This window comes from Monodelphis domestica, chromosome 1, assembly GCF_027887165.1.
Source record: "Monodelphis domestica isolate mMonDom1 chromosome 1, mMonDom1.pri, whole genome shotgun sequence".
Taxonomy (NCBI): domain Eukaryota; kingdom Metazoa; phylum Chordata; class Mammalia; order Didelphimorphia; family Didelphidae; genus Monodelphis; species Monodelphis domestica.
In genome coordinates this window covers 364,731,054-364,803,142 of record NC_077227.1, presented here as the reverse complement: position 1 = coordinate 364,803,142, position 72,089 = coordinate 364,731,054, and positions in this window count along the sequence as shown.

Here is a 72,089-nt window from a genome sequence, read left to right as displayed (position 1 = left end):
ACACATTACATTTTCCCCACATATTAATATATATAAGTTGTTAAAAATGTAGTCCTTATAGAAGAGAGTTTGAATAAAAGAAAAAGATAACATTTTTTTTTCCTTTTCCCTTTCCTTCATATTTACCTTTTCAGGTATTCCTTGTTCTTTGTGTTTGGATGTCAATTTTTCCACAGAGCTCTGGTCTTTTCTTTCCAAAAATTTGGAAATCTTCTATTTTGTTGAATGCCCATACTATCCCTGGAGGTATATAGTCAGTTTTGATGGATACCTGATTCTTGGTTGAAGAGCCAGCTCTCTTGCCTTTCTGAAAATCATATCCCATGCCTTATGGTCATTCAGAGTGGAACATGGAAGGTCTTGTGTGACCCTGATTGGCATTCCTTTATATCTAAATTTTCTTTTTCTGGCTTCTTGTAAGATTTTTTTATTTTGCTTGAAAGCTTAGGAATTTGGCAATTACATTCCTGGGAGTTGTATTTTGGGGATTTAGTGTAGAGGGTGTTCTTTTAACTCTTTCAATGCCTTATTGCCCCCTTGTTCTAGAATCTCTGGGCAGTTTTCTTTGATGATATCTTGTATTATGATGTCGAGATTTTATTTATTTATGGCTTTTCTGGTAGGCCAATTATTCTCAGATTGTCTCTCCTTCCTCCATTTTCCAGATCTATGACCCTGTCAGTGAGATATTTTATTTTCTCTTCTAATTTCTTGTTCTTTTGGCTTTGCTTTAGTAATTCTTACTCTTTTGCAAGATCATTGTCTTCCAGTTGCCTGATTCTGACCTTTAAAGCCTGGTTTTCCTTTTCAGTTTGGTCAAGCTGTTTCTGTAGTTGTGTTTTTTTGTGCTTCAGATTGTTGAGTTCCTTTTGCATTGTTTCCCACTTTTCCTCCCAGAAGGCTTCCATCTTTTTGATCATTTCCGATTTAAATTCTTCAAGAGTTTGTGGAGAGTTTCCATTTCCTTTGGAAGGTTTCAGAGCATTTGCTTGTGTTTCCTCTTCTATCTCCTCTGTGTTTTATATTTTTGCTCCATAAAATGTGTCCAAAGTCACCCCCCTTATTCTTGCTTTTCTTGGTGTTTGGAGGCTTTTGCACTTCTGTACTGTTTGCCATCTCTATCTGAGTGAGGAGGACTGGCTCTTACTGTATCTGTTTGATGGTCTGAGGCTTTAGCCCCAGACAAATTGTCCTTTCTCTGCAGCTGCTCTGTCTTCCTGGGGAAGCCCAGGGTCTTCCCTCCACTGCCTGCTGGCTTTCCAGTTGTTACTGCTTTCAGTTCCCTCCAGTTGCTTCTCCTTTGCCTTATTTCCGAGCTCTGAGCCTGGCACAACACTGTCCGCAAGGAACCATAGTGCCTTTGCTGGCCCTGAGGTTTCTATTCTTTTAGAAGACCTGGCACTCTAAGAGGGGAGGGTCCTGGCCTCCCTAAGCTCTGAGGGCTACTGATGGGATTAAGTTCAGCTGGGTTGGGCTGGATGTGCCCTGAAGCAAAAAACTCAGCTGCAGTCTGTGTTGGTTGTCCTGAGACTGGCCCACTTTACTTTCAAGGTACACCCTTTGGAGCAACCCCTTTGCTGGCCCTGAGGTTTCTGTCCTTTCAGAAGCTCTGAGGGCTCCTGATGGGATTACATTCAGCTGGGTTGGACTGGATTTGCCCTAAACAGGAGCCTCTGGTGAGACTCAGATGGAAGGACCCAGCCCGGGTGATACAGGCTTCCACCATCTCTCTATGTTTCCCTGCCTTCTGTGTTGGATGCCCCGGTGACTGACTCAGGTTGCTTTCAAGATGCACCTTTCAGAATAGCCATCCCTGAGGCCCTTTTGTCATCCCTGAGGTTCCTGCTGCTGCTACGGGCTCAGAGCTCTGGGTTAGGGGGTATGTGTCCTGGGACCTTCCTTCTGCCTTCCACTTAGATCCGAGTGATCTAGGCTTTCCCAAAAGGGAAAGGGGCATACCTTTTGATTTGAGTTGAGAAGGAGGGTTCTCCGGATCTGTCCTGTTGTTCAGTTTGAATTTTGGTGCCCTAGGAGCATTCAGTTTGTGATTGGTTAGGAAGGGTTTTCAGAGGTCTGAACTTTTGATGCCTCTAAGCCACCATGTTGACCAGAAGTCTTCTAAAAAAATTCAATCAATCTCCTTGACTATCTTCTTATTTGTTTTATATATAGATTCATCAAGTTCTGAAAGAGGGAAGTTGAGATCCCTCACTAGTATTGTTTATTGCTAATTTCCTCCTGCACTTCATTTTATTTTCCTTTAAAAATTTGGATGCTTTATTATGGGATGAATACATATATGTATATATTCATTATTAATATCACTTCATTGATTATAGTTCCTTTTAGCAAAATGTAGTTTCCTGCTAGTTGTTTTTAATTATATTTTTTTGTTTTTTTCTGTTTGAAATGATTTGCTACCCTGCTTTTTTAAATTCCACTTCTTTCTCTCTCTCCTTTAGCTCCTCAGAATTCTGTTTTGCTTCTACCCACTGTCTTCTTTTATCTGTTCACCTTTTTATCACTTATTTTTTATCTTGTTTCCACTCTGCCCTTGTATTTTTTCTTGGATAATTTTTTTTTATTTCTATATTTGAAACTTTGTGAGTGAGGGATTGCTTGTGCCTCTACTGAGTAGTTTGTTGTTGATGTTTAATAATATTTTTCTACCTTATTTCTTGCTTATGGACTTTATGTTAATGTTAGGTTCTATTCCTCCTTTTGGGGGAAAGACACTGTCTCATCTCCCTCTTCAGGCACTATTGTTTTCAAGCTAGTTCTAGGATTCTGGAGATTTTTGTTGCTTCCAAGTTCATGTGACCTTGGGAAAGATGTGTCACTCTTCTCTTGATCTATAGTCTGATCCTTGATTAGGAAAGTCACTTGAACTTTTTAGATTATAATCAATACTTCTTCTCAAGACTCTGATCCCTCAGGACTAGAAATAATGCTGTTGTTTAGGGTCCCTGATACTTCTGACCAAAAGCTACATTGCCTCTCAGGGTTTCTACTCCTTCTTGTTTGAATTTGATTCCCATATTCTTGAAATATGACTCAGAAATTGGTATAATGGAATTCCTGAACAGATGTCCCTCTGGGTTTTTGCTTCCTCTCTTCTGAATGTGATGCCCTCTCTTTTAAATTATATCCCAAAAGTGGCTATGGTCAATTGAGTTGCTAAATAGCATCTTGTCCTACATCCAATTCTTACACAGAGGTCCCCTGTAATCTCTTTCTGCCAAGACCCCTTACTATCTCTGCCTTGAGAGCTTTGGAAGTTGCTGTTGCTTTTGTCACCACCACCCAATCCTAACCATGAAGTTTCATCAATGTAAATTATGGACCAGGCTCCACCCCAAAGTTATAAATCTATTTTTCAAGCCTATTTCATTCTAAGTTTTTGTTCACATTGCCATTCTAGAATTCAATTTGACTTTTTTTTAAATTGATTCAAATGGCATGTTGAAAAGACATCAGCTGAGTGCTTTCTCTGCACCCTTATCTTCTCTGTGATCCTGGAAATCCCCTTGCTAACTTTTTCTTGTAATTTCAAGAATATTAATAGTGGAACAAGAACAATCCAATAGTTATCTGTTACTTTCTCCAATTCACTAATGACAAATACCTTGATAGTTGTTGACTTAATTACAAAGGTGGGGATAATACATAAGACTTTTAGAAAACATCAGGAATAAGGAAAATAAGAGTCCATAAACAGACTACACAGAAATTTCATGTGTGTGTATGTGTGTGTGTATACATCATGATAACTTTCATCCAGAAGGTCATGGAACTTTAATCCAAATATATATTCCATTGTCCATGTAGAGAAAGAAAATATGAGAACAACTAAATTAAAACAACTCCAGACCTAGTCAACAGATTATTGTTTATTTTTAGGAATATGTATAGGATAAAGGACATGAACACTGACTAAAATATTTTCATAGAGAAATTTGATATTGAATCAATTGATATAAGGAAAACACAAAATAATTTTTGTCAGTAATTACAAAACAAATGAAGTTTGACATATATTTATTACATAGAAATTAAAAGAGTGTCCAATAGAAAATAGGAAAGCACTAACTAACTTTTATATTTGACTAAATACAAATCCAATAGAAGGCTGGGCAATAAATTTGACCCATTTAAACTCCATGTGATGCGTTCTGTTGCTGTTACTGAAATAATAAAAGAACCTTATTTGGAAGTTTTATAACAGATGATCAAAGATTTATTTCTGGGAATTACCTTAGTGGGCATCAAGGCCAATCTTTCCCTAATAATACTTATACCCAGAGAAGTATGATGAGGTCACCAAAGCAATTTTTGGATTTTTGAACAATTTTGAATTTTGACTCTTCTTTTCTGAGCACATCTCCAGAACTCTTTCACTATTTCATTTGACTTATTTTTGTATGATGATCCCTAAACATAGATTATAGAAATAGAGTTATTGAATGATAGAATCAAGTGATAAAAAATCTGTTTCTTCTCTTTACATATGAGAAAACTGAGGCTTATGGAGGATAAAGGATATGATTAAAATCAACCAATATTAGAATTAGGGTCCTGGTTGCTTAAACTAATTCATTTTCCATTTTATTGTCATATTTGCTTCAATAAAGCTACATTGGATTGTTCCTAATACCTCAAATAAAGTCTTTTGAATATACACATATGATGTTGTGAATTTATGTGTGCATTTATATACATACATACATATATGCATTTTACAAATATGTGTACATATATGTCTTCAACACACATTCTTTATTTTTCCCATTTCCCACCTCAATTATATGAAAAAAGGAACAATTTTTATCCTTTATTCTTAGTTCAAGTCAGATTTTCATCCATCTCCCTTTCTCCATTCCCCTTTTCCTGATATGGCAAGCAATATGATAGAGATTTTATATGCATAATGTTATAAAACACCTTTCCATAGTAGTCATTTTGTGAAAGGGAACTCTAAAAAACAAAGTAAAAGTGAAGAAATAAAGTGAAATATAGTATGCCTTAGTCTGTATTCAGACTCTATTAGTTCTTTCTTTGGATGTACATGCCATGAGTCCTTGACAATTTTCTTGGATCACTTCAATGCCAAGAACAGCAAAGTCATTCATAAATGATTATCATATAATGTTTCTCTTGCCATGCAAACTGTTCTCCTGACTGTTCACTTCACTTTTCATTAGAACATGTAAGTCTTTCCAGGTTTTTCTTAAATCATCCTCATCATTTCTTTTTTTTTTCCCAGCAGTATCCCATTACAATCATATACCACAACTTGTTCAGCCATTGAATGGACATGTCCTCAGTTTACAATTCTTCACTACCACAAAAGAGCTATTATGAATATTTTTGTACAAAAAATATCCTTTCATTTTTTAAAAATCTCTTTGGAATACAAGCTTATTAGTAGTATTGCTGAATCAAAGAGATGAACAGTTTTAAAGTTCATTGGGCATAGTTACAAATGACTTTTCAAATTCATTGAATCATTTTATGACTTTACTAGCAGTGCAGTAGTGTTCCAATTTTCCTTCATCTCCTCTATTATAATGATTTTTCCTTTCTGTCATATTAGCCCATTGGATAGTGGTGAGGGTACCAAAGAGCTGTTTTAATTTGCATCTCTCTAATCAAAAGAGATTTAGAAGATTTTGTACCCCCCCCCAAAAAAAAAGCCAATGCAACCAAAATCAGAAGGGAAGCAACACACTGGGAAAATTTTTATAATAAATTTCTTTGATAACTGTCTCATTTCTCAGTTCTCTAAGAACTAAATTAAATTTATAAAAACCCACATGATTCTCCAATTAATAAATAGGGAAAGGATATCAATAAGCAGTTCTCAAATGAAGAAATCCAAGCTATCAAGAATCATATAAAATGTTCTAAATCTCACTTGATTAGAGAAATGCAAATTAAAACAACTCTGAGGTACTATCTCACACCTATCAGATTGGGCAATATGATAGAAAAGGAAAATGAGAAATGTTTAAGAAAATGTAGCAAAATTGGGACAGTAATACATTGCTGGTGAAGTTATGAACTGATCCAACCATTCTGAAGGGTAATTTGGAATTATGTTCAAAGGACTATAATAGAATGCATACCTTTTAATGCAGTGATAACACTACTAGTTCTGTATCCCAAAGAAGTTAAAGAATGAAATAGAATCTTTTTGCACAAAAATATTTATAGCTGCTCTTTTTGTGGTAGTAAAGAACTGGATAACTAAAGAGATGTCCCTCAAATTGGAAATGCCTGAGCAAATTATAGTGTATAATGGTGATGAATTGTTATTGTGCTATAAAGAATGATGAAAAGGATGAATTAAGAAAGAGCTGGAAAGACCTACATGAACTGATGCACAGAGAAACAAGAAGAATCAGGAAAATATTATACATAGTAACTGCAATATTGTGGAATGATCAAATGTTATAGATTTTGCTACTAATCATTTTGAGGGACTTAAGAAAAAGAATGCTATCCATCTGCACAGAAAGAAGTATTAGAATAGAAATGAAGATGAAAACAAATGATTTATCACTTGTTTATTTGGGTATATGTTTGGGAGGTTGGGTTTTATAAGATTATTCACTTACAAAAATGAATAATATAGACTTTAAAAAGCAAAGTAAGTAGGCCAGAGGGGGAAAAAGTGTGATTTAGAACATTTTAATAAGATTATATATAGCCCTGATTTATTTATCTGAAAATTTCCTACACATATCCTTTGATCACTTATTAATTGAGGAATTGTTTTTATTCTTATTAATTTGACTCAGTTTTCAACACAAATTCAAAAAGGGTAACTAGTCATGTAATATAAATTATCATTGCATTTTTGAGACTATATTTTATAGGTTATCACAGAAACAATTAGAACCATATAGCTGAATTACTTCAGACATTTTTATGGCCCCAATCAAGAGCATTATTTATTTAGCACATAAGAGAATATAATTTGACATATGGGATAAAAATGAAAACATTTTCCAAGCAAAATGGGAGCCAGCAGGTGGCATAAGGTTGTTGATCACCCTCTTGGATATTCTGGTTATTATTTTTCATTACATTCTTCACTCCTGGTTCTCCTACATGTCTTCTCTGTCCCCTTTACTGGATCAAAATCCATTGTAAGTTGTTCATTATGGATTTACACCAAGGGGGTCCTCTTCTATCCTTTCTCTGTATTCTCTCTTCAATGACTTTTGTACTTCCATATATTTAACAATTATTTCTAAACAGATGATTCACAGACAGATCTAGATCCTGAGGTTATTTTGGATATTATTTTCCATAAAAAGAAAAAAAGAAAAAGAATCATTCTCCTCCAAATTCACATGATTCTTTAGAAGAGACCAGGATCCTTTCAGAGTCTCAGGTCCATAACCTTATGAAGGACTTCTCACTCTCCCTCCATATCAAATTTATTATCAGACATTGACTTTTTACCTACATATTTCATATCTACTGTGTTTTTTCAACTTACAGTTATGATCTTAATTCAGGTCTTCATTTTTTATATAGATTGCACACATCTCCTAATTAGTCTCCTTTCCTTCAATGTCCCACCAGTCCATCCCACTATGTACACCCTACTAAAGTAATTTTGCTCAAGCACAGTTCTGGTTATGTGAATCTCCCACTTAATTAACGCCATTGTCTTCTTACCTCTAGGATAAAAATGTAAAGCCATCTATTTAGATTTTAAGGCCCTTAAACTGTCCTCAACTTATCTTTTCAGCTTTGATGGAAATTGAATTCTATTGGTATAGAATTGTAATAGAATTGAACTTTACCACATAGACAAATTGGCCTGTTCTGTCTTCTTCATGAATGACAAACTATTTCTTATCCCTGCATTTGCAATGACAATCAGATATACTACAAATTCACTTGCTCTTTCTCCCTACCTCAGAATCCCTCTTTTCCATTAACATGTATCTTAATTACCATCATATTCCATTAGTTTTTTTATCCCTCCAACTAGTAGTGTGTTCCCTATGCTATCTTCTATTTTGTAATTTAGTATATATTTATATTAACTCACTTGATATCTATAATGGATATATTTAAATATGTATTTGTTGTCTTCTCCAATTGAAAGTAAGATTTTGAGGGGTTGGGATTTTTGTTTTGGGGGGTTAATTTTTCATTACATTTCTTACTTCAGTATATCAAACAGTAACTTATGCAAAGGACGTACTTAATTAATGATAATAGATTGCTTGCTTCATTGTTTAAAGTTTCAACTTAAAATAAGTATGACTGAAACTATTGAAAAATTAATTCTCATATCAGCTAAGTTGGAAGGTTTTTCTGGAGACATTCTTCCTCTTTTGACTTCATTTAAAAAACCTTAATCATAATTGTATAAAAATTAAGCCTGTAAGCTATACCCATATAACAATATGGAAGTCAGTGATAATGGAATATTGCCCTCTGCCTCTGTACAAACACATACACATACACATACATACATAAATGCCACCAGCAGCAGCAGCAGTATTACTATCACCACCATCAACACTAACAAAAACAACAAAATATAATAAATGAGGGAAAATGAAAAAAAATTTGTTGTATTCTGCCTCAGTTTCCTTTTGATGACAAAGTTGTTGACTCTATAGAAAAAGAGATGTTCAGATGACTAAGCTAAAATGTTGCCGATTACTTTGGTGACTCAGTGTTGGCTTTTTAGGAGCAACTTAAATTTTATTATGAAGCAAAAATTAGAACTTGATATTCATTGTCTAAATTGTGGAACTGATCAAAAGCTTATTGAATTACTTTGAATCAGAACTAAATTTACTTATTTTCTAAATCTTTTGAATCAGAATAGAACTAGGATAGAGAAAAACATTTAAAACTAAATTCAAATCATCTCTGTGGTGTCTTCAAATACTAACCTTCAAGGAATTCAATTCACTTATTGAAATCCTTCATGTTTGTTCATGAAAAGCAAGCTAAAATGCCAAAATTACTCTATGACTGACCTTGAGAGACTTAATACCTCAAGGTAAAAAGCTACTTCATGAGAAGAATATTCCTAAGTTAGTCTGACAGCAGTATGTTCAAATCACACATTCAGTGCCCCAAGAAATTCTCATCAAGATGTGAAGTAAGCTAGGGAATTCAGGAAATCTTCCCTGTAGCATGGAGAATAGGTGTCAGTGAGAGATGAGTAAAAGTTAAACTTTTATTTTTTTAATAAAGCTTCCATATTAGTTCTATTCTTGTATCTTCCCTTCTCCCATTACTTTTCTATACAAAATAATGGGTACAGATCATCAGAATGCCTCAGGTCAACATAGATGAATGACCTCTCATTTTTTTATAAGAAATCATCTAATGTCCTAGCAGACATTAGAAGACTGACTTCAGCCATTGACAAGAACATGTGAAGCCTTCAGTACAGACACAGACAGACAGAGACAGAGACAGAGAAAGAATGACAAAGGCAGAGAATAAAACAGGAAATAAACTTCATAAAGAGCTTCTATTACTGTATATTTAAAATAATCATAACCATTTATTGCAATCTTTTTAATTTTTGATATATTTCCACATTATGCTTGATGCCATATCCACATCCAAACTTATTAAAACATATTCCTTCTTGAAGTTCAATGTGATATGGAAATCACTTTAAAAGACTGATATATATGAATTTAAGGTCACCAAGGAATATAGCTATGTAATTCCTAAATGAAAACTCATGTCAGCTGTCAACCTTTTTATGGTGCTTTAATTACAAACAGGAGGAAGAAAAGTATTAGAGGGAAAGAGAGAGAGAGGGAAAAGGGAGAGAAGGAAATAGGGCTTAAATACCCCCTCTGTTTAAGCTGAGCCAAAGGCCCAAGGCCCTGGATAGCTGAGGCAAAGAAAAGAGATCAGTCCCTATCACTCATGTGACCAAAATGGAGAACATTCTGTGGGCTCCTCCACTCCAAGTACCAGGCTCCAACCACCCTTTTCCTCCACACAGGAAGTCCCCAGAACTCCTGAGCTGCCCTCTACCTTACTTCTTGTCTCTCACATGTGCTAATGGTGACTCTGGCTTGACCTAGGACCGCCCAGAGGTCTGTTCTTTTTGCACATGTCTGTTGAAGGCCATATTCTCAAATAATTAAATCTTCAGTTTTGCTGCAGCCCTTCCTGATCTTCTTACCCTGAGTAGGGTGGAGATTGTAGTTTCCAAGACCTAATTCTGTTATTCCAAGTATCTCTATTGTTATTGATCAGGAAATAGCTAAATCCCATCTTCTAAAGAATGGTCTGAATAGGGTTGAGTAGTCTTGAAATTCACATCAGTAAGATATTTATGAAAATCATCTTAGTTCAAAAGGCCTATTATCTCAAATATTTATAGCATTCACAAGTAGAACGAGATATATACCCCATCTATGACATACACAACAAATACAATATTAATTTGTAGCTGATTTTAACAATAGAGACATACATTCTTACTAAAAGTGTTCATGTGTATAACAAGGAGGCTGTTGTGCACAAAATTCAAATAAAAGATTTCTTTTTCATCATCTAGTATTTCAGAATTTCCTGTTTACAGAACTCAGTTCTTCATATAGATGCACAAGCATTTAAAAGAGACTCATGTAGTCATATTCATTGGGGGAAAAGTAGAAGAAACCGGTCTTTGTGACGTCAGAGTCAAAAGTTCTCTCCTCTAAAGCATGTTGCCCACATCTCTCTCTCTCTCTCTCTCTCTCTCTCTCTCTCTCTCTCTCTCTCTCTCTATATATATATATATATATATATATATATATATATATATATATATATATATATATATATATATATATATATATATATATGTATATATATGTATATATATGTATATGTATATTTAACATATATAATTAAATGTATGGAAGCAAAAAAATGTGAGTACAAAAGCTCAGATAATTACTGCATTGTTACTCTACAATTCACATCTCCCTCTCTCAGTTTCCTCATCTTTAAAGTAGGAACAATAATAGCACCTACCTTCCAGTAAAAAAAAATGAGAAAATATTTGTAAAGTACTTTACAAACCATAAATTCCTATATAAAAGATAATAGTTATTGCTGTTATTATTGCTATATATATAATAAATATAAGGTAAGTAATGAGAGAAAACACTAGCAGTTGGGAAATAAGGAAAGTTATTATTTAGAAGATTGTTCTTAAACTGTCATAAAGAGATATTTTGAGGTGAAAGTGAAGACTGATACATTAAAGGAATGGGTGATACTGAAAGGGATGGCACAGAAATACAAACCATAGTGTCATAGGAAAAATATAGGAAAGGACAATTTGTCTGGACTATAGAATAATGGTTGGAGAATAATATATAATAAGGCTGGAAAGAATATACATTTTCCTAAATACAAGATGTAGTTTCATGAAGAGCCCATTGTATTATAGTCCAACAATGCATAAATCATGTATAGACTATTTAAATTAGACTAAATCAAACTTGATTTATCATTCATCACTTTCAATAATTTCAGAATGAATTCTTGAAACAAAAATATTTTAAGAATTGTATTGTTATATTTTTTTACTATTTAGGAACATTGATCATGGAATTACTACTGGAGGGATCCTCTAGTTATGAAAGATCTTGGAGGTAATGTTATCCAAAAAGCTGATTTTGCTGATGAAGAGATAATAAGAAGTGTTAAATGGTTTGCCCACTCTCATAGAAATACCAAATATGGAATTCATACACTCTCAAACAGAATTTTAACTAAGGATTTTACTTCATCTTCATTCATATCACTACTCTGGAAAGTCATATTAAAATTGGTTTTACTTCATGGGATATTGCCATACTGAAAACCATGGGTAGATATGTTCTCAGAAGAAAAGAAATTACAGATAGCCAAAAGTAAAGCAAAAATATGAGAGGAGGAAATGACCTCAAGTGAGTTAATCTCAATAAATTGAATAAGCAAATGATTGCTAATTTATTTTTGCAAGAAGATACTTATTTTAATTCTCATGAAACCCTATGTAAATCACACTATTGACTAGAAAAGATGGAAAATCACTTCATTAAAAGAAAGGAGTTGTTTTTGATAATGTTAACAGGAAAGATTCAAGTGTGTTACTCTTCTACTAAAGATTAAATCCAAGGCAGTTTGATATTCATTCTCTTTGTCTATCTGAGGAGTTATTATTCAGATTCATTTTCTCTGGAATATTCTCATATAATAGAGTTAAGAAATCTCTAGGATTTTCCCCCTAATGGTTATCTGTTATTTTTGTCATTATAGTTACTAACAATAGCTTACATTTCTATAATAGCTTATGATTTTTGAAGCACTTTCTTCACAACAACCTTGAAAGGTGTATAATGATGTATTATCTTGGTGCTTTTTAAATTTAGGATATGGTTTAAACTGGAATATCTATCATGGAATATATGAAAATGAATCTCTTTTCTATTTAGGAAAAATATGGAACCAATTATAGAGTATCCGACTTGAGATCAAGAAAATATTAGACTAAAGGTTAAGTGATTTATCCAAAGTCATGCAGAAGTAGGTAAGAAGGCTTGAATATAAACTTAGGTTATCTGATAATAAATTTGGTTCATTTCCTACCACAAAAAATTGCCTCCTCTATCAACATTAATGATCTAAAAATAATTTTTATTATTATATTCTATAAGTAGAAAGGTAAAATTCATCCTAGTTTACTCTTTTTCTATTCCAGAGTGCTATTTCATATAAGAAAACAATCTTTTAGAAGAAAAAAGGAGAGATTAAAAAATTCAGCAAAATAATAATGCATTTAAAAAACCTTGACAATATAAGTAATATCCTGCATTCATGGACCCTCACTATCAAGAAAATTAGTGGAATGGAGAAGATTGTTCTTTTGTATACTATTTTTTAGAGATAAAATATTTATTGGCAATTTTATACAATTCATTTTTGGTCTGGTGGTAATGATGGTTCTAATCAATTATATTGCTCATATGGAGCTTTTAAAAAAATCTCTTTACTTTAAATAATATGTCTGCTTCTCAATATGCTTTTATCTATTATCACGTTATTTGTTTCTTATGTGTACAACAATTTGAGTCATTCTGCCATCAATGAGGATCTATTTTGTTTCTAGTTCACAGTTACCATGTTTTGGTATATATTGGGTCTTTCTTTTACCAAGAGAGAGGAGTTACCATTATTACAGGGCTACTTAAAATAAGATTGATATTCATCTTAATCTTTTCACAATTTAAAATAAGAGGATTATAGACATGACAACTTTTGACAATGCCAAATTTGAAAAAATCCTTTCTTTTGTGTGGATATCAAATTGTACATCTCCTAGTTATTTACCTACTAAAATATACTGGATATAAGGGACTGAACTAAATTCTATTGATTTGCCACTAACAAATCAAGATTTGTGTGACATTGGCTAATTTGGATAGATTCAGTTTACAGCAACAATTTCATTGAGATATTAATCATTTGCTATCAATGAACTTATAGAAATTCATAATTTCATTAAAGGAGTAAAGGACAAAAAAATAAAAAAAACCAAGGTGAAGCAAAATGGAATGAGAGTATTCAGTTTCTCCATAAGGATAAAAATAAAGATTGACATTTTTATTTTATTTCATCATGTGCCCAGAAGCTATATGAAGCATAGGACATGTGGTCATCTTTCCTTGCCATATTTATTATAAGTACAATCAAAATGACCATAAGAAAAATAAGTGTACTTTACACATTAATGTCTGCTAAATCTTTTCTAGAAGATAAAAATTAAACTATAATGGAAGATGTTATTAGAGACACCTTATGTGTCTTCACATTTGCTTAATTACTAAGAAGTTATGTTTTAAATTTTTAAAAATAGTTATTTTTTCAATTATAGCTATGGTAGACCTGAAAAGTATGACATTTTTAGTGATATCTAAGAATCTAAAATAGAGTCAATTGGCTGAAAGGATATGGCTCGATGAAAAGAACTGCATGTTGCACACTATAAATACTAGATTATTTTCACAGTATTGCTGGTAGATAGAGTTAGTGCCACTTATTTTTTGTTTCAGGCAGAAAATATTCATGCCTGCTATTTTCCCCAGGGAGCATATGTTTAAATAAGTTAGTGTCAGGAAAAGGGGAGCTGGAGTTCTTTGCCTAGATCTATCTTATGACTTTGGAAGTCTCCAGTTGTCATCTCTGCCTCAATGAACAGTTGATAAGTAAATCCTTAAATATTCTCTTTATTGAAAGATCCAAAAATTCAGTCTCTGCCTTCATAGAGTTTTTGTTATAAGCTGTTTGAAATGTGCACTTATTCTACTTCTAGTTCTAGTTATTCTCTTTCCTTTTATAATATAAGATAATTGAGTATGTTTTTCAAGGCAAGAAAGAAATTCTTATTCTATTTTAACTTCTACTGAATTAAGAGCTCCTGTTGTGATAGCTGCTGACCACTCTCTTATTATAAATGTCACATTAAGAGGAATGCATGATTATTGTTGCTACCAGAATTTCTCAAAATTTGCAATTTGGGAATTTGATAAATCATTTGAGACTATTTAGCATACTATATTTTAAATTCTAAGTTTTTGTTCTTAGGGTAAATGATTGTGTTAAGATAATAAGGAAAAAGACTTATACAAAAATATTTATAGCCACGCTCTTTGTGGTAGCAAAAAATTTGAAAATTAGATGATGACCTTTGATTGGGAAATGGATGAACAAATCGTGGCATATGTTGGTGATAGAATACTATTGTGCTCAAAGGGATAGTGAACCAGAGGAATTCCATGTGAACTGGAATGACCTCCAGGAATTGATGCAAACTGAAAGGAGCAGAACCAGGAAAACATTGTACACAGAGACTGATTCACTGTGGCACAATCGAATGTAATGGACTTCTGTACTAGCAGCAATGCAATGATATTCTCAGTGACTTATGAGAAAGAACAGTATCCACATTCAGAGAAAGAACTATGAGATAAGAATCACAGAAGAAAAACAACTGCTTGATCACATGGATCAATGGGGATATGATCAGGGATGTAGACTTTAAGAGTTTACTCTAGTACAAATATCAATAATAGGGAAATAGGTCTTGATCCAAGTGGAATTGCTCATTGGCTATGGTAGCAGGTTGAGAGGAGGGGTGAAAGAACATGATTCATGTAACTATGGAAAAAAATCTAAGTTAATTAATTAAATGAATAAATTTTAAAAATAATATTTTGGCATTATATTAATCTTGGCTTTTTCTATTGATATTAAATGGCAGGGACTAGATGATTTAATAAGTTTTGGCAGCATTGAACTTAGACAAATCATTTCATCTCCCCATGTCCTAACTTAAAACACAAATCATTTGGATTCAGGTCTCTAAGGTCCCTACCAGGACTGTTGTTCTATAATTTCATATAATACTGAAACTAACATTTAAGTGGGAGCTCCATTGAGAAATAGCTTCTACTGTTTATTAATATAAGCTATTTCATACATTTTAGAAGATATTTTATTTGTGATCAAGAGCTATTGTTTTAGATACTTTTAATATTCCATGTAATAAGATCATAGTAGTTAGGTTAGTAAACATGTACAATTAACTTCTCTTCTCTATACTCTCTAAATTTATGTTAACTTTTTAAATATGAAACAACTAATGCCCTCTCCACTTCATACCCTTTTCTTCTTTAGCTTCTATTTAATGAATTCTAATTTTTAGGAAATTAAATTTATGTGTTTCCTTTTTGAATTGGCCAATCCTTTATAAAGAGTTATTTTCTTCAGTATTTAAATTTGTTTTGGCTCCATTTTCTTGAGATCCTTTCTATTACTTAGGGAATTTATCCTCAAAAGTATTTTAGGGACTCCCTTTCCATTTGGCTTATTCTAGTTTTTAGGGAGTTGATTTTTATTCAGTGAATTTTCCCCAGCTGTTGAACTTTTCTGTCAACTCTCATATTAGTTGTTCTTTAACTTCTTTTTATGTTCTTCCAAGGTTTCTTTTCGGGGCTGGCAATCTTTAACAGGCACCACAGGTTTACTTTTGTGTGTTGTCCACTGAGTTTATAATTTAGTCTTCCCTGTTGGTAAAATAACTTTCTAAGGATGGAGTGTTTTTTTTTTCTTTTTCTCATTTTTCTAGTTGTTTTTATTTCTCTTATTTTATCTATCTGTTGAGGATCTTCTATGCTCCTAGGGCAGAATGCACACTACTACAAGTTGTCAGGGACCTCTTCTCTGGTATTTGGAGTAAGCCTAATTTCCTTTATTTCTCATGGAGCATCTGTCCTGCTAACTTACTCTGGGGAAATTTAAAGATGTTTCGTTTAGCTATATTCAGTACACCATGTTATCAATTTTCCTATTGTTTTGTAAACTTGGCTGATCCCTGTTTTGCTGCTACCCTGCCTCTGTTAAGTAATCTAAATTGGATTCTGACCTCTGCTACCCTTAGGACTCTACTGTTATGTTGGAATGAGTAGGTTCCTGTTACTTTTCCCCTTATCTGTTCCTTGTAGCCTAAGGACTCTTCATGTCATATAATTTTTTGTAGTTTTCATGCAGTTCCAGTTTCCCCTCACTTGGTCTCAGAGCTCTTCTGCCACATAGGAGTGATTACATTACTGTCTTCTGTTCCTGTGTGTATCTCAATCTTGATTTGTCCCTGTTCTGTAGCCTTATTGCTTCTGATGGAGTCAGTGTCTTCAGCTGCTCTAAGTTCTGTCAGTTCTCACAGATGTTGTAACTACCCTAGTGAACTGTATTCCTCCAGCTTTCTTTTGTTTGAGGTGATTTATTTTCTCCCTCTGTGTGTGTGTGTGTGTGTGTGTGTGTGTGTGTGTGTGTGTGTGTGTATGGAGGAATTAGAAGAGTAGAACATCTTTTACTACTAGAACCTTTTTTTCTTTTATATTTCTCAGTAGAGCCAAGATGGCAGCTTAATTAGCAGTGAAAGCTTAAATCACTCTAACAATCCTTTCAGACCAAGATTTAAGCTGCAGTAAAGACCTAGACTCAGGGCAAAGTAGATCATGGTGCATAATCCAGAAATCTAGCAGCAGAGGAGACAGAAACTGCAGCTTTCAGAATTCCCAGTCCATAGGCAAAAATAAAAGGCTGGGGAAATGAGCAAATAGCAAATAAACACCTAACCTTAGAAATTGTCTATGGAAACAAATAGGGAAACAAAGAGTCAACAGGGTATGCTGAGATCCAAGGAACCACATGTGAAATTTCAAAGGAATATGGAAATTTATATTAAACACTAGACAAACTCAGAAATGAATTGAAAAATAAAATAGGTCAAAGAAAATAACAGCTTAAAAAACAAAATTGGTCAACTGGAAAAAGAAGTAAAAAATACAATGAAGAAAAGAGTTACATTAAAAGTAGAATGGACTAAGTAGAAAAAGAGGGTCAAAAGGTCATGTAAGAAATACAGTATTTAAAAATTAGAATTGGGCAAATAGAAGCTAATGACATCATTGGCATTAAAAATAATAAAACAAAATCAAAAGAATAAAAAAAGAAAACATGAAATATCTCATTTTAAAAACTGGCTTTGAAAATAGAAGAGATACAATTTAAGAATTATTGAACTACCTGAAAGCCATAACTAAAATTAAAAAAATAGACATCATATTACAAGTTATTATATAACAAAACTTCCTTCATATTCTTGAGCAATATGGTAAATTAGAAATTGAAAGAATCTACAAATCATCTCCTACAATAAATTCCCAAATTATAGCTCTTTGAAATGTTATAATCAAATTTCTAGAGCTCCAAGGCCAAGGAGAAAAAATTGCAAGAAGCCATGAAGAAACAATTCAAATACCAGGGAGCCTCAATCCAGATTATGTAGGATCTGGCAGCTTCCACACTGAAGTACAAGGAAGACTTGAACTATGATATTATGGACTGGAAGGTAAGGGAAGTTGGTTTACAAACAAGAATCAATCACCTACTCATCAAAACCAACTATATTATTTCTGGGGAAGTATGGTTATTAAAAAAAAAGAAAATTCCTAAGCATTCCTGAGGAAAAGACCAGAATTAAACAAAAAAAATAGTGTCCAAATACATAATCCAAGAGAAACATAAAAAAGTAAATAAGAAAGAGAAAAAAATAAGGGCTTAAAATAAGGTCAAAATGTTTATATTCCTATATAGAACAATGATATTTTATAGCTCTTAAAATATACTGAAAGACAATGAGGTAGTAAATTGATTAGGATGATAAAAAAAATAATCTAGGAGTGGAAAAGAGTATTACACTATAAGAAATAGGAAGTGAGAAATAAAATGGGGTAAATTATATGACATAAAGAAGCACAGGAGAGCAACCTATTATAATGGAGGGGAAGATGAGGGTGGTAATGGGTAATACATAAATATTTTATATTTCTCCATTAACCTTATGAAATTTCTCATTATTACCAAATTCATAGGAGAATATTTGATCTGTGATTTTTTATATATGACTAGTTCATCAAAAGGAAACAATCTTGTTTATCAAATTAAGCAGTTTGATATTTCAATGTCATTGTCCAGAATCTTTCTGGACTTTCAAGTATCCTCTTATATTGTTGACCCTTTAAATGTAAACCATGGTTAGAACCACAAATAGATATATTTCATACTTCAAAACAGTTTGATTCATCCCAGATAAGCAACAGGCTATGAGTTTAAAATATGCACATTATGGAACAGAATATGAGTATTTATGCAAGCACAAGATTATTGAGGCTGCTAAAGTTAGTAATAAATCTACAGATGTTACTTGATACTACATTCATACAAGGAAACAGAACTTGAATAATTCTGATAATAATTTTCAAACTAATAAGTCAAAATAGAGGACCTAGGTTACAGATCAGACTAAATATTCTTTTAAACAGAATAGTCAGGAATTCCAGGTAAGCATGGGGGCAGTCTAGATGTGGGACACTTCCTCTCCTCAACACCCATCGATATAGATTATCTCAAAAGACCAAAAAATAAAACATTTTCATAAGAATGAAGAGACTCTCCAGTAGGGGGCAGCTTTGAAGGCACATGGGATTTGGGCATTTCCATACTATAAGGGGGTGAAAAACTCCCACCCAAATATGAAGCCATCTACCCTCTCCCACCACACCCCACCGACAGAGTCAGAGTCAGAGCCAGAGTGCTCCAGAATCAGGGAGTTAGTGAGGGGCACCTTTAGAGTGAGAAAGGGGCACCTCTAGGTCCTTGGGAGCTGACTAAGACAACCAAAGGCATACCCATGAGAGCAGCTACACCTGAAACCCTGGCAATTAGGGGAGCTCAGAACGTGGGCTCTCTCCAGTGCAGAGAATAGCTGAGAACAGTGGAGATTGCGGAAATTTAAGAGCTTGCCTTAGGCAAAATACTTGCTCCTTAACTCCATACACAGAGAACCTGCCCAGCTCACTCAGATTTATGACTAAAAAGAGAAGGGAAAACATCCACAGCAATAGCAAATTGTGCACAGGAGAAAACATCCTCCATGAAAAATTAAAAAAAATGCAGTACCCTCAAAATTTTTTATGGAGGAAATTCCAGAATACAGAGGAAATACAGGAGGAAATTCAAACAAAGATAAAACTTTCTATAAAAATGGAAACTGTCCACAAGCTCTGGAAGAATTTAAATTGGACATAATCAAAAAGATGAAAGCCTTCTGGCAAGACAAGTGGGAAATGGTTCAAAGAGAAAATAAAAAAGAAATTATAGCAGAAAATCAAAAGATTAAAGGAGAAAACCAGGCCTTAAGGACCAGAATTGGGCAACTAGAAACCAATAATATTGCAAAACAGCAAGAATTAATAAATCAAAGTCAAAACACTGACAAAATAGAAGGAAACCTAAAATATCTCACTAACAAGGTGACAGATCAGGAAAAGAGGTCACAACAAGACAATTTGAGAATCATTGGCCTACCTGAAAAGTCAGCAATAAACTGAAATCTTGACATCACACTAAAAGAAATCATCCAAGAAAACTGTCCTGATGTTCTTGAGAAGGGGGTAAAATAGACATTGAAAGAGTTCATAGAACACCCTATACACTAAATCCCCCAAAAATAACTCCCAGGAATATAATTGTCAAATTTCAGAGCTTTCAAGCTAAGGAGAAAATTCTACAAGTAGACAAAAAGAGCCAATACAGATATCAAGGAGTACCAATAAAGACCACATAAGACCTGTCAACTTCCACACTAAAGGACCTCAAGGCCTGGAATGTAATATTCAGAAAGGCAAGAGAACTTGATCTTGAACAAAGAATCACCTATCCATCAAAACTGACTATATACTTCCAGGGAAAAGTATGGGCATTCAACATAATAGAAGATTTACAAGGATTTGGAAAGAAAAGATCAGAACTAAGTGGAAAGTTTGACATCCAAACACAAAGATCAAGAGAAACATGAAAAAGTAAATAAGAAAAAGAGAGAAAAGGGGAAATGGGTTTCTTTATTCAAACTCTCTTCTACAATTAGATCAAATTATATATACATATATATATGTATATATGTATGGAAATGTTATTTGTAACTTTCAAAAATTATATTCATTATTATAGTAATTAAAAGAATCACTCAGAGGAAAATATTGGGGCATTAAGGGCTATAAGATGATATAAAAAAAAAGAAAAAGGGTGGGGGGGAATCAAAGATGGTACCAAGAGATACTTGAAGAAATAAAATAAATAGGGTAATCTTTATCACACAAAGATACACATGAGAAGGGGAGGGGAAGAATATTCTTATAAGAAGGAGAGGAAGAGAGTGCTAATAGGTAATACTTAAACCTTACTCTCAGTGAAATCTATTCTGAGAGGGAAGAGCATCTATATCCATTGGGATCTTGAATTTTATCTTATCGTACAGGGTAAGTGATAAGGGAAAAATAAGGGAGGGTAGATGGGAGGGAGTACAAAAAGGGAGGGAACGAGAGGGTGGAGGGAACTTAATGGACCCTAAAAAAACAAGAAGGGAACAAAAATGGAGGGACCAGTAAGGGAAGCATATCAAGGGAGGGGTTTAGGGGGGTTTATTTAAAGTAAAGCACTGAAGTAAAAGGATATAGCAAAAGAAGAAAGGGCAGAATTAGGAGAGGTTATCAAAATGGTAGGGAATTCACAAGTGAGAATGATAACTTTGAAAGTGAATGGGATGAACTCACCCACAAAATGTAAATGAATAGGAGAGTGGATTAGAATTCAAAATCCTACCATATGTTGTCTACAAGAAACACTCCTGAGACAGGTAGATACTCACAAGGTCAGAATTAAAGTTTGGAGCAAGACCTATTGGGCCTCAACTGATAGAAAGTAGGCAGGAGTTGCAATCATGATATCAGATGAAGTCAAAGTAAAAATAGACCTGATTAAAAGGGATAGGGAAGGTAAATACAACCTGATAAAAGGGAGTATAAACAATGAGGAAATATCACTAATCAACATGTATGTACCAAATGGTATAGCATCCAAATTTCTAAAGGAGAAACTAGTAGAATTGATGGAGGAAATAGATTGTAAAACTTTACTATTGGGAGACCTGAATCTACCACTATCAAATTTAGATAAATCCCCAGGACCTGATGGATTCACAAGTGAAATATATCAAACATTCAAAGAACAGCTAATCCCAATACTATACAACCTATTTTATAAGAAGGTCTTAAGAAGATCAGAAGGGCTTCCTTGAGAGAGGAGCATAGAAGGTTGGTGGAGAGAGCCCTGTAGAGTTAGGGACACATTGAAACTTAACTATCAGTTCACTAATCTTAAGACACAAAATAAACTTGTGTTTTCATATAGTCTCAAGGGGTTTATGCTTCACTGGTTCTGAGAAGTTCCCCAGGTTGGTTTTTCATCACCAGTCCATTTGAGCCCTTTTCTATCCACATATCTCTTTTTGGAGGTAAATTTCTTTTTCAAATGGTAGGTCAAACTAAAATAATGAAAATTACAATCCTACCTGAATTAATTTACCTATTCAGTGCCATACTAATAAAATTGCCAAAAATATTTTATCCAACTAGAAAAAATAACAAAATTCATCTGAAATAACAAAAATTCAATATCAATATCCAGAATACTAATGAAAAAAATGCAAAAGATGGTAGTCTAGCAGTACCAGATCATAAACTATATTATAAAGCAGTACTCATCAAAAAAATCTGGTACTGGCTAAGAAAGGGAAAACTGAATCAATGGAATAGACCAGAGATACATGACCTCAGCAATGTAGTGTTTGATAAACCCAGAGATCCCAGATTTTGTGATCAGAACTCACTATTTGACAAAAATGCTGGGAAAATTGGAAAACATTAAAGCAAAAATGAGATTTAGATCAATATCTCACACCTTATACCAAGATAAGATCAAAATGGATATATGATTTAAACATAAAGAGTGATATTTTAAGTAAATTAGAGAAACATAGAATAGTTTACCTATCAAGTCTATGAAGAAGGGGAGAACTTCCAACCAAACAAGAGACAGAGGACATTACATGATGTAAAATGAATAATTTTGATTACATTAAATTAAGAAGTTTTTGTACCAATAAAATCAATACAACCAAATTTAGAAGGGAAACAACAAACTGGGGAAAATTTTATAACAATTTTTTGATAATTATCTCATTTATCAGATATATAAAGAACTAAATCAAATTTATAAAAACTAAAGTCATTCTCCAATTAAATAGTGAAAGGATATCAATAAGCAGTTTTCAAATGAAGAAATAAAAACTATCAAGAATTATATGAAAAAATACTTTAAAGCTCTCTTGATTAGAGAAATAAAAATTAAAACAGCTCTAAGGTACCATTTCACACCTATTAGATTTGTCAATATGACAATAAAGGAAAATGATTAATGTTCGAGGGCATGTGGTAAAATTGCGACACTAATGCATTGCTGGTAGAGTTGTGAATTGATTTTTTTTAACATTATTTTATTTGGTCGTTTTCATACATTATTCATTGCAAACAAAGATCGTTTTCTTTTCCTCCCCTCCCCCCCGCCTTTCCCTCTCCCATAGCTGACACATGATTCCACTGGTTATCACATGTGTTCTTGACTCGAACCCATTTCCCTGTTGTTGGAATTTGCATTATAGTGTTCATTTAGAGTCTCTCCTCAGTCTTATCTCCTCCAACCCTGTAGTCAAGCAGTTGTTTTTCATTGGTGTTTTTACTCCCACAGTTTATCCTCTGCTTGTGGGTAGTATTATATATATTTTTTTAGATCCCTGCAGATTGTTCAGGGACATTGCATTGATACTAATGGAGAAGTCCATCACCTTCGATTGTTCCACAATGTATCAGTCTCTGTGTATAATGTTTTCCTGGTTCTGCTCCTTTCGCTCTGCATCACTTCCTGGAGCTTGTTCCAGTCTCCATGGAATTCCTCCACTTTATTATTCCTTTGAGAACAATAGTATTCCATCACCAACATATACCACAATTTGTTCAGCCATTCCCCAATTGATGGGCATCCCCTCATTTTCCAATTTTTGGCAACCCCAAAGAGTGCAGCTATGAATATTCTTGTACAAGTCTTTTTGTCCATTATCTCTTTGGGTAACAAGCCCAGCAGTGCTATGGCTGGATCAAAGGGCAAACAATCTTTTATCGCTCTTTGGACATAGTTCCAAATTGCCCTCCAGAATGGTTGGATCAATTCACAACTCCACCAGCAATGAATTAATGTCCCCACTTTGCCACATCCCCTCCAGCATTCATTACTTTGCATAACTGTCATGTTAACCAATCTACTAGGTGTGAGGTGATACCTCAGAGTTGTTTTGATTTGCATCTCTCTGATTATAAGAGATGTAGAACACTTTTTCATGTGCTTATTAATAGTTTTGATTTCTTTGGCTGAGAACTGCCTGTTCATGTCCCTTGCCCATTTGTCAATTGGAGAATGGCTTGATTTTTTTTGTACAATTGATTTAGTTCTTTATAAATTTGAGTAATTAAACCTTTGTCAGAGGTTTTTATGAAGATTGTTTCCCAATTTGTTGCTACTCTTCTGATTTTGGTTACATTGGTTTTGTTTGTACAAAAACTTTTCAATTTGATGTAATCCAGATTATTTATTTTGCATTTTGTAACTCTTTCTAATTCTTGCTTGGTTTTGAAGTATTTCCCTTCCCAAAGGTCTGACATGTATACTATTCTGTGTTCGCCTAATTTTCTTATAGTTTCCTTCTTTATGTTCAAGTCATTCACCCATTTTGAAATTATCTTGGTGTAGGGTGTGAGGTGTTGATCTAAGCCTAATCTTTCCCACACTGTCCTCCAATTTTCCCAGCAGTTTTTATGAAATAGTGGATTTTTGTCCCAAAAGCTGGGATCTTTGGGTTTGTCATATACTGTCTTGCTGAGGTTGCTTGCCCCCATTCTATTCCACTGATCATACTTTCTGTCTCTTAGCCAGTACCAAATTGTTTTGATTACCGCTGCTTTCAAATATAGTCTGAGATCTGGGACTGCAAGACCCCCTTCCTTTGTATTTTTTTCATTATTTCCCTGCATATCCTTGATCTTTTGTTCTTCCAAATGAACTTTGTTATGGTTTTTTCTAAATCAGTAAAAAAATTTTTTTGGAAGTTCCATGGGTATGGCACTAAATAGATAGATGAGTTTGGGTAGGATGGTCATTTTTATTATATTGGCTCGTCCTAACCATTAGCAGTTAATGTTCTTCCAATTAGTCAACTCTAGTTTTATTTGTGTGGAAAGTGTTTTGTAGTTGTGTTCATATAGATCCTGTGTTTGTCTCGGGAGATAGATTCCTAAGTATTTTATTTTGTCTAGGGTAATTTTGAAAGGGGTTTTCTCTTTCTAGTTCTTGCTGCTGAGCTGTGTTGGAATTATATAGAAATGCTGATGACTTATGTGGGTTTATTTTGTATCCTGCAACTTTGCTAAAGTTGTTGATTATTTCGATTAGCTTTTTGGTTGAATCTCTAGGATTCTTTAAGTAGACCATCATGTCATCTGCAAAGAGCGATAATTTGGTCTCCTCCTTGCCTATTTTGATGCCTTCAATTTCTTTTTCTTCTCTAATTGCTACTGCTAGTGTTTCTAGTACAATGTTAAATAATAGAGGTGATAATGGGCATCCTTGTTTCACTCCTGATCTTAATGGGAATGGATTTAGTTTATCCCCATTGCAGATGATATTAGCTGATGGTTTTAGATATATACTGTTTATTATTTTTAGGAATGACCCTTCTATTCCTATGCTTTCTAGTATTTTTAGTAGGAATGGGTGTTGTATTTTATCAAAGGATTTTTCTGCATCTATTGAGATAATCATGTGGTTCTTGTTGGTTTGCTTGTTGTTGTGGTCAATTATGTGGCTGGTTTTCCTAATGTTGAACCAGCCCTGCATCCCTGGTATAAATCCTACTTGATCATGTTGGATGACCCTTCTAATCACTTGCTGCAGTCTTTTTGCTCGTATCCTATTTAAGATTTTTGTATCTATATTCATTAGGGAGATTGGTCTATAATTTTCTTTCTCTGTTTTTGGCCTGCCTGGTTTTGGAATCAGTACCATGCTTGTGTCATGAAAGGAGTTTGGTAGAACTCCCTCTTTGCTTATTATGTCAAGTAGTTTGTATAGTATTGGGATTAGCTGTTCTCTGAATGTTTGATAGAATTCGCTGGTGAATCCATCAGGCCCTGGGGATATTTTCTTAGGATGTTCTTTGATGGCCTGTTGGATTTCTTTTTCTGATATGGTATTATTTAAGAAAACTTTTTCTTCTTCTGTTAGTCTAGGCAATTTATATTTTTGTAAATATTCATCCATATCACCTAGGTTGGTATATTTATTGCCATATAGTTGGGCAAAGTAGTTTTTAATGATTGCCTTAATTTCCTCTTCATTGGAGGTGAGATCCCCCTTCTCATCCTTGATGCTGTTAATTTGCCTTTCTTCTTTCCTTTTCTTAATTAAATTAACCAGTACTTTGTCTTTTTTGTTTGTTTTTTCAAAGTACCAGCTTCTAGTCTTGTTTATTAGCTTAATAGTTCTGTCACTTTCTATTTTATTAACTTCTCCCTTAATTTTTAGGATCTCTAGTATGGTTTTCTTCTGGGGGTTTTTAATTTGTTCATTCTCAAATTTTTTGATTTGCATTTCCAATTCCTTGGTCTCTGTCCTCCCTAATTTGTTAATATATGTACTCAGGGATAGGAATTTTCCTCTAAGTACTGCCTTGGCTGCATCCCATAAGGTTTGAAAGGATGTTTCACCGTTGTCATTTTCTTCAACGAAATTGTTAATTGTTTCTATGATTTCTTCTCTAACTATCCGATTTTGGAGTATCATGTTATTTAATTTCCAATTAATTTTTGATTTGGGTCTCCATGTACCCATGCCGATCAATATTTTAATTGCCTTGTGGTCTGAAAAGGCTGCAGTTAATATGTCTGCTTTTCTGCATTTGAGTGCCATGTTTCTATGACCTAGTGTATGATCTATTTTTGTGAATGTGCCATGTGGCACTGAAAAGAAGGTGTATTCTTTTTTGTCCCTATTTATTTTTCTCCATATGTCTATTAACTCTAATTTTTCTAAGATTTCATTCACCTCTTTTACCTCTTTCTTGTTTATTTTTTGGTTTGATTTATCTAAATTTGATAGTGGTTGGTTCAAGTCTCCCACTAATATGGTTTTACTGTCTATTTCCTCCTTCAATTCTCCTAGTTTCTCTATTAAATATTTGGATGCTATACCATTTGGTGCATTCATGTTGATTAGTGATATTTCCTCATTGTCTATACTTCCTTTTAGCAGAATATATTTACCTTCCCTATCCCTTTGGATCAGGTCTATTTGTACTTTGGCTTTGTCAGATATCATGATTGCAACTCCTGCCTTCTTTCTATCGGTTGAGGCCCAAAAGGTCTTACTCCAACCTTTAATTCTAACCTTGTGAGTGTCAACCCGTCTCATATGTGTTTCTTGAAGACAACATATGGTGGGGTTTTGGGTTCTAATCCAATCTGCTATTTGTCTACGTTTTATGGGTGAGTTCATCCCATTCACGTTCAAAGTTATGATTGTTATTTGTGGATTTGCTGGCATTTTGATATCTTCCCCTAGTTCTGACCTTTCTTCTTTAGCTTTCTTCCCTCCCTTTTTGTACTCCCTCCCCCTTCCCCCTCCTTGAGTTTCCTTTCTTTCTTGCCCTAATGAATAAGATAGAATTCAGGATCCCACTGGATCTAGATGTTCTTCTCTCAGATTTGATTTCACTGAGAGTAAGGTTTAAGTAATTCCACTTCACGCTCTCTTCCTCTCCTTCTCATATGAGAGTTCTTCCCCTCCCCTTCCCATGTGTATCTTTATTTGGGAAAGTTTATTCTATTAATTCCCCCCCTTATTTCTTGAAGTTAATCTTAGTATTATCGCGGTTCCCCCCTCCCTTTTCCTTTCTTTGCCCCAAATTTCCCCAAATCTTCTTAATGCCCCAATCTTTCCCTATGCATGTTTCTTCTAACTACTCTTAAGATGCTACAATTTTTGAGAGTTACACAAAACATTTTCCCCACATATTAATATATATTATTTGATGTAAATGTAGTCCTTATAGAAGAGAGTTTGACTTAACGAAAAAGATAAGACTTATCTCCTTTTCCCTTTCTTTCATATTTACCTTTTCATGTTTCTCTTGCTTTCTGTGCTTGGATATCGAACTTTCCACAGAGCTCTGGTCTTTTCTTAGCAAATGCTTGGAAATCTTCTATTTTGTTGAATGCCCATACTTTCCCCTGGAAATATATAGTCAGTTTTGCTGGGTAGTTGATTCTTGGTTGGAGCTCTCTTGCCTTTCTAAATATGATGTTCCATGCTTTGCGGTCTCTTAGTGTGTTAGCCGCTAAGTCGTGTGTGATCCTTAAGGGAGCCCCCTTATATGTGAAGCTCTTCTTCTTGGCTTCTTGTAGGATTTTCTCCTTTACTTGGAAGCTCTTGAATTTAGCAATTAAATTCCTAGGGGTTGTCTTTTGGGGATTTAGTGTAGAAGGTCTTCTATGAATCCTTTCTATTTCTATTTTGCCCCCTTGCTCCAGAACGTGAGGGCAATTTTCTTTCATGATCTCCTGTAGAATAATATCCAGTTTGTTGTTTACCTCTGGTTTTTCTGGGAGACCGATAATTTGGAGATTTTCTCGTCTCCCTCTGTTTTCCAGGTCCGTAACCTTCTCAGTGAGATATTTTATGTTTTCTTCTAATTCATTAATTTCTTGGGTTTGCTTTATGGATTCTTGCTGTTTTATCATCTCACTTTCTTCGAGGTGCTTAATTCTGGTCATTAGGGACTGGTTTTGCTTTTCAGCCTTGTCTGCCCTTCTATTGGGTGCTTCGAGTTCTTTTTCCAATTGATCATTCTTATCTGCCATACAGCTGATCTCTTTCTCCCATTTTTCTTTCCAGTTTCCATGTTTTGGATAAGTTCCAGTTTGAGATCTTCCAGAGCTTGTTGATAGTTTCCATTTTGGGAGGCGTGTTCTGAATTTTTTTGGATTTCCTCCTCATTCTCCTCTTTTCCTTGGGTACTTCCACCCTAAAAGTTTTCAATAGTCACTTTTTTCCCTTTCTTCCTGGAGGCTTGATTTTGGGCCATATGAGCCATCCCTTTGGTGGTTTTATCCCCCTTTCCTTTTTTGGTCTGGGATCTGGGTTATATGGGTGGTTTTTCTGTGAATTTAGGTTGCTTCAGACTAGTTCTTCCCAGCCTCCGAGGTTTCTTAGAGTGCTGGGTCCCTGATCACAGCCACACTGCCCAGGTGTTCAGCTCCACCCAGATAATCAGTGTGTGGTCCGCCCTGGTTTTAAGCGCAGCTCGCCCCAAGTACAGCTCTGCTGGATTCTCCAGTGAAACCGCCCTGAGATGTTTTTTCCTGGCAGTCCCCAGATCCCAAGGACCATGGAGTGCCCCCCCCCACAGACAGAAAAGTTCCCCACTCACTCGCTGTCCCGGTGAGCACTCAGGTAGCTCACTCTGGTTTAGTGGGGGAGGTGGGGTGGGGGAAGGGAGGCTCAGTTCACTTTTCTGTGCAAGCTTTTCCTTCATATTTTAGTGTGGAAATGTTCAAGCCCCATGTACCTTTGCCTCTGTGGGGTACTGAGGAGTCCTTGTGTTCCTCCAAAGGTGATTTTATGCTCCTTTGATGTAGTCTATTTTGTTTGGTGCCGGGGAGAGGAAGCGTGTGGCGTCTAGATTGCAGCCATGATTACCAGGAAGTCCGAGTTGTGAATTGATTATACCATTCTGCAAGGAAATTTGAAATTATGACCAAAGAGCATAAAAGAATCAGATCTTTTGACCCTGTAATACCACAACTAGGTCTATATCCCAAAGAGATAAAAAACATGGTAAAGACCTGCTGGTACAATACATATATACATACATATCTATCTATCTATCTATCTATCTATCTATCTATCTATCTATCTATCTATCTATCTAATTGTTCTTTCTGTGGTGGCAAAGAATTAGAATCTAAAGGGATGTCCCTGAATTGGGGAATTACTGAGCAAATTGTGGTATATGGTGGTGATGGAATATTATTGTGCTATAAGGAAATGATGAATAGCATAATTTCAGAAAGAGCTGGAAAGAACTTTGCGAACTGATGCAGAGTGAAATAAGCAGAACCAGAAGATCATTATTGGTCAATATAATAGACTTTGTTACTAATAGCAATATGATAATCCAGAAAAATTCTGAAGCTTATGAAAATGAATGCTATTCACCTGCAGAGAAAGAATTGAGTAGAAATGCAGATGAAAACATATGTTTTATCCCTTGCTTATATGGATATGTTTTGGGGTTTTGGTTCTGTGATATTATTTTATTATAAAAAAGAATATGTAAATATTTTGTGTGATAATATATGTATAACCTAGATTGAATTGTTTATCAGCTCTGGGAGGGGGCATGTAAGAAAGGAAGGAGTCAGTATTGGTAATATGACTTCGGAAAGCTTATGTGGACATTTGTTATTAAAATAAAAAATTAAAATAACCTGGAAACCAGTATGGCATAAACCAGGCTCTCACCATATACTAAAGTAAAGTTAGAATAAATATACTACTTAGAAACAAAGTATGATACCATAACCAAATTAGGAGAGCCCAGAATGATTTTATCTGTCAGATCTGTGGATAAGGGGAAAAATTATTGGCAAACAAGAAAGACAGAACATTACAAAATGCAAAATAGATAACTTTAAATATATTAAACTAAAAGTTTTTGAATTAAAAAATGAAACCAAGTTAGAAAGGGAAACAACAGACTAGGCAGTGGGGATTTATAACAAGTGTCTCTGACAAAAGCTTCATTGTGCAATATATAGAGAACTGAGTCAAATTTATAAGAATACAAAGAAATCTCCAATTGACATGTTTAACAGATATAGTCAATTCTCAGATGAAGAAATTAAATCTATATTACATGAAAACATGCTTCAAAACACCATTAGTTAAAGAAATACAAATTAAAACAGGATTAAAGTACCACCTCACACCTCTCAGACTAACAGGACAAAAAAGGAAAATGATAAATGTTGTAGGGGATATGGAAAAACTAGAAAACATAAACTTTTAGCAGTGAACTGATACAAGCATTCTTGAGAGCAATTTGGGACCATGCCTAAAGGTACATAAAATTGTGCATAAACGTCAGTCTATTAATACCACTTTTAGATTGGTACCCAAAAGAGATTAAAGATACTACTTGCACCAAAATATTTTGAATAGTTCTTTTTATGGTAACAAAGAACTAGAAATTGAAGGAATGTCCCTCAGTCAGGGAATGGTTGAACAAGTGGTGGTATATGATTGTAGTGTAATACTATTGTACCATAAGAAATGACAAACAAGATGATCACAAAAAACCTGGAAAGATTTATATGAAGTGACGTAAAATAAAGTGAGAAGAACTGAGAATGTTGTATATAATAACAGGAATAATATGATCAATTATGAATTACTATCATTAGCAACAAGGCAAAGATCTATGACAACTCAAAAGGAATCATGAAAAAAAAAGATATTCATTTTCATATAGGGAACACAGTTCATGTGCAAATTGAAGCTTGCTATTCTTCACCTTATTTCCTCAGTGAATTTTTCTCTATTGTTATAAATAAGTGCCTTATTTCACAACCTAAAGAACATGGAACATATATTGTGTAAGAACACATGTACAACCTATATCATATTACTTCTTATCTTATGGAAGAGAAAGGACTGAGGAAAGGAAAATGAGTCACAAAATGTAAAAAAAACATATTAGAAACCATATTGACGAATCATAGCTGCAATATAGATGTCACACGCTTCCTCTTCCCAGCACCGAACAAAATAGACTACATCAAAGGAGCATAAAAATCACCTTTGGAGGAACAGAAGGACACCCCAGTACTCCCAGTACTCCACAGAGGCGAAGGTACATGAGGCTTGAACATTTCCACACTATAATAAGAAGGAGGTAAAGCTGGCACAGAAAAGTGAAATGAGCCGCCCTTCCCCCACCTACCTCCCCCACCAAACCAGAGTGAGCTACCTGAGCTCTCACCGGGACAGCGAGTGAGTGGGGAACGTCTCTGTCTGGGGCAGGGGGCACTCCAGGGTCCTTGGGAACTGGGGACTACCAGGAAAAAATGTCTCAGGGCGGTTTCACTGGAGAATCCGGCGCTGATTACGGGGGTCAGCGGAGCTGTAATTGGGGCAGCTGTGCTGAACATCTCTTCCGAATAAAACACCAGGGGCTGACCATGCACTGATGCTGAACACCTGGGCAGTGTGGCTGTGATCAGGGACCCATCTCTCTAATAAACCTCAGAGGCTGGGAAGAACTAGTCTGAAGCAACCTAAATTCACAGAAAAACCACCCATATAACCCAGACCCCAGACCAAAAAGGAAAGTGGAATTAAGCCACCAAAGGGATGGCTAACATGGCCCAAAATCAAGCCTCCAAGAAGAAAGGGAAAAAAGTGACTATTGAAAACTTTTAGGGTGGAAGTACCCAAGGAAAAGAGGAGAATGAGGAGGAAATCCAAAAAAATTCAGAACACGCCTCCCAAAATGGAAACTATCAACAAGCTCTGGAAGATCTCAAACTGGAACTTATCCAAAAGATGGAAACCTGGAAAGAAAAATGGGAGAAAGAGATCAGCAGTCTGACAGTAAGACTGCTCAATTGGAAAAAGAACTCGAAGCATCCAATAGAAGGGCAGACAAAGCTGAAAAGCAAAACTAGTCCCTAACGACCAGTATCAAGCAACTCGAAGAAAACGAGATGATAAAACAGCATGAATCAATAAAGCAAATGCAAAAAATTAATGAATTAGAAGAAAACATAAAATATCTCACTGAGAAGGTCACTGATCTCGAAAACAGAGGGAGAAGAGAAAACCTCCGAATTATCGTTCTCCCAGAAAAACCAGAGATAAACAATGAAATCGATATTATTCTACAGGAGATTATAAAAGAAAATTGCCCACACGTTCTGGAGCAAGGGGGCAAAATAGAAATAGAAAGGATTCATAGAACTTCTATACTAAATCCCCAAAAGACAACCCCTAGGAATGTAATTGCCAAATTTAAGAGCTTCCAAGAAAAGGAGAAAATCCTACAAGAAACCAAGAAGAGGAGCTTCAGATATAAGGGGGCTCCCATAAGGATCACACACGATTTAGCGGCTAACACACTAAGAGACCGCAAAGCATGGAACATCATATTTAGAAAGGCAAGAGAGCTCCAACCAAGAATCAACTACCCAGCAAAACTGACTATATATTTCCAGGGGAAAGTATGGGCATTCAACAAAATAGAAGATTTCCAAGCATTTGCTAAGAAAAGACCAGAGCTTTGTGGAAAGTTCGATATCCAAGCACAGAAAGCAAGAGAAACATGAATAGGTAAATATGAAAGAAAGGGAAAAGGAGATAAATCTTATCTATTTCTTTAAGTCAAACTCTCTTCTATAAGGACTATATTTACATCAAATTATATATATTAATATGTGGGGAAAATGTTTTGTGTAACTCTCAAAAATTGTAGCATCATAAGAGTAGTTAGAAGAAACATGCATAGGGAAAGATTGGGGCATTAAGAAGATTTGGGAAAAGTGGGGAGAAAGAAAGGAAAAGGGAGGGGGGAACCATCGATAATATTAAGATCAACTTCAAGAAATAGGGGGGGACTCAATAGAATAATCTTTCCCATATAAAGATACACATGGGAAAGGGAGGGGAAGAACTCTCATATGAGAAGGAGAGGAAGAGAGTGTGAAGTGGAATTACTTAAACCTTACTCTCAGTGAAATCAAATCTGAGAGGGAAGAACATCTAGATCCAGTGGGATCCTGAATTCTATCTTATCAATTAGGACAAGAAAGAAAGGAAAATTAAGGAGGGGGAGGAGGGACGGAGTATAAAAAGGGAGGGAAGGAGAGAGGGGAGGGGAAGAGACCATAAAAAGGGAGGGGCTAGAAAGGGAAGCATTTCAAGATAGGGGACTAGGGGGATTGACATAAAGTAAATCACTGGTTCAAAAGGAGAAAGCTAAAGAAGAAAGGTCAGAACTAGGGGAAGATATCAAAATGCCAGAGAATTCACAAATGACAATCATATCTTTGAATGTGAATGGGATGAACTCACCCATAAAACGTAGACAAGTAGCAGATTGGATTAGAACCCAAAACCCTATCATATGTAGTCTTCATGAAACACATATAAGACGGGTTGACACTCACAAGGTTAGAATTAAAGGTTGGAGTAAGACCTTTTGTGCCTCAACTGATAGAAAGAAGGCAGGAGTTGCAATCATGATATCTGACAAAGCCAATGCACAAATAGACCTGATCAAAAAGGATAGGGAAGGTAAATATATTCTGCTAAAAGGGAGTATAGACAATGTGGAAATATCACTAATCAACATGTATGCACCAAATGGTATAGCATCCAAATTTTTAATAGAGAAACTAGGAGAATTGAAGGAGGAAATAGACAGTAAAACCATATTAGTGGGAGACTTAAACCAAACACTATCAAATTTAGATAAATCAAACAAAAAAATAAACAAGAAAGAGGTAAAAGAGGTGAATTAAATCTTAGAAAAATTAGTGTTATTAGACATATGGAGAAAAATAAATAGGGACAAAAATAGAGACACCTTCTTTTCAGCACCACATGGCGCATTCACAAAAATAGATCATACACTAGGTCATAGAAACATGGCTCTCAAATGCAGAAAAGCAGAAATAATAACTGCAGCCTTTTCAGATCAAAAGGCAATTAAAATATTGATCAGCAAGCATACATGGAGAGCCAAATCAAAAATTAATTGGAAATTAAATAACATGATACTCCAAAATCGGATAGTTAGAGAAGAAATCATAGAAACAATTAATAATTTCTTTGAAGAAAATGACTACGGCAAAACATCCTTTCAAACCTTATGGGATGCAGCCAAGGCAGTACTTAGAGGAAAATTCATATCCCTGAGTGCATATGTTAACGAATTAGGGAGGACAGAGATCAAGGAATTGGAAATGCAAATCATAAAACTTGAGAACAAACAAATTAAAAAACCCTAGAAGAAAACCATACTAGAGATCCTAAAAATTAAGGGAGAAATTAATAAAATCGAAAGTGACAGAACCATTGAGGTAATAAACAAGACTAGAAGATGGTACTTTGAAAAAACAGACAAAATAGACAAAGTACTGGTTAATCTAATTTAAAAAATGAAAAAATAAAGGCAAATTAACAGCATCAAGGATGAAAAGGGGGATCTCACCTCCAATGAAGAAGAAATTAAGGCAATCATTATAAACTACTTTTCCCAACTATATGGCAATGAATATACCAACCTAGGTGATATGGATGAATATTTACAAAAATATAAATTGCCTAGACTAACAGAAGAAGAAATAGTTTCCTTAAATAATCCCATATCAGAAAAAGAAATCCAACAGTTCGTCAAAGAACTTCCTAAGAAAAAATCCCCAGGGCCTGTCGGATTCACCAGTGAATTCTATCAAATATTCAAAGAACAGTTAATCGCAATAGTATACAAACTATTTGACATAATAAGCAAAGAGGGAGTTCTACCAAACTCCTTTTATGACACAAACATGGTACTAATTCCAAAGCCAGGCAGGCCAAAAACAGTGAAAAAATAGCATAGGAATAGAAGGGTCATTCCTAAAAATAATAAAGAGTATGTATCTAAAACCATCAACTAATATCATCTGCAATGGGGATAAACTAAATCCATTCCCATTAAGATCAGTAGTGAAACAAGGATTCCCATTATCACCTCTATTATTTGACATTGTATTAGAAACACTAGAAGTAGCAATTAGAGAAGAAAAAGAAATTGAAGGCATTAAAATAGGCAAGGTGGAGACCAAATTATCGCTCTTTGCAGATGACATGATGGTCTACTTAAAGAATCCTAGAGATTCAACCAAAAAGCTAATCGAAATAATCAACAACTTTAGCAAAGTTGCAGGATACAAAATAAACCCACATAAGTCATCAGCATTTCTATATAATTCCAACACAGCTCAGCAGCAAGAACTAGAAAGAGAAATCCCATTCAAAATTACCTTAGACAATATAAAATACTTAGGAATCTATCTCCTGAGACAAACACAGGATCTATATGAACACAACTACAAAACACTTTCCACACAAATAAAACTAGACTTGAACAATTGGAAGAAGATTAACTGCTCATGGGTGGGACGAGCCAATATAATAAAAATGACCATCCTACCCAAACTCATCTATCTATTTAGTGCCATACCCATGGAACTTCCAAAAATTTTTTTATTGATTTAGAAAAAAACATAACAAAGTTAATTTGGAAGAACAAAAGTTCAAGGATATCCAGGGAAATAATGAAAAAAATACAAAGGAAGGGGGTCTTGCTGTCCCAGATCTCAGACTATATTATAAAGCAGCAGTCATCAAAACAATTTCTTACTGGCTAAGAGACAGAAAGTAAGATCAGTTGAATAGACTGGGGGCAAGCAACCTCAACAAGACAGTATACAATAAACCCAAAGATCCCAGCTTTTGGGACAAAAATCCACTATTTCATAAAAACTGCTGGGAAAATTGGAGGACAGTGGGGTAAAGATTAGGTTTAGATCAACACCTCACCCTACAGCAAGATAAATTCAAAATGGGTGAATGACTTGATTATAAAGAAGGAAACTATAAGAAAATTAGGCGAACACATAATAGTATACATGTCAGACCTTTGGGAAGGGAAAGACTTCAAAACCAAGCAATACTTAGAAAGAGTCACAAAATAAATAACCTTGAATTCATCAAATTAAAAAGTTTTTGTACAAACAAAACCAATGTAACCAAAATCAGAAGGGTAGCAACAAATTGGGAAACAATCTTCATAAAAACCTCTGTCAAAGGTTTAATTACTCAAATTTATAACGAACTAAATCAATTGTACAAAAAATCAAGCCATTCTCCAATTGACAAATGGGCAAGGGACATGAAGAGGCAGTTCGCAGCCAAAGAAATCAAAACTATTAATAAGCACATGAAAAAGTGCTCTACATCTCTTATAATCAGATAGATGCAAATCAAAACCACTCTGAGGTATCATCTCACACCTAGCAGATTGGCTAACATGACAGCTATGGAAAGTAATGAATGCTGGAGTGGATGTGGCAAAGTGGGGAAATTAATTCATTGCTGGTGGAGTTGTGAATTGATCCAACCATTCTGGAGGGCAATTTGGAGCTATGCCCAAAGGGCGATAAAAGAATGTCTGCCCTTTGATCCAGCCATAGCACTGCTGGGTCTGTACCCCAAAGAGATAATGGACAAAAAGACTTGTACAAAAATATTCATAGCTGCACTCTTTGTGGTGGCCAAAAATTGGAAAACGAGGGGCTGCCCGTCAATTGGGGAATGGCTGAACAAATTGTGTTATACGTTGGTGATGGAATACTATTGTGCTAAAAGGAATAATAAAGTACAGGAATTCCATGGAGACTGGAACAACCTCCAGGAAGTGATGAAGAGCGAAAAGAGCAGAACCAAAAAAACATTGTACACAGAGACTGATACATTGTGGTACAATTGAAGGTGATGGACTTCTCCATTAGTATCAATGCAATGTCCCTGAACAATCTGCTGGAATCTAAAAAATACTACCCACAAGCAGAGGATAAACTGTGGGAGTAAAAACACCGATGAAAAGCAAGTGCTTGACTACAGGGTTGGAGGGGATAAGACTGAGGAGAGACTCTAAATGAACACAATAATGCAAATTCCAACAACAGGGAAATGGGTTCGAGTCAAGAACACATGTGATAACCAGTGGAATCATGTGTCAGCTATGGGAGAGGCAAAGGTGGGGGGGCAGGGGAGGAAAAGAAAATCATCTTTGTTTTCAGTGAATAATGTATGGAAACGACTAAATAAAATAATGTTTAAAAAAAGAATGTACTAGTATGTTCAGTGGTTATTGACAATGTTTCATTTTTTCCTATTTTCTATTTCTGTTAAGTGTTGTGCTTATTCTACATTGCTGTTTACTTAGATTTCTAATGAACAAAAAAATATCTAAATCCCAGTATATTCTGAAAGGTCAGCTACTCTGCAATATGAGATCTCCTTGATCTGTATTTATGTGTATTGGTTCAACACATAATTAAACACATTAATGTTAAAAAAAAGAAAGAAACCATATTGACAAGTAGTCTGGAAAAATTAAAATAATAATTAAAAAAAAACAACAAAAAGCAATAATTGTATCCCCTTGAATGATCCTCATATGGCCTTAATGTGGTCCTTTACTTTATTGAATGGTTTTCTCTTGGACATTCTCAAACTTATCAGGGTTTTTCCTAAAATGTGTCATCCTTAACTGAACACAGTGCCATGTTTGTGATCCTGAATGACTGAGAGGATGAGGGGTCCCTGGACAGTAATAGAAAAAATTATGAGAAGTATGTTACAAGGAGAGAAAAGGGAAAGATAATATAATAGGATCTATGACATTAAAACTCATGGCTTCTCATGCTGTGTGACTCACTTTGGCCCACCCAAAGTGATAAGAGAAATTCAAAACTCTTATTCATCAGTCAATATCCTGGAACAGAGTGACTACCTCTAGAGGGACATCAGACATAGACCAGAGGTAATTGTGATAAGGGACATGGAAGAAGCATTCTAAGTGACAGGAAGAATTATCCAAGTGTTAGCTGTGCCACTGTTATTGTTGGTTTCTGGATAGTGGAAGGTATTAGCCGCCCTGAGTGTCAACTAGTGATCCAAAAAGTAGAATGTTTAGAGTAAAGGGTTACACAATAGAGGGGAGGGAACAAAGAGGAGGAATTTAGTGGTGAAACTAGTAGGTATGGTTCAGTTGGAAACAAGTCCCAAATTTAACTATTTAGGAGAGAATGTCTAATCATATGACTCTTGAATTTAGACCTCTGTCCCTTATTATCAGCCCACAATTCCCCAGGGGATCCTGATTTCTTCTGTAGAAACTACTTTTCTAGGGCACCACTGGTTTCTTTAGTAACTTCCTTCCTGAGAGGTGAAATAAAATCCTTAAAATAAATGTCTTCATGATTTTTTAAAAAAATAGTACTATATTTTAACAACCCTAGAATATAAACTTCATTATTTAACTATCATTCTCTGGACCTAAATATCATTATCATCATCATCGTCACTATCATCATTATCAATAGTTAACATAAAGTAAGTTATAGCTCTGTCCTCTGGCCTAAAACCTTTCACTTCAGGTTTTCACATCAGGAATAGCTATGATCCAAATCAAAGTTTCCAGACACAGCTTCCACAGAAAATTAATTGCCTCAGTGTTAGTAGGAAGGGAAGCTAAGGTAGAAAGGATGCAAGCATTTATTAAGTGCCTATTATGTTCTAGTCAGCATGCTAAACATTGGAACTCCACGCTGAGACTATTTGGAAGGTGAGGAAGTTCATTTCAACTTACTATATCTAACCAACTCCAGATCCTATTTCAAATCTTCCACCAATAATCCTGGAAGGTGATTGCTAGGATCAAATTAAGGTTTATTGAGGACAGGGGAAACATGGGTATATTTCTAGATAACAGAAAAAAGGAGGACAGATTGAACATTGAAGATTAAAGATGTAATCTACTAGAGACAAGACAGAATCAAATAAAAATGCAAAAGAATTGACCTCTCCAAAGAGAAAGACTTTATTTTAGAGACAGAGGAAAAAGGAGGACATAGTGTTAGAAATCATCTGAATTTTGTGAAATGAGGAAGAAATAAGAAACTTTTAGACAAAGGCCTTAATTTATTCAGTGAACTATGAAGTAAAATCTTGAGATAAGAAGATTATTAGAAGGGATATTGTATAAGGAACCTGTTGTTTGGAATAGTCTTCATGGTAAGTCGGATAACAGATCCATTTGAATAATCTTAAAGGACAGTTTTGTTGTGGTGAGGTAAAAATTAAGATTATATTATATAAATTTAGAATTTACTCAGTTGGCACAGTTTTGTGAATTTCTTTACCTCCATTAAGCAAAATATAAGGAGAAGAAAAAAGAAGAAAAAATAGGAGCAATCTAAAGTTGGAGATTGTCAAGGTTTCATTGAAAGGACAAGATTAAAATGGATCTGAGTGTAGAGGACAGTAAGAGTTGACCTTATTCATGAAGGGGTCAAAATAGTGATCCTACAGGTATGATGGTCTATGGATGGAATAGAATTAAAGGGTTAAGGGGTTAAGGGGTTGGAAGTAATATTGAGGACAAATAAAAGTGTTATGAGAAAGAAGGTACATAAAATTTAGAATAAAAAAAATGTACTTTTACATTTGTACAGATTATAAATGGGAAAGCATTTAATCCTGAAAGTTGGTTAATAACATTTTTGAAAGATTGTCCTTTTTTAAATTGTGAAATAATGCTCACCTCAGTGATATCTGTAATGTTTTCAGTCTGAGATAGGGAAAAACGTACACCTTCATTCAGATTCTTTCCTGTTAAGATTAGAAAGGAAAATCACTATTCATTTTTTTTGTTGATAGATCAAATCAAATACATGAAAAAAGTCATCAGTTGTGAAAAATGATGAAAATATGTATTGATTTAATTCCTAGTGAAGTAAAACTATATAGATTTTTCCATCCCCAACTCATACTCTAAAAAATAAGGAAAGTCATTCACATAAAGAACTATTGGGTTATAAACTATATGCTGGATTCCAAATTCAGTGCTCATTGATATTAAATCTTAATTGAACTTTGCAACTTTCCTAATATTTAAGGTATTAGGTACTGAAGAAATTCTTGTTGAATTGAACTACAAATTTTCATTTACTTACAAACATCTATTGGAAAAATAATTGTTGAAAAATGTATTATTATTATTATTTCAATTGTGTTTGATTCTTTGTTACCCAACTTATTTTTTGGGGGGGTTGGCAAAAATATTGCAGTGGTTTGTCATCTCCTTCTCCAGCTCATTTTGCAAATGAGGAAACTGAAGCAAACCTGGTTAAGTGACTTTTCCAGGGTCACAGACTAATGTCTACAGCCAGAATTGAAGTTCAAGCCCAGCACTCTATTTACTGGGCCACCTAGTAGCCCTGAAAAATGAGCACATACTTCAACTTGTCCAGCTGAAAATAGTTTTGAGCACAAAATTGTGTTAGCAGTTTCCTTATTATATCATAAAAAGATTCCCATGGCTTCTGAAGACCATTGAGGATAAAACATTAATATACCATGTATTTTTGTCTGTTATTTTATACTTGCATTACCTTCTACTTCCTATTTTAATAGGAATAATATATTCAGTGAGAATATTATGAAAATAGATACTTTAGAATTAAGAAAAATAAGGAGAGACAAGAAAGATCAATCTTTGGTGTTCATGGATGAAGAGGGAAAAATGGAATTTAAAGCAAGCAATTGAATTTGTAAGAATTTTATGATTTTAAGGTTTATATTCTACTCCACCCCCACCCCCCAACATGTGAGGCAGCAGAGTATAGTCCAAAGAGCACTGAGATGAAAGCCAAATGTCTTCTGATCAAATCCCATCCTTTCCTTTATCTAACCATGATAATTTGATAAAATCTTTTCAATTTAATTCAACAAGTGATATTTATGTCCTATGATGTACAAAGCTTAGTTAGGATATAGGTTTGGCCTTTTGAGACTTGATATCTAGTAGAGATATAATTGATACATGCCATTCATATTCATGAAGGGTTAAATTTGGGGGGGTTGGAGTTTGAACAAAAGCCAGTGTGCAGTTTATTAAATGCAAAACACTTAGTTTATTATTAGGAAATATAGGTAGGAAATAGGAAGGAGGAAATTAAAAGTAATCTTATAATAGCTTGTAACTATACAACAGATCTCAATCCTAAGTAAAATTTTCTAAAAAACCTAAATCTATTTGCCTCAGAAGGCAGTATCTTCTGATAGTCCAAATCCCTGGCCTGTTCTCCAATTCTCGCTATCTGATAATATAACCATTATCTATTTACCTTATCTACCCAAGTTAATTGATAATCAATAAGGCTGTTTAGTCTTTAAATACATTTCTTAGTCTCCTTATAGTCCCAGAGAGAGCAAGCCACACACACCACTCTCTCTAGGGGACCAAAGGCAAAAACCCCCTTCCAATGATCTGCAACTTACTAACCACACTCAGCCACAACCTTCTAACTGTCAAACAACACAGCAGGGGTTCTCTAACTGCCAAACTGCACAGCAGGGGATCTCTTACTGAAAAATATTATTGCTCCTTTTCCTCTTAAATATAAAAAGGAGAAATTAATAAAAACTATCTTAACATATCTCCTCTGAGATCCTTTAGGAGACCAGTCTCCCCAATGGATCTTTCAAATAAAACTATCCCATACTCTATGTTATTAAAAAGGAGAAGTAAAGAGAGAGAATAAAAAAAGAAAAATAATTCGTGCAACATGCAAATCTCAAATAATATATAGTTTCAAATATTTGTATTTATATAATCACAAAATGTATACATGTTATATGCATATATTCTTATTATTATACTTTACAGAAATGAAAACCTAAAGATGTTAATTTAAATATACCTTACATTTACTATGCACACAAAAAATTAAACAAGAACCTTCTATACATATTATATACCACTAAAAATAAATAAGAAACTTATATACACAATTAATATACATCTAATATTTACCTTATATATTCAATTTATATATCTAATATATATACATCTAACATTATATATCTAATATATTTAAAAGATTTTGAGTTAATAATTGTCTTCTGAGAAGATTAGAAAAGCTTTCAAGGAGCAGGTAGCACTTAAACTTGAAAGGTTAGATAGGAATTCAATAAGAAAATGAAATGACTATATGTTCTCTTCTCCAATAATTTTCAAATAGTGGGACATTTCATATGTCCATTTGAAATTTATGATGATATATGTTGATTGATCTAAACTTAATTTCTGCAGAAGAATCAAATTTCCAAAACATTTTTTTAAAGAATACAGAAAAAGGCATGCATTCTAAGACATTGAAATGGGTTGATTTGTCTTACTTGACTATATGTATATATTTATTCATATGTATATATTTGTTTATATGTGTTATATATATTTAATGTATAAATATACATGTATTTGTATACATTTATATTTGTTACTAGAGATACTACTTGGAAAAATCATATTAATAAATAGTGATAGACATAAAAAAGCTTCAATAGAGTATTTTTAAATTCAAAAATTTAACAAAATGATACAGAACAATTTTATTACTGAACTGTGGTTATGTTCACACATATGTATGCTCATTAATATGAATATTGAAAATATTCCCTTTACAATAATGAGATGCAGTATTAAAATGTACATATTTTCATTTGCACATTAGGTATCAAGGCATAAAAACCTTTCTAATGAAGAAAAGAAGAAAAGTTAAATCTATTCTCATCAAATCATAATGCAATAAAAATTCATTCAACCAAAGGTAATGGAAACATAGATTAAAGTTAATTGGAAAGTAAATAATCTAGTCCTTAAGAATGAGAATATTACCAAAGGAAAAAAAGAAAATAATATCATTAAAAGGACTAGCAACAACAAAATATCATTCTATATTTTGTGGAATGTAACCAAAGTAGTATTGAGGGGAAGGCACATATTTTTAAATGCTTTACATCAATGAAAGAAAGATCAATGAATTTGGTATGAATATTTTATAATATAGAAAAAGAACAAATTAAAATTCCACAATTATACACTAAATTGGAAATCCTGAAAATTAAATAATTTTTTAATAAATTTAAAAATGAGAAAACAGTTAAACTATTAAACCAAACTAAGAGCTTGTTTTATTAAAAACAATTAAATATATAAAATATTGTTTAATATGATTTAAAAAAGAAAGAAAAAATAATTATCAATATCTAAAAGAAAAAGAGTGAATTCACTACAAAGGAAGAGTAAATTAAATAAAATTATTAGGAATTATTTTATCCAATTAAGTACTAATAAATCTGAAATGCTAAGTAAAATTAATGAATATTTACTATATATAGATTAATATAAGAGAATACAGAATAATGCAATAATACTCTAAAAGAAATTGAAAAAGCTATATGAGCTCCCTAAAAAGAAATCTTCAGAATCAGATGGATAAACACATTAATTCTTTCAAACCTTTAAAGAACAATTAATTCTAATATAATATAAAGTATTTGGTTAAATAATCAAAGAAGTATTACTATTGCATTTCTTTTACAAGATAAGCATGCTGCTGATACTTCAACCAGCAAGAGGAAAAAAAAAAGAAAAATATAGACCAATTTCCCTAATGGATATTGATGCAAAAATTTTAACACTCAAAGATATGAAATGAATAGAGCACAAAGTCAATACTCCTTGGTCAATTGAGATTTATATCAGAATATAGGGTTGATTCAATATAAAGAAAAATGATATCTTTTTTGCTGTAGCTTTCAAGATGCCTTCCCAATACTATGGGCATGTCAGTCACAGCAGTGGATGCATTGACAAGCATCACAAGCACCTGGGAGGTCAAGGTAATGCTGGAAGGCTGCACCATCACTAAGTCAATTTCAATAAATGTCACCGAGGTTACTTTGGGAAAGTGGGAATGAAGCATTATCACTTGAAGAAGAACCAAATCTACTGCCAAACTGTCTACCTTGATAAGCTGTGGACATTGGTCAGTGAGCAGACCAAGAATAATGCTGTCAAAAGCAAGGATGGGCTTGTTTCAATCATTGATGTTTTGTGCTGAGGTTACTACAGAGTCCTAGGAAGGAGGAAACTCCCCAAGTAGTCAGTCATGGTGAAGGCAAAATTCTTCAGCAGAAGAGCAGAGGAAACAATTAAGGTTGTTCAGGGAGTCTGTGTCCTTGTGGTTGAGAAATTGTTAAAACATTTCTATTGGTTCTGGTTTCTCACTAACAGTTAACCAATGTGAATTTCAAAACTACTCCACCCTATTCAGACCATTCTTTAGAAGATTGGATTTAGCTATTTCCTGATCAATAACAATAGAGGTACTTGGAATAACAGATTCAGGTCTTGGAAACTACATTCTCCACCCTATTCAGTGTAACAAGTTTAGGAAGGGCTGCAGCAAACTCAAGATTTAATTATTTGAGTATATGGCCTTTAACAGACATGTGCAAAAAAAGGAGACCTCTGGGAGGTCCTAGGTCAAGCTAGAGCCACCATTGGCACATACAAGATGCATGAAGTGAGGTAGAGAATAGCCTCTAGAGTTCTCGGAACTTCCTGTGAGGAGGGGGAGAGTCAGTTCGAGACTGGTGCTTGGAGTTGGAGGAGCCCTGTGGACTGCTTTCCTTCAGATTGGTCACGTGAGTGATAAGGATTGATCCCTCTCCCTGCCTTGGCTATCCAAGGCCTTAAAGCCCAGTTTGGCTCAACCTAAGCCAGAGTGGGTCTGAGTTAAACTTCTTTCCTTCTCTCTCTTTTCCTTCTCTCTCTCTCTCTCTCTCTCTCTCTCTCTCTCTCTCTCTCTCTCTCTCTCTCTCTCTCTCTGTCTCTGTCTCTCTCTCTCTCTCTCTCTCTCTCTCTCTCTCTCTCTCTCTCTCTCTCTCTCTCTCTCCCTCTCTCTCTCTCTCCTTCTAATGCTTTCTTCCTCCTGTTGTAATTAAAACACCATAAAAATTTGGCAGCTGACTTGAGTGTTTCATTTAGGAATTACATAAGTTAATTCCTTGGTGACGTTAAATTAATATATATCAGTCTTTTAAAGTGATTGCAATATCACACCAATGACTACAACTCTTAGCAGACTAGAGGGTGCTCACTTAGGGTGAGAGATTTCTAATTAGTCTTATGTATACTCTGTGAATGTAAAGGTTTTGATGAGCTTTCATCCACTTTCTTCTCTTACTGGGTAAAATAAAACAGATGAGACCTTAGGATTTAAAAAAAAAAAGAAAGTCATAATTGACCACATCAATAACAAAAACAAAGATTATGTGAATATTTCAATAGATAAAGAAAAAGATTTTGAAAAAATAATATACCCATTCCTATTTAAAAAAAAACTGGAAAGCTTCAGAAATAATGGAGGTTTAAAAAATATAAATAATATCTATCCAAAACATGGAGTAAGCATTATCTGTATTGGGGATAGCTATAGGCCTTCCCAATGGAATCAGGGTTGAAACAAAGAATCAAGAGTTTGATAAAGGAGAAATAAAATGTACTAGAAGGAATTAATACTTTAAAAAATAGAATAGAACAATTGGTAAAAAAGACAGAATAATCTAATAAAGAGAAGAACCTCTTAAAAAGCAGAAGTGGTGGGGGGAGCTGGGTAGCTTAGTGGATTGAAAGTCAGGTCTAGAGATGGAAGTCATAGGTCCAAATCCAGCCTCAGACACTTCCAAGCTGTGTGACCCTGGTTAAGTCACTTAACTCCCACTGACTCGGCCTTGGAACCAATACATAGTATTGATTCTAAGGAGAAAGGTAAGAGTTTTTTAAAAAGTGGCCAAATAGGAAAAACAAGAAATACAGAAATTAACTGAAGAGAAGAAATCTTAGAATTGGCCATAAGGCAAAAGAGTTACAAAAATTCACTGAAGACAAGAACTCTTTATAAAGTAGAATTGGTTTAATGGAATAGGAGGTACAAAAATTCATTAAAAAATTCATGCCTTAAAAATTAGAATTTGGCAAGTGGAAACTAATAACTGTGAAATATCAAGAAACATTCTAAGAAAGACAAAAGAATGTAAAATAGAAGAAAATGTGAAATACCTCATAGAAAAAACAATTGACTTAGAAAATAAATACCCAGCATGATAAGGTGATAATTATTGTACTTCTTTAAAGCCATGATCAAAAGAAGAGTTTATATATTTTCTTTAAAAATTTATCATTTTATAAATTTGGGAGGGGGGATTTTATTTAATTAGTTACTTTAGAATATTTTACTGTTATTACAAGATTCATGTTCTATCCCTCCCCTCCCCTCAACATCCTCCCATAGCTGATATGCAATTCCACTGAGTTTTACATATGTCATTGATCAAGACCTATTTCCCTACTATTGATATTTGGACCAAAGTGTTCATTTAGAGGCTATATGCCCAATCACAGCCCCATAGTTCCATGTCATCAAGCAGTTGTTTTTCTTCTTTGTTTCTATTCTTACAGTTCTTGCTAAGAATGCAGATAGCATTCTTTCCCTCCTAATTGTCATGGATCATTGTATAGCTCCCAGTAGAAAAGTCCATTACATTTCATTGTACCACAGTGTATCAGTCTCTGTGTACAATGTTCTCCTTGTTCTGCTCCTTTCACTCTGCATCAATTCCTGGAGGTTGTTCCAGTTCACATGGAATTCCTCCAGTTCATTATTCCTTTTAGCACAATAGTATTCCATCACCAATGTATGCCACAATTGGTTCAGCCATTCCCCAACTGAAGGGCATCCCCTCATTTTCCTTTTTTTTGCCACCACAAAGAGTGAGGCTATGAATATTCTTGTACAAGTCTTTTTCCTTATTATCTCTTTGGGGTACAAACTCAGCAGTGCTATGACTGGATCAAAGGGCAGACAGTTTTTAGTGCCATTTGGGCATATGTTCCAAATTACCTTCCAAAATGTTTGGATCAATTCACAACTCTACCAGCAGTGCATTAATGTACCAATTTTGCCATATCCCCTCCAACATTTATTACTTTCCTTTGCTGTCATGTGAGCCAATCTGCTAGGTATGAAGTGATACCTCAGAGTTGTTTTGATTTACGATTCTCTAATTATAAGATATTTAGAACATGTTTTAATGTGCTTATTAATATTTTTGAATTCTTTTACTGAAAATTGCCTATTCAAGTCCCTTGCCATTTATAAATTGGGGAATGGCTTGATTTTTTTTGTAAAATTGATTTTTCTCCTTATAAATTTTAGTAATTAAACCCTAGTCAGAGAGTTTTGTAATAAAGAAAAATTATCAATCATAATTGTACAGATACCCTAGAATCAGAGAGCAATTTAGAAATTAAAAGAATTCAGTGATCATCACCTGAAAAATGAAAGGGCAAACTCCAGGAGTGTTATAATCATGTTCCCCAGGAAGCAGAGTCAAGATGGCTGTGTAAAGGCAGTGAAAGTTCAGACCTCTGAAAACCCTTCCTCACCAATTAAAAACCAAATGCTCCTAGGGGACTGAAAACCAAATCTATCAACAGGACAGAGGTAAGGAACCTTCCTGCTTGACTCAATGTAAAAGATACACTCCCAAAAATCCTTAATCCAAAACACTCAGGATAAAGGGGAAGGAAGAAGGAAGGTCCCAGCACCCCTCCCCACCTACAGTGCTGAGCCTCCAGTAGGGACTAGAATCTCTGGGCAGGCAAGGTCTCTGGAGAGAGTACATTGTGGGTACAGCTGTGCCAGGTTCAGGGCTCTGAACATGGGTGTCTGGAAGGAAGTTAGAGGAGAAGCAGAGAGGAGGCAGCCTAGTTGCAGCAGCAGACACTTGATATTGCCACCCTTCTTGAGGTTTTGGCCTCAGGGCACATCCAGATCTGCAAGTTCAACTCAGATGAGTTTAATCTTATCAAGCCATCAGAGGACAGGGAAGCTCAAGCTACAATAGCTCTCCCCCACAGACTTCTCTGAGAGGCCTTACTAAGGGCCAAGGGTGAAGGCTGACAGAAAAGTCCCAACCTATACATCAAGCACATAAGGAGAGGAGCATGAGTACAGGTAACTACAGGGGGTGGGAAAAGGGGGTAAATATAAACAAACAAACAACAACAAAAAGAAAAAGGAAAAGGAAATTACAATCTACAGTTCTATCCATGCAGTGAAGAAAGAGCAAATGTAATAGAGGACAATAAAGGAACACCAAGCAAAAACAAAGAGACTCTAGCAAATTGGACACAGGCTTTGGAAGAACTCAAAATACAATTCAAAACACAAATAAGAAATGCAAAAGACAACTGGGAAAAGAACTTAAAAAGCAGGATAAGTCATCTGGAAACAGAGGCACCTGAACTAAAACAAGAAAATAGTGTCTTGAAAGCGAAAATTATTCAGCTTGGAAATGAGGCAAAGGAGAAGAAACATGAGGCAAAGAAAATGAATGATGAGGGAAAGGAGATGAAAGAAGACCTCCAAAGAAATCAGACCAGAAGAAAAAGGATGACCAAAAAGCCAAGGATGAAATTTAGTCTTTAAAAACCCAAATACAATGTTTAAAAGCAAGAAACTTCACAATGCAGCATTAACCTATAAAACAAAATCAAAAGAATGAAAGAAATTGAGTAAAATATGAAACACCTTGTTCAGAAAACAGAAGATTTAGAAAATCATTACAGGAGAGATGACTTAACAATCATTGGTCTACCAGAAGGCCATGACAAAAGAAAAAGCCTGGACATTATTCAACAGGAAATTATGCAAGAAAACTGCTCTAATATTATAGAACAAGGGGGAAAAGAGGAGATTAAAAGAATCCACAGACCACCTCCTGTACTTAACCCCAACTAACAACATCCAGGAATGTTATAGCCAAATTCAAGAACTACAAGACCAAGGAAAAAGTATTATGAGCTGCTAAGAAGAAGTCATTCAGATAGTATGGAACTGCAGTGAGGATAACACAGGATCTGGATGTATCTACACAGAAGGACCAAAAGGAATGGAATGACATTCCATAAAGCAAGTGAACTAGGTCTACAACAAAGAATCAACTACCCAGCAAAACTGACTACATTCTTTCAGGGGAAAGTATAGTAATTTAGTAAAACAGAAGAATTCCAAGCATTTGTAAAGAAAAGACCAGACCTGAACAGAAAATATGCTCAAACAAAGAACTCAAGAAAATCATCAAAAGGTAATTAAAAAAGGGAGAAAAAACAAAAACAAAAACAAAAAAAAACTTTTTTAAGAGACCCAATAAGTTAAAACAATATGTATCCTTACAAGATAAAAATATATTTGTAACTCTTAAAAATTGTTATTGTCAACTGGGTAGCTGTAAAAATTATACTTAGAGGGAACAGTGATAAACTGTATATGATGAAGTGCCAAGACATGAATACATATATACCCATTATATATATATATATATATATATATATATATGTGTGTGTGTGTGTGTGTGTGTGTGTGTGTGTGTGTGTGTGTGTATGTGTATGTATGGATATACAACTAGAGTTTTATAAAAAAGAGGCTAATACTAAGAGAAATGTGAAAAGAAACAAAATGGTGTAAATTAATATGTCATAAAGATGTACATGGTGGGAGTGGGGAAGAACACCAATACACTGGAAAGGTAAAGAGGTTGGAGATAGGGAATACTAAATTCTTATGTACATTGAATTTGACTCAAAGAGGGAAGAACAATCAATTACATTGGGGCAGAGAATTGATTTGTGCCCTATAGGGAAGTAAAAAGATAACAAATTGACTGGTGGGGAGGGAAGATATACAAGGGATGGAGAGGGGGTAGTTTAAAAAGACTGTAAAGAAAATAAGAGGGGAATAAGAAGGGAGGGGGTAGAAAGAGAAGTAAAATAAGGGTGGGAATTAGGGGAGCTAATTAAAAACAAAACACTGGTGTAAAAGGAAATAGCGAAAGAAGAAATGTCAGGTCTAGGAGTGGAAATCAAAATGCTGGGAAATACACAGCTGGTAATCATAACCCAGAATATTAATGGAATAAACTTACCCATAAAGAGCAAGCAAATAGCAGAGTGGATTAAAAACCAAACCCTAACATTTGCTTTCTACAAGAAACACACATTAGAAAGGTAGACACACATAGGGTACAATAAGAGGATGGACCAAATCTATTGGGCATCACTGGCTAAAAAGAAGGCAGGAATCACAATTATGATATCTGACAAAGCTAAAGTAAAAATATATCTAGACAAAAGAGATAGGGAAGCTAATTACATCCTGATAAAAGGCAGTATAGAAAATGAGGAAATATTAGTAGTCAACATATAGGCACCAAATGCCAATAGCATCCAAATTTCTAAAGGAGAAACTAGTGGAGCTCAAGAATGCAATCGATAGAAAAACTATACTAGTGGTTGATCTGAACCTTCCTCTATCATAATTAGATATAATCAAACTGAAAATAAATTGGAAAGAGGTAAGAGAAATAAATGAAATTAAAAAAAATTAGAGTTAGTAGATATGTGAAGAAAAATGAATAGGGACAAAAAGGAATACACCTTCTTTTCAGCAGCTCATGGTATTTCACAAAGATTGACCATGTACTAGGCCATGAAAACAATGCAAACAAGTGCAAAGAGCAGAAATAGTAAATGCAAGCTTTACAGGTACAAATCAAAAATTAATTGGAATTTAAACAATACGATTCTCAAGATTTCACAAGAAAGAACAAATCATAGAAACAATTAATGATTTCATTGAAGAAAATAACAATGATGAGACATTCTTTCAAAATCTATGGGATGCATTCAAAGCAGTACTCAGGGGGTGGGAATTTATTTCCTTGAGTTCCAATATTAACAAATTAGAGAGGGCAAAGGTTAATGAATTGGGCATGCAAATTAAAAAAAAAACTAGAAAGTGAACCATTTCAAAATACTCAGAAGAAAATTAAATTAGAGATCCTAATAATCAAAAGAGAAACTAATAAAATTGAAAGTCAAAGAACTATTGATTTAATAAATAAGACTAGAAACTGGTACTTTGAAGAAAAAGAAAATAGACAAAATATTGGTCAATCTAATTAAAAAAAAAGGAAAGAAGAAAATCAAATCGACAGTATCCAAGATGAAAAGGGAGATCTCACTTACAAGGAAGAGGAAATTAAGACAATCATTAAAAACTATTATGCTCAAATATATGGCAATAAATAAGGTAATATAGGTGATATGAATGACTATTTACAAAAATACAAATTGCTTAGATTAACAGAGGAAGAAATAGAATACTTAACAACACCATATCTGAAAAAGAAATTGAACAAGCTATCAAAGAACTCCCTAAGAAAAAATCACGGGGACCAGATGGATTCACAAATGAATTCTATCAAACATTCAAAGAACAACTAATTCCAATATTATATAAAATATTTGACAGAATAAGCAAAGAAGGAGTTCTACCAAATTCATATTATGACACAAATATGGTAATGATTTCAAACCAGACAGGTCAAAAACAGAGAAAGGCTATTACAGACCAATCTCCTTAATGAACATAGATGCAAAAAATCTTAAATAGAATACTAGCAAAAGGACTTCAGCAAGTTATCAAGAAGGCTATTCATTTTGACAAGGTGGGGTATATATCAGGAATGCAAGGATGGTTCAATATTAGGAAAACTGTCTACATAATTGACCATATTAACAAACATTCCAACAAAAACCACATGATTATATCAAGAAAAGCAGAAAAAGCCTTTGACAAAATACAAGACTCATTCCTATTGAAAACAATAGATAGCATAGGAATAGAAGGCCTTTCCTAAAAATAATGAACAGTATCTATCTAAAAAGATCAGCAAACATCATCTGCAATTGGGATAAACTAGAAGCCTTCACAATAAGATCAGAAGAGAAACAATGATGGCCATTATCACCACTATTATTTAACTTTCTACTAGAAACACTAGTTGTAGTGATTAGAGAAGAAAAAGAAATTGAAGGTATTAAAATAGGCAATGAGGAGACCAATCTATCATACTTTGCAGATGATAAGATGGCCTAATTAAAGAGTACTAGAGAATCAACCAAAAAGATAGTCAAAATAATCAACAACTTTAACAAAGTTGCAGGATACAAAATAAACCCACATAAGTCATCAGCATTTCTATTTATCTTCAACAATTCTCATCAGAAAGATTTGGAAAGAGAAATTCCATTTAAAATCACCCTAGGCAACATAAAATACTTAGAAGTATTTTTTTTTGCTGAGACAAACACAGGAACTATATAAAAACAACTACAAAACACTCTCCACACAATTAAAACAAGACCTAAACAATTGGAAAAAACATTGATTGTTCATGGGTAGGATGAGCTAACATAATAAAAATGACAATTTTACTCAAATTAATTTACTTATTCAGTGCCATACCCATTGAACTACCAAAAAAAACATTTTTAATGAATTAGAAAAAAAAATATAACAAAGCTCATCTGGAAGAAAAAAAGATCAAGGGTATTCAGGGAAATCATAAAATAAAATGTGAAGGAAAGTGGCCTTGCAGTCCCAGATCTCACTCTATATTATAAAGCAGTGGCCATCAAAACAAGATGGAACTGGCTAAGTGACAAAAAGGAGGATCAGTGGAATAGATTTGGGGAAAGTGACCTAAACAAGACAGTCTATGATAAACACAAATATTGCAGCCTTGAGTACAAAGACCCACTATTTGACAGAAATTCCTTGGAATATTCAAAAATAGTATGGGGGAGATTAGGTTTAAATCAACAACTCACACCCTTCACCAAGATAAATACAGAATGGGTGAGTGACTTTAATATAAAGAAAGAAACTATAAGTAAATTAGGCAAAAACAGAACAGTATACATGTCAGATCTTTGGGAAAGGAAAAATTTTAAGACCAAGTAAGAGTTAGATAAAAAATCACAAAATGTAAAATAAATAATTTTGATTATAATAAATTAAAAATATATTGTACAAACAAAACCAATACAACCAAAATTAGAAAGGAAGCAACAAACTGGTAAAAAATCTTCATAAAAAAAAATCCTCTGAAAAAGGTCCAATCTTTAAAGAGCTAAATTAATTATACAAAAAAAGTCATTCTCCAATTGATAAATAGGCAAGGGACATGAATAGGCAATTTTCAGATGAAGAAATCAAAACTATTAATAAGCACAAGAAAAGGTGTTATAAATCTCTTATAATCAGAGAAATGCTAATCAAAACAACTCTGAGGCATCATCTCACATCGAGCCAACTGGCTAACATGACAGCAAAGGAAAGTAATGAATGCTGGAGAGGATGTGGCAAAATCAGGTATTAATTAATTGCTGGTAGAGTTATGAATTGATCTAACCATTTGGGAGAGCAATTTCCAACTATGCCCAAAGGTCACTAAAAGACTGTCTGCCCCTTGATCCATTCAAAACACTGCTGGTTTATACCCCAAAGAGATTATAGGAAAAAGACCTGTACAAGAATATTCATCGCTGTGCTCTTTGTGGTGGAAAAAATTGGAAAATGAGGGGTTGCCCTTCAATTGGGGAATGGCTGAAGAAATTGTGGTATATGTTGGTAATGGAATATTATTGTGCTCAAGGAAATAATAAACTGGAGGAATTCCATGTGAACTGGAATGACCTCCAGGAATTGATGCAGACTGTGAGGAGTAGAACAAAGAGAACATTGTACACAGAGACTGATACACTGTGGTACAATTGAATGTAATGGACTTCCCCATTAATCGCAATGCAGTGATTTTGAACAACCTGGAGGGATCTATGAGAAAAATTACTATCCACATCCAGAGTAAAAACTGTGGGAGCTGAAACACCAAAGAAAAACAACTGCTTGATTACGTGGGTCAAGGGGGATATGACTGAGGATATAGACTCTAAATGAACATCCTAGAGCAAACACCAGAAATGTGGAAATAAATTCTAATCTGACACATGTAAATCCCAGTGTAATTACATATTAGTTATGTGAAGGGATTGGGCGAGGGGAGGGGGGGAAAGAAATACGATTCTTGTAACCAAGGAATAATGTTCTAAATAGACTAAATAATATTTTCAAAAAAAATTAAAATAAACAAATTGTGAAATAGATTAAAAAATAATTATGTTCCCCAACTCTCAGGTCAAGGAGAAACTATTGCAAGCAGCCAAAAGAAGTCAAATATTATGGAGACATATTGAGGACAACGAAGAATTACATTATATTCAATTGTACCACTGTGTATCAGCCTCTGTGTACATTGTTCTTCTGGTTCTACTCCTTTAGATCTGCATCACTTCTAGAGGTTATTTCAGTTCCCATGGAATTCCTCCATTTTATTATTTCTTTGATCACAATACTATTCCATCACCAACATATACCACAATTTGTTCAGCCATTCCCCAATTGAAGGTCATTCCCTTATTTTCCATTTTTTTGCCACCACAAAGAGTGCAGCTATGAATATTCTTGGACATATCTATTTCCTTATTATCTATTTGGGGTACAAACCCAGTAGTGCTGTGGCTGAGTCAAAAGGTAGACAGTCGTTTAGTGCCCTTTGGGCATAGTTCCAAATTGCCCTCCAGAATGGTTGGATCAATTCACAACTCCATTAGCAATGACTTAATTTCCAGACTTTGCCACATCCCCTCCAGCATTCATTACTTTGTTGTTATGTTAGTCATTTTGCTAGGTGTGAGGTGGTACATCAGATATGTTTTGATTTGCATCTCTCTGATTATAAAAGATTTAGAGCCCTTTTTCATGTGCTTATTAATGGTTTTGATTTCTTTGACTGTAAATTGCCTATTCATATACCTTGCCTATTTGTCAATTGGAGAATGCCTTCATTTTTTGAACAATTGTTTTATCTCTAAATTTGAGTAGTTAGACCTTTGTCAGAGGTTGTTGCTTTGAAGTTTGTTTCCCAGTTCATTATTTCCCTTCTAATTTGGGTTACATTGGCTTGGTTTATCCAAAAACTTTTTAATTTGATGTAAACAAAATTATTTATTTTACATTTTGTGACTCATTCTAAGTCTTGCTTGGTTTTAAAATCTTTCCCTTCCCAAAGGTCTGATATGTATACTTTTCTGTGTTTACCTAATTTACTTATAGTTTCCTTCTTTAAGTTAAAGTAATTCACTCATTCTGAGTTCATCTTGGTGTAGGGTATGAGGTGAGGTTACAAGCCTAATCTCTCACATACTCTCTTCCAATATTCCCAGTAGTTTTTATTAAATAGAGGATTTTTTCCCAAAATCTGGGATTTGGGGGCTTGGCATAAACTGTTTTGAAAGGTCATTTACCTCAAGTCTATTCCATTGATCCTCCTTTCTGTCTCTTAGGCTGTACGAAATCGTTCCGATGACCACTGCTTTATAATATATTTTGAGATCTGGTACTGCAAGACCACTTTATTTTGAATTTTTAAAATTATTTCCCTGGACATCCTTGACCTTTTGTTATTCAAAATGAACTTTGTTATGTTTTTTTTTTTTCTAATTCAGTAAAAAAGTTTTTTGGAAATTCAATGGGTATCACACTAAATAAATAGTTAAGTTTGGGTAGGATGGTCATTTTTGTATGTTAGTTCATTGTAAACCTTAAAATTTCTTAGACTTATAATTGTTGGAAATTTCACCATTGGGAAATTTCATACTTGAAAAATTTCCTATTGATAGTGGGAACTCTATTGGAATGTGAACCCCATTGGCATGGGAGGTTCCTCTTCCTCCCTTCTTAAGATTACTTTAGGACAGAAACCTTTTGCTGAACAATGGAAAGAGCTTTGACCTATGATTAAGCATAGAACAGGAAGTTCTTTGAGTCATGATTGATTTTAGAATTGATACAATAGAGATACTTGGAATGACAGAACCAGGTCTTGGAAAATACAATTTCCACCCCACTCAGTCCTAACAGGATTTAGGAAGGGCTGCAGCAAAGGATCAAGATTTAATTATTGAGAATATAACCTTCAACAGACATGTGCAAAGCCACAGACCTCTGGTCGGTCCTGGGTTAAGCTAGAGCCACCATTGGCACAGGGAAGACATGGACAGTGATTGGTAGATGTGAGAACTGAGGCGAGGGAACTTAGATGGTTTCCTTAAAGATAGTGGGGTCTGAGGACTGAAGGGGTTGGTTGGAGAGGTGGTGCTTTGAGAGTTGGCTCTGAAGGAAGCTGGAGGTGGAGGCCCCTGAGACTGTTTCTACTATTTGGTCACGTGAGTAATAGGGACTGATCTCCTTTCTTTGCCCCAGCTATCTAAGGGCTTGGGCCTTTTGGCCCAGCCTAAATGAAGGGGTATTTAAGCCCTATTCCATTCTCTCCCCTTTCTCTCTCCCTCTCCCTCTCTATCTCTAATACCTTTCTTCATCCTGTTTGTAATTAAACTCCATAAAAGGTTGACTGCTGACTTGAGTTTTCATTTAGGAATTACATAGCTGAATTCCTTGGCGACCTTAAATTAATATATATCAGTCTTTTAAAGTGATTTCTTTGTCACATCATCCTACCCATGAGCAGTTAATGTTTTTGCAATTGCTCAGATCTAGTTTTAGTTGTGTGGAAAGTGTTTTGTAGTTGTATTCATATATTACATGTGTTTGTCTCGGCAGATAGATTCCTAAGTATTTTATATTGTCTAGAGTGATTTTGAATGGAATTTCTCTTTCTAATTCCTGCTGCTGAGATGTGTTGGAGATATATATAAATACTGATGACTAATGTGGGTTTATTGTTTCAACTAGCTTTTTAGTTGATTCTCTAGGATTCTTTAAGTAAACCATCATATCATCTGCAAAGAGTGATTGATTGCTTTGTCTCTTCATTGCCAATTTTAATACATTCTATTTCTTTTTCTTCTCTAAATGCTACTGCTAATATTTCTAGTACAATTTTAAATGATACAGGAAATAATGAGCATTCTTGTTTCACTCCTGATCTTATTGGGAATGCATCTATTTTATCACCATTGCAGATGATGTTGGCTGATGTTTGTACATAGATACTGTTTATTATTTTTAGGAAAGGCCCTTCAATTCCTACACTTTCTAGTGTTTTTAATAGGAATGAGTGTTGTATTTTTTCAAAGACTTTTTCTGTGTCTATTCAGATAATCATGTGATTTTTGTTGGTTTGCTTGTTGATAGACAATTATGTGAATGGTTTTCCTGATAATGAACCATTCTGGCATTCCTGGCATAAATCCCAACTGATCATAATGAATAACCCTCCTGATCACTTGCTGGAATCTTTCTTTTAGTATTGTATTTAAGATTTTTGCATCTATATTCATTAAGGGGATTGGTCTATAGTTTTATTTCACTGTTATTGACCTGTCTGGCTTTGGAATCAGTAACGGATTTATGTCATAAAATGATGGCTTGTTCAATTTCTTTTTCTGATATAGGATTATTTAAGAATTCTATTTCTTCTTCTGTTAATCTATGCAATTTATATTTTTGTCAACATTCATCAAAATCACATAGATTGGCATATTTATTGCCATATAATTGGGCAAAATAGTTTTTAATGATTTCCTTGATTTTCTCTTCATTGGAGGTAAGCTCTCCCTTTTCATCTAAGATACTGTTAATTTGGTTTTCTTCTCTCCTTTTTGTATTATATTGATCAATACATTGTCTATTTTCTTTGTTTTTTTTTCAAAATACCAGCTAATAGTCTGACTTATTAGTTCAATAGTTCTGTGAATTTCAATTTTATTAATTTCTCCCTTAATTTTTAGGATCTCTAAGTTTTCTTCTGGGGGTTTTAATTTTTTTTTGTTTTCAAGTTTTTTGATTTGCATGTCCAATTAATTGACCTCTGCCTTCCCTAATATGTTAATATATGAACTCAAGGATTTAAATTTTCCCCTGAGTACTGCTTTGGCTGCATTCCATAGATTTTGAAAGGATGTCTCATCATTGTCATTTTCGTCAATGAAATTATTAATTGTTTCTATGATTTGTTCTCTAACCAACTTTAGAGAATCATATTATTTAATTTCCAATTAATTTTTGATTTGGCTCTCCATGTACCCTTACTGATCATTATTTTTATTGCATTATGATCTGAAAAGGTTGCATTTATTATTTCTGTTATTTTGCAATTTTTTGCCATGTTTTTATGAAATAGCATATGGTCAATCTTTGTGAATGTACCATGTGCTCCTGAAAATAAGGTGTATTCATTTTTGTCCTATTTATTTTTCTCCATATATCTATTAACTCTAATTTTTCTAAGATTTCATTCATATCTTTTACCTCATTCTTATTTATTTTTTAATTTGATTTATCGAAATTAGATAGTGGTAGGTTCAGGTGAACCAATAGTAAAGTTTTGCTATTTCCTCCTTAAATTATATTAGTTTCTCTTTCAGAAATTTGGATGCTTTACCATTTGGTGAAATCATGTGGATTAGTGATATTTTCTTATTGTCTATACTCCCTTTTATCAGGATGTATTTACCCTCCCTATCCCTTTTAATCAGTACTATTTTTACTTTGGCTTTGTCAGATATCATGATTGGAATTCCTGCCTACTTTCTATTAGTTGAGGTCCATTAGGTTTTGCTCCAACCTTTAATTATGACCTTGTGAGTATCTACCTGCCTCACGTGTGTTTCTTGTAGACAACATATGGTAGGACACTGTAAACAGTAACAGTAATATAGAGGGATGATCAACCACAGATGACTTGAGTATTCTCAATTATATAATTATCCAAGGCAACTTCAGAAGATATATGATGAAAAATTCTATCCACTTTCATATAGGGAACTAATAGAGCACAAAAGTAGGTCAAAACATTTTTCTTTTTATTTTTTGGAAAGGATTACCTGTTTTTTAAAAGCATAACTAATACAAAATTTGGGGCATGACTCCACATGTATAAACTATTTAAATTTGCCTTCCTAATTAAGGGTTTTGAGAAAGGGAGTGGAAATAAATTGGAGCTTTTAAAAAAAAAAACCTTAAAATAGTTTTTACATGTAATTGAAAAAAATTTAAATAATTAGCAATTCTCCAAATGATTGTAATTTAAATTATTTTGCACATTTTTAGGTCACTTTAATTTCTTCTTTTGAAAATTACATATTTATAAATTTAATTAATAATTAATTAGGAAATGTCTATTATTTTTATGTTAGACTTATTTCCTTATAAATTTGAAAATAAAGCATTTATTATAGGAATTTACCCTTAAAATTTCTTGATATTACTTCATTGTCAAATCTTGGAGCTAAGATAGTAAAGTAAGAAAAGCTTTGAGCTTCACCAATCTCTCTATAAATTAAAAGAAAAGGGAAGAAAAATCACTCCAAAACAAAGGAAATCAGGAAGAAAACCTCTCACTGAGGTGATAATACAGAATGGCCAGCAAGTACCGCATCTTCGGTAACCTGTACGACCACTTCAACCAAGAGCCCCTTGGTGTGGGGAAATGAACTAATGGAGAAGAGTCTACCATAATCCACCTGGCAACTGAGATTTAAAGAGAAACAAAAAAAAAGTAAGAAAAAGTTGTAGTGATTTTCTCTGATAAAAGCCTCATTTCTCCAATATGAAAAGAACTGACTCAAATTTATAATATAATTCTCTCTCCAATTGGTAAATGCTCAAAGGATATGAAATAGGTAGTTGTCAGAGGAAGAAATTAAATCCATAGTTAGTGGTAGTCTCTCGGTGACTGAGAATGACAATTGTCTATGTGCATTATCATCTATTGATGTACCCTCATGTGGCTTTGGATTCCAAAGACTGAGGCACAGAGTTTGTGGCACATGGGGCATGAGACCCTAGTTGTTACGGGAGGTGCAGTTGTGGCCTGGTGTCGGCATTCACGAGCAGCGGCAAGACGTTGACGTTGCTCATCTTCAAAGGTGGTGGTGGCATGGTTAATATGAGTTCCCCAGCTGCTTCTGACAGAGGCAGCAAGTTCAAATTGTTTTGCTGTAATGCCAGCCCACTTCAAGTTTGACTTTAGCTGATCCTTGAATCTTTTCATTGGTCGACTTTGTTTCCTGAATCCAGCTGACAGTTCCCCATAGAATACCTGTCTTGGTATTTGCTGTGGGTCCATGCGGATGACGTGTCCAGACCATTGTAGCTGGGTTTTGAGGACAATTACTTCGATGTTGGTGGAGTTGGCTCTGTCGAGGACTTCCTGATTGGTGATTCGGTCCTGCCATCAGATCCTCATGATTGAATGGAGGGAGCGTTGGTGGAATTGCTCCAATTGCTTCATGTGCTTCCGGTACAGTGTCCATGTCTCGCAACCATACAGGAGTGAGCTGAGGACCACTGCATTATCATTGCAGTGCTTTCACCACTGTGTTGGAGGACTTTGGAGTGCAGCCTCCTGCGTGCCTGCCTGGCCTTTTGGATCCTGGCATTAATCTCGTGGTCTAGGGACCTGTCTTGGCAATGGTGCTGCCCAGGTACTTGAAAGTGTTGATGTTAGAAAGCTGCGTGCTGTCAATTGTAATGCATGGCTGGTTAGTTGGCCTCCCTGGTGCAGGTTGGAACAGCACCTCTGTTTTGCTGATGCTGATAGTCAGGCCAAACAGTTTTCTTGCTGTAGAGAACCTGTCCACAATGGTTTGAAGATGATTTTCTTAGTGGGCCATGAGAGCACAGTCATCTGTGAAGGGAGCTTCCAGGATGAGTCTCTCTGTTGTCTTTGTTTTGCAGTCAGGCTGCGAAGGTCAAATAGTGAGCCATCTAGCCGGGATTTGATATAGATGCCCAGGTCTAGATCCATCACAGCATGTCGTAATACTTGGGTGAAAAGTAGGTTGACTAGTACCAGAGTGAGGTCACAGCCTTATTTCACGCCATTGGAGATGTTGAAGCAATCGGAAGTCTCTCCACCAGATAGGACTTCCCCTGTCATGTCGACATGAAAGAGCTGGATCGGTTTGATGAATTTTGCAGGGCAACCCAGCTAGCTGAGTATCACCCACAATGCGTCCCTGTTCACTGTGTCGACCGTCTTTGTCAGGTCTATGAAGACAATGTAGAGACTTAGGTTCTGCTCAAGGCATTTTTCCTGCATTTGCCTCACCATGAAGACCATGTCGATGGTGCTACGATCTGGTCGGAAGCCACATTGTTATTCAGGCAGGTTCTGCTCTAAAACAGATAACAGGAGTCTGTTGAGTATAACACGGGTGAGGATCTTTCCAGCAGTGGAGAGTGGTGAGATGCCTCTGTAGTTGTCAAAGGCTGCTAAATCCATAGTCATATGCAAAAATACCCCAAATAAATATTTATTAGATAAATGAAAACAAAAACAAATAAAACAATGCAGACATCACCACACATATCAGATTAGCTTATGTGTACAAAATGGAAAATGATAAGATTTGGAAGGGTTGTTGAAAAATTGAGTTCCTAATACATTGTTGTTGGAACTGTGAATTTATGCAATTATTCTGGAGAACAAGATGGAACCATGTCCACCAAAACCATAAAAACTGTGCATACCCTTTGACCCAGTAATATCACTACTTGGTCTGTATCCCAAAGCGATAAAAGATAGGGGAAATAAATCTATTTGCACCAAAATATTTATAGCAGACATTTTTGTGGTATCAACGAATTGGAAGCACAAGGAATATCCATCAATTGGTGAATGCTTGAACAAGTTGTGCTATATGGTTCTAATGGAATACTATTTCAACATAATAAATGACAAACTTGATAATAATCAGACAAAATATGAAAAATTATTTCCATGAAGTAATGAAAGCTGAATTGAGCAGAACTAGGAAAACACTGAATGCAGTGAAAGAAATATTTTGTGATGATCATCTCTGAAGGATTAATTCATAAGCAATGAAAAAAATGCTATCCATAGCCATTGAATGAACTGTCAAAATCTGAATGCAAATAAGAAGTGTCATTTTTTACTTTATTTACCTCATGTGTTTTTTCTTCTTTATGCAACATGTCTCTTCTTTCATTGAATGAGGAATATGGAAATGTATATTGCATGACAGCATTAGTATTACTTCTATCAGAATTTTTATCATTGCAAAGAGAGAAGAGTAAAGAGAGGGAGAGAGAGAATCAGGATCACAAAAGGTTACATAAAATTGTTTTTACATGTAATTGAAAAAAATAAAGAAAAGGTGTTTCTTCTTTTTCTTTGGTATCTTTTTATCAAAATGTGATTTTAGTGTTTTTTCCTCTTTATTAGCTTTATTTTAACTTTTGCAATGGCTGAGATCATGACTGCTATTTTAGTCTTTTTAAATTCAACTGAACTATAATAGATTCTATTCCAGCTCTTCAATTTAATCTTGTGTCTTTCTGTTCCTGTTCTGTCTCTTGTAAACAGCATATTGCAGGACTCTTACCCATAATCTGTTTTTTAATCTGCTCTAATTTTGTTGATGAGTTTATCCCATTCACATGTGGGTATAACTACTAATTGTGTACTTCCCTCCATTTTATTTTCTTTTGTTTATTTCTTTTTCAGTCTCTGTCTCTGTCTTAACTCTGAGGCATCATCTCATATCCATCAGACCGGCTCATATAACAAAAAGGGAAAATGACAAATGTTGGATAGGATGTGGAAAAATAGGACACTAAAACACTGCTGGTGGATCTGTTAATTGATATAACTATTGTGGAGAGCCAACTGGAACCATATGTAAAGAACCATCAAATTGTTGCACAATATTTGATCCTGAATGCCACTATTAGGGAAAGAACCTATTTACACAAAAATATTTTTGTGGTGGCAAGGAACTGAGAACTGAAAAGATGTCCATCTATTAAGAGATGGCTGAAGAAATGGTGGTATATGCTTGTAATGGAATTGTGCAAAAAAATGACAAAAATGACCACAAAAACTTTCAGAAAGATTTGCAAAGTGAGCTGAGAAGAATGAGGAGAAAGTTGTACACAGTAAGAATAATAATGTATGATACTTAATTGTGAGTGGATTTACTATTAGCAACAAGACAAGGAACCAGGACAACTCTAAGAGAGTCATGACAAAAAAAATAATAATATACACTGCCTTAGATGGAAGAGAGTCCAAATGCAAATTGAAACATACCATTCTTTACTTTATATCCTCCATGAATTTATATCTATTGTAAATAATTTGTTTCTTCTTTTGAAACATAATAAATAATATATATATATATATTTATATATCATATGATAATATATGTACAACCTATACCATATTGTCTGCCTTTTAGAGGCAGGGATGAGTTTGGAGAGAGAGATCATGAATTGTAAAATATCAAAAAATTAATATTACAAAATTGTTTACATATAATCTGGAAATAATAAAATCATTAAAAAGTAAAGTAATTTCCTAATATACAAATAATTAAGAAATAAAAACAGATAATTCTCAAAGCAAATATCATGAGTTAACTGTCACATGTAAGAGCACTCAAAGTCACCAATTATTAGATAAATAAGAACTAAAGCATTCTGAAATTTCACATTATCCAATATATGGGTCAAGATAAGATGTGAAAATAATTAATATTTGAGGACAGTGTTAAGACAGGTACACTAATACATTATTGGTAGAGTTGTATATTGATACAAAAATTATTTAAGGCAGTTTGGAATTCATCCAAGAAAGTAATTAAAATATTCTGGTCCTTTGAATCAAAGATTCCACTCAGGCATATATTTAGGAAAGAATGCCCTATTTGATAAGAACAATTGTGAAAACAGAAAGTAATATAGAGCAAATTATGTTTAGACAAACATCTTATATTATATTCCATAGTAGATTCAAAATGGATGTTTTTTTCAGGATCCATAATTCTATTATAAAAATTAGAAAATTAGATTTTCTACTTATTTATGGGAGGAGAAAATTTTTCAGGCAAAGAAAGAATAATGGAAATTACTAAAAATAAATCATTTTGATTATATGTAATTAATAAGATTTTATACATTTAAAATGAACATATCTAAATTAAAAAGGGAAGTACAGAAGTGTAATTTCTACCATTTTTCCCTAGTTCTCCTTTCTTTGGATTAGGAGAAATGTATTCCCCATTAGGATAATGTTCTCCTTTATTCTTCCCTTCTCCATAGGTAAATCTTTCCACTTCTTTATTTCAATACTCATTTAGAATGGAGTTGGGAACCTTGACTATTCAGGCTGCCCTAATCTCCAATTTATTATGTTCCTTACTAAACTGTGCTGTCTAAAACCTAATAGAATACTACAAATGTGATCTGAATGGGATAGAGCAGAATAAGATTATCTCCTTATTACTGTAAGCTAGTTCTCTTTTAATACAACTCACTATCACATATTTTTTAGATATCATATTATATTACTTACCAATATCAAGGTTAAAATTAACTAAAATCTTTCAGATAAATTACTGCTTCCAGATAAAATACTCTCCAACTATTTCTTCTCATCTTACATTTTTACTGATTTTCTGAATTCATATTAACCTTTACAATTTTCACATTAACATTTTATCTGGTTCAGTTGATCCCAGAACTCTTGCATTCCAAATAACTGAATTTATCTACAGTATTAAAAAATTATTCTATCCAACAACCAATGATTGCTTGTATGAATATTGCAGTGGTGGCTGCGCAACCACCATAGTTTTTGGCTATGATTTGCTAGGTCAATATCTCCTCTCAGGCTCAGAAGCTGCATTGAGTATATAATCATTTCCAAAAAATAAGTTGCACATGAATCTTCTTCCACTTTAGTCTTGACTTATAATCTTTTCAAGTTATATAGTTTCCCATTAGTGTAGTAAATGATCTTGATACCATTTTTTACCAAATTGAAGGAGTCTAACAAAATCACAGGAAGCATCACACTAGGAAGCATGGGAGCAGATTTTACAGGGTAGAACCAAGATGATGGAGTGAACCAGAATAGTTCCATGTCACCACGAGAATCCTTTCCAACCAAGATTTTTAATCTTGCAGAATCAACAAGAAGCTGTAGTGAGGAGAGAAGAGCAAACTAATAGAGAGTCACACACTCCCACCTCAGATCTTCTATCCCAACTCAGAGTCACCTATCCAGCAAAACTGTGTATACTCTTTCAGGGGGAAAAATGGACATTCAATAAGATAGAATATTTCCAAGCATTCCTGAGGAATAATTCAGACCTGAAGAAAAAAAATGAAGTTCAAATACAAGGCATAAGAGAAGTCCCAGAAGGAGGTGGAGTCAAGATGGCATTTTAGAGGCAGCAACAACTCAGACCTCCTTAAACCCTTCCTCACTAAATCAAAAACACAATGCTTTGAGGGGATGGAAAACCAAATTGAACAGGACAGAGCTAGGGAACCCTCCTCTTGGACCCAAATTAAAAGGTATGACCCCCCCTCAAAAGCCTGAACTCTAGAACATGAGGGTTAAGGGGAAGGAAGAAGAAAGGTCCCAGGACCCTGGCCCCACCTACAGAGCTGAGACTCTGGTGGGGACTGGAATCTTTGGGCAGGCAAGGACACAAATCAAGAGGGAGTACTTTGCCAGCAAAACTTTGCCAGACTCAGGGTGTAGAACACAAGCAGCATAGAGGCAGCTGGAGGAGAAGCTCAGAACAGGCAACACAGTCACAGCCAAGATGCTCCATCTTGCAACCACCCTTTCTGGAGGTTATGGCCTCAGGGTACATTTAGCTTTACAGATCAACTCCTCCACCATGACTCAATATCATCAATAGGATAATAAGAAGCCTTCAGATGGCAGGGAAGCTCAAGCTCCAACACCCATCCCCCACATACTGATCTGGGATTCTTGCTGACTATGCCCAAAGGGCAAAGGCTGAAACAAACTATAAGCAACAGTGTTGACAACAGGGCAGGAAGATCAGCTCCTTTTCAGCTTCTGCTGTTAGCCTTGGAAGATCTGATAACCTTATCAATTAGCAGAACAGAGAAGAAGCCCCTTCAAGACAGAACAATTCAAACCCAAAGAACCAGCACATAATGAGAGGAGCAAGACTACAGGCAACTACAGGGAGAAAAAATGGGTAAACATGAGTAAGCAACAGAAAAAGAAAAAAGAAAGAAAAAATACAATTGACAGCTTCTACCCAGGCAATGAACAAAGAGTAAATGAAATAGAGGAAGATGAAGGAACACCAAGTAAAAACACAAAAACTCCAGCAAATTGAACACAGGCTTTGGAAGAACTCAAAATACAATTGAAAATACAATTAAGAGAGGTTGAAGACAGCTGGGAAAATAACTTAATAATTAAAATAAATAATCTGGAAACAGAAAATAGAGTCTTGATAGACAAAACAAATGAACTTGAAAATGAGGCAAAGGAGATCAGAAAGAGGAGGATGAAAAAGTCAGGGATGAAATTCAGTCATTAAAAACTAGAATCCAGACTTCCAGTCAAGATGGCGGCTTAGAGAAAGCTAAAGTTCAGATCTCCAGAAACCCTTCCTTACTGATCTCAAACTGTATGTTCCTAGGGCACTGAAATTCAAAACGAACAACAGGATAGATCCTGGGAATCATCCTCCTGGACCTGGATCAAAAGGTACGGCCCCCCAAAATCCAGAACCTGAGATCACTTGGGTCTAAGGGGTAGGCAGAAGGAAGGTCCCAGGACCCATCCCCCGAACCCAGAGCACTGAGTCTGAGGCAGCAGTGGGAACCTCAGAATAAGCAAAAGGGCCTCAGGGCCAGCTATTCTGAAGGCTGTACCCTGAAAACAACCTAAGCCAGATGTGGGGACACCCAACACAGACAGCAGGGAAACAGAGAGAAATGGGGGGAGCCTGTAGCCCCATGGCTGGATCATTCCATCTGAGTCTCATGGAAAGTCCCTGCATCAGGGCATACTCAGTCCAACCCAGCTGAAGTTAATCATTTCAGGTGCCCTCAGAACTCTGGGAAGCCATGGCCCCTCCCCCCTCAGAGTGCAGGCACTTCTGGCCTGCAAAGGCACTGAGATACCTTGGGGACAGTGCCAAGCCAGGCTCAGAGCGTGGAAGTAAGGCAACGAAGAAGCATTGGGAGGGAAATGAGAGCAGTAACAACCCAAACTCTGGGCTTCCCCTGGAAGACAGAACAACAGCTGCATAGAACGGACAATTTACCTATGGCTAAAGCCTCTGAACACTAGACAGAGATAAGAAAAGCTAGTCCTCCCCACTCAGATAGAGATGGAAAACAGCACAGAAAAGTCTCAAAAAGCCAAGCAAAACAAGAAGAAGGGGGCGACTTTGGACACATTTTATGGAGCAAAAATACAAAACACAGAGGAGATAGAAGAGGAAACACAAGCAAATGCTCTGAAACCATCCAGAGGAAATGGAAACTCTCCACAAACTCATGAAGAATTTGAATCAGAAATGATCAAAAAGATGAAAGCCTTCTGGGAGGAAAAGTGGGAAATAATGCCAAAGAAATCCATGTATCTACAAAACCGGTTTGACCAAACTGAAAAGGAAAACCAGGCTTTAAAGGTCAGAATCAGGCAACTTGAAGACAATGTGCATGTAAAAGAGCAAGAATTAATAAAGCAAAGCCAAAATACCAAGAAATTAGAAGAGAACATAAAATATCTCCTGACACGGTCACAGACTTGGAAAAAAGAGGGAGAAGAGACAATTTAAGAATAATTGGACTACCAGAAAAGCCAGAAATAAACAGCAAACACGACATCATAATACAAGATATAATCAAAGAAAATTGCTCAGAGATCCTAGAACAAGGGGGCAATACAGGTACTGAAAGAGTTCACAGAACACCCTCTACACTAAATCCCCAAAAGACAACTCCCAGGAATGTAATTGCCAAATTCCAAAGCTTTCAAGCAAAATAAAAAATCTTACAAGAAGCCAGAAAAAGGCAATTTACATATAAAGGAATGCCAATCAGGGTCACACAAGACCTTGCAAGTTCAACTCTGAATGACCATAAGGCATGGAACAAGATTTTCAGAAAGGCAAGAGAGCTGGGCCTTCAACCAAGAATCAAATACCCATCAAAACTGATTATATACTTCCAAGAGAAAATATGGGCATTCAACAAAATAGAAGATTCCCAAGTTTATGGGAAAAAAAGACCAGAGCTCTGTGGAAAGTTCAATATCAAAAAACAAAGAGCATGGAATACCTGAAAAGGTAAATATGAAGGAAAGGGAAAAGGAGAAAAATGTTATCTTTTTCTTTTATTCAAACTGTCTTCTATAAGGATTACATTTATATCAATCTATGTATAATAATATGTGGGGGAAACGTAATGTGTAAATAGGGGGAAAAGAAAAACCAAATAGAATAATCTTTATCACACAAAGATTCACAAGGAAAGGGGAGGGGAAGAAAACTCCTATAAGAAGGAGAGGAGGAGAGATTTTACTTAAAAACTACTCTCAGGGAAATCAACTCTGAGAGGGAAGAACATCCAGATCCATTGGGATCGTGAATTCTATCTAACCCAATGAGGGTAGGGAGAAGGGAAAACTTAGGGGGGGTAGGGAGGAGGGAACACAAAAAAGGTAGGGAAGAAGAGGAGGGAGGGAGAGGGAACAAAAAGGAAGGGGCTAGAAAGGGAAACATATCAACGGATGGGACAAGGGGGGGACTGATTTAAAGTAAATCACTGCATTAAAAGGTAGAGCTAAAGAATAAAGGTTAGAATTAGGGAAAAATAGCAAAATGCCAGGGAGTCCACAAGTGACAATCATAACTTTGAATGTGAATGGGATGCACTCACCCACAAAACGTAGAAATAGCAGAATGGATTAGACTCCAAAACCCTACTATATGTTGTCTTCAAGAAACACACATGAGGCGGGTAGACACCCACAAGGTCAGAATTAAAGGATGGAGTAAGACCTTCTGGGCTTCAACTGACAGAAAGAAGGCAGGAGTTGCAGTCATGATATCTGATAAAGCCAAAGCAAAAATACACTTAATTAAAAGGGATAGGAAAGATAATTATATTTTGTTAAAAGGGACTTTAGATAATGAGGAAATATCACTGATCAAAATGTATGCACCAAAGATTATAGCACCCAAATTTCTAATGGAGAAACTAGGAGAATTGAAGGAAGAAATAGACAGTAAAACCATATTAGTGGGACATTTGAACCAACCACTATCAGATTTATATAAATCAAAGAGAGCTGGGCCTCCAACCAAAAATCAACTACCCAGCAAAACTGACTATATACTTTCAGGAGAAAGTATGGGTATTCAACAAAATAGAAGATTTCCAAGCCTTTGCTAAGAAAAGACCAGAGCTCTGTGGAAAATATGATATCCAAGCACAGAAAGCAAGAGAAACATGAAAAGGTAAATATGAAAGAAAGGGAAAGGGAGATAAATCTGATATTTTTCTCTAAGTCAAACTCTCTTCTATAAGGACTACATTTACATCAAATTATATATATTAATATGTGGGGAAAATGCTTTGTGTAATTCTCAAAAATTGTATCCATCATAAGAGTAGTTAGAAGAAATATGCATAGGGAAAGATTGGAGCATTAAGAAGATATGGAAAACATGGGGGCAAAGAAAGGAAAAGGGAGGGAGGGACCATCGATAACACTAAGATTTACCTAAAGAAATAGGGGGGGACTTAATAGAATAATCTTTCCCATATAAAGATACACATGCGAAGGGGAGTAGAAGAACTCTCATATGATAAGGAGAGGAAGAGAGCATGAAGTGGAATTACTTAAACTTTACTCTCAGTGAAATCAAATCTGAGAGGGAAGAACATTTAGATCCAGTGGGATCATGAATTCTATCTTATCTAATAGGGCAAGAAAGAAAGGAAAATTAAGGAGGGGTAAGGGGTAGGGAATATAAAAAGGGAGGGAAGGAAAGGGGGGAGGGGAAGGGAGCATAAAAAGGGAGGGGCTACAAAGGGAAGCATCTCAAGGGAGGGGAGTAGGGGGACTGACCTAAAGTAAATCACTGGTTCAAACGGAGATAGCTATAGAAGAAAGGTCAGAACTAGGGCAAGATATCAAAATGGCAGCAAATCCACAAATGACAATCATAACTTTGAAAGTGAATGGTATGAACTCACCCATAAAACGTAGACAAATAGCAGATTGGATTAGAACCCCAAACCCCACCATTTGTTGTCTTCAAGAAATACATATGAGGCGGGTTGACACTCACAAGGTTAGACTTAAAGGTTGGAGTAAGATTTTGGGGGCCTCAACTGATAGAAAGAAGGCAGGAGTTGCAAACATAATATCTGACAAAGCCAAAGCAAAAATAGGCCTGATCAAAAGGGATAGGGAAGGTAAATATATTCTGCTAAAAGGGAGTATAGACAATGAGGTAATATCACTAATCAACATGTATGTACCAAATGGTATAGCATCCAAATTTTTAATAGAGAAACTAGGAGAATTGAAGGAGGAAATAGACAGTAAAACCATATTAGTGGGAGACCTGAATCAACCACTCTCAAATTTAGATAAATCAAACCAAAAAATAAATAATAAAGAGGTAAAAGAGGTGAATGAAATCTTAGAAAAATTAGAGTTAATAGACATATGGAGAAAAATAAATAGGGACAAAAAGGAATACACCTTCTTTTCAGCACCACATGGCACATTCACAAAAATAGATCATATATTAGGTCACAGTAACTTGGCACTTAAATGCAGAAAAGCAGATATAAGAACTGCAGCCTTTTCAGATCACAAGGCAATTAAAATATTGATCAGAAAGGGTACATGGAGAGCTAAATCAAAAATTAATTAGAAATTAAATAATATGATACTCCAAAATCGGTTAGTTAGAGAAGAAATCATAGAAACAAGTAGTAATTTTGTTGAGGAAAATGACAACGGCAAGACATCCTTTCAAACCTCATGGGATGCAGCCAAGGCAGTACTTATGGGAAAATTCATATCCCTGAGTGCATATATTAACAAATTAGGGAGGACAGAGATCAAGGAATTGGAAATGCAAATCAAAAAACTTGAGAACGAACAAATTAAAAACCCCCAGAAGAAAACCAAACTAGAGATCCTAAAAATTAAGGGAGAAATTAATAAAATCAAAAGTGAGAGAATTATTGAGCTAATAAATAATACTAGAAGCTGGTACTTTGAAAAAACAGACAAAAAAGACAAAGTACTGGTCAATCTAATTAAAAAAAGGAAAGAAGAAAGGCAAATTAACAGCATCAAGGATGAAAAGGGGGATCTCTTCTCCAATGAAGAGGAAATTAAGGCAATCATTAAAAACTACTTTGCCCAACTATATGGCAATAAATATACCAACCTAGGTGATATGGATGAATATTTACAAAAATATAAATTGCCTAGACTAACAGAAGGAGAAATAGATTTCTTAAATAATCCCATATCAGAAAAAGAAATCCAACAGGCCATCAAAGAACTTCCTATGAAAAAATCCCCAGGGCCTAATGGAGTCACCAGTGAAATCTATCAAACATTCAAAGAACAGCTAACTCCAATACTATACAAACTATTTGACATAATAAGCAAACTACCAAACTCCTTTTATGACACAAACATGGTACTAATTCCAAAGCCAGGCAGGCCAAAAACAGAGAAAGAAAATTATAGACCAATCTCCCCAATGAATATAGATGCAAAAATCTTAAATAGGATACTAGCAAAAAGACTCCAGCAAGTGATCAGAAGAATCATCCACCACGATCAAGTAAGATTTATACCAGGGATTCAGGGCTGGTTCCATATTAGGAAAACCATCCACATAATTGACCACATCAACAAGCAAACCAACAAGAACCATATGATTATCTCAATAGACGCAGAAA